The 68,297-nt window shown below is 45.3% G+C and overlaps 7 protein-coding genes across 13 annotated transcripts in view; 2 read left to right on the top strand and 5 right to left on the bottom strand.

Annotated features, from left to right (window-relative positions):
* Window positions 1-9,390, bottom strand: part of srcap (Snf2-related CREBBP activator protein) — a gene marked incomplete at its 5' end in the record, with an annotated part of 36,714 nt that extends 27,324 nt beyond the window's left edge. Inside the window, 7 exons of the mRNA XM_080021297.1 lie at window positions 740-932; window positions 2,866-3,006; window positions 3,176-3,361; window positions 3,850-4,116; window positions 5,563-5,715; window positions 6,787-8,621; window positions 9,381-9,390. Coding sequence (XP_079877423.1) covers window positions 740-932; window positions 2,866-3,006; window positions 3,176-3,361; window positions 3,850-4,116; window positions 5,563-5,715; window positions 6,787-8,621; window positions 9,381-9,390 — 2,785 coding nt within the window. The remainder of the gene's footprint in view (window positions 1-739; window positions 933-2,865; window positions 3,007-3,175; window positions 3,362-3,849; window positions 4,117-5,562; window positions 5,716-6,786; window positions 8,622-9,380) is intronic.
* Window positions 9,391-12,075: 2,685 nt separating this feature from the next.
* Window positions 12,076-31,379, bottom strand: fbrs (fibrosin). Of its 3 annotated transcripts, none has more exons than XM_080021077.1 (18): window positions 29,883-31,379; window positions 24,260-24,448; window positions 23,086-23,121; window positions 22,893-22,922; window positions 22,674-22,722; window positions 22,063-22,402; window positions 21,439-21,674; window positions 20,037-20,332; window positions 19,874-19,918; window positions 17,942-18,040; window positions 17,633-17,716; window positions 17,380-17,418; window positions 16,900-16,971; window positions 16,147-16,300; window positions 15,744-15,824; window positions 15,276-15,359; window positions 14,895-15,111; window positions 12,076-14,740 (listed from the first exon to the last, which is right to left on the bottom strand). In XM_080021077.1, the coding sequence occupies exons 1-18, from the start codon at window positions 30,165-30,167 to the stop codon at window positions 13,018-13,020; spliced, it is 4,059 nt and encodes a 1,352-aa protein (XP_079877203.1). In that variant the 5' UTR covers window positions 30,168-31,379; the 3' UTR covers window positions 12,076-13,017. The 3 variants fall into 3 exon arrangements, with proteins under 3 accessions (XP_079877203.1, XP_079877204.1, XP_079877205.1); XM_080021078.1 differs by having other exon boundaries at window positions 17,633-17,701; XM_080021079.1 differs by lacking the exon at window positions 15,276-15,359.
* A 1,015-nt stretch (window positions 31,380-32,394) lies between these two features.
* Window positions 32,395-34,329, bottom strand: mrm1 (mitochondrial rRNA methyltransferase 1 homolog). Its single transcript, XM_080021087.1, has one exon. The coding sequence runs from the start codon at window positions 33,794-33,796 to the stop codon at window positions 32,591-32,593; it is 1,206 nt and encodes a 401-aa protein (XP_079877213.1). The 5' UTR covers window positions 33,797-34,329; the 3' UTR covers window positions 32,395-32,590.
* A 189-nt stretch (window positions 34,330-34,518) lies between these two features.
* On the top strand, window positions 34,519-36,544 carry chmp2a (charged multivesicular body protein 2A). 2 transcript variants are annotated; one of them, XM_080021094.1, is made up of 6 exons: window positions 34,519-34,681; window positions 35,152-35,319; window positions 35,432-35,611; window positions 35,798-35,928; window positions 36,082-36,143; window positions 36,383-36,544. In XM_080021094.1, the coding sequence occupies exons 2-6, from the start codon at window positions 35,152-35,154 to the stop codon at window positions 36,502-36,504; spliced, it is 663 nt and encodes a 220-aa protein (XP_079877220.1). In that variant the 5' UTR covers window positions 34,519-34,681; the 3' UTR covers window positions 36,505-36,544. The 2 variants fall into 2 exon arrangements, with proteins under 2 accessions (XP_079877220.1, XP_079877219.1); XM_080021093.1 differs by having other exon boundaries at window positions 34,519-34,792.
* A 1,135-nt stretch (window positions 36,545-37,679) lies between these two features.
* Window positions 37,680-43,415, bottom strand: msl1b (MSL complex subunit 1b). 3 transcript variants are annotated; one of them, XM_080021086.1, is made up of 9 exons: window positions 43,374-43,415; window positions 41,873-42,567; window positions 41,590-41,786; window positions 41,004-41,323; window positions 40,807-40,871; window positions 40,635-40,702; window positions 40,311-40,435; window positions 40,073-40,145; window positions 37,680-39,471 (listed from the first exon to the last, which is right to left on the bottom strand). In XM_080021086.1, exons 2-9 carry the CDS (start codon window positions 42,479-42,481, stop codon window positions 39,381-39,383), a joined length of 1,548 nt encoding a protein of 515 aa, XP_079877212.1. In that variant the 5' UTR covers window positions 42,482-42,567; window positions 43,374-43,415; the 3' UTR covers window positions 37,680-39,380. The 3 variants fall into 3 exon arrangements, with proteins under 3 accessions (XP_079877212.1, XP_079877210.1, XP_079877211.1); XM_080021084.1 differs by having other exon boundaries at window positions 40,807-41,323; XM_080021085.1 differs by lacking the exon at window positions 43,374-43,415 and having other exon boundaries at window positions 40,807-41,323; window positions 41,873-42,652.
* A 6,833-nt stretch (window positions 43,416-50,248) lies between these two features.
* On the top strand, window positions 50,249-54,078 carry snf8 (SNF8 subunit of ESCRT-II). 2 transcript variants are annotated; one of them, XM_080021091.1, is made up of 9 exons: window positions 50,249-50,587; window positions 50,688-50,738; window positions 51,280-51,418; window positions 51,512-51,616; window positions 51,974-52,046; window positions 52,245-52,386; window positions 52,772-52,846; window positions 52,995-53,143; window positions 53,977-54,078. In XM_080021091.1, exons 1-8 carry the CDS (start codon window positions 50,534-50,536, stop codon window positions 53,130-53,132), a joined length of 777 nt encoding a protein of 258 aa, XP_079877217.1. In that variant the 5' UTR covers window positions 50,249-50,533; the 3' UTR covers window positions 53,133-53,143; window positions 53,977-54,078. The 2 variants fall into 2 exon arrangements, with proteins under 2 accessions (XP_079877217.1, XP_079877216.1); XM_080021090.1 differs by lacking the exon at window positions 53,977-54,078 and having other exon boundaries at window positions 52,995-53,446.
* Window positions 53,448-59,090, bottom strand: calcoco2 (calcium binding and coiled-coil domain 2). The gene is made up of 15 exons (XM_080021080.1): window positions 58,959-59,090; window positions 58,230-58,382; window positions 58,029-58,131; window positions 57,719-57,879; window positions 57,340-57,465; window positions 56,960-57,085; window positions 56,802-56,876; window positions 56,567-56,682; window positions 56,376-56,445; window positions 56,000-56,188; window positions 55,709-55,897; window positions 55,477-55,614; window positions 55,182-55,356; window positions 54,855-54,880; window positions 53,448-54,132 (listed from the first exon to the last, which is right to left on the bottom strand). Exons 2-15 carry the CDS (start codon window positions 58,368-58,370, stop codon window positions 53,971-53,973), a joined length of 1,797 nt encoding a protein of 598 aa, XP_079877206.1. The 5' UTR covers window positions 58,371-58,382; window positions 58,959-59,090; the 3' UTR covers window positions 53,448-53,970.
* Between the last annotated feature and the right edge of the window lie 9,207 nt (window positions 59,091-68,297).

The raw sequence follows: 68,297 nt of genomic DNA, 5'->3' as shown, positions 1-68,297 counted from the left end.
CTGCGCAGTGGATCAACGTTTCGGACAATGCACAATTATTTTATAAATACTTACATTTCCATCGTCTGCAGTTTTGTAACGGACAGTTGGTATTAATTCCTCTCTTTAAAAGATTTGTGCTGGTCTGTTCAGCCAACAGAGGACTTCCCATGCTTAGCCCATAGCATAGCTCTATCTATCTTATTCTCTATTATATTATTCTATTCACTAACCGCATTATGTTTTAGGAATCAGTTAGTTAACGAGGTAGAAATCAGGTGAGCTATTATGTTCAGTATAGAAACTATTGTGCATAATCTCCAGGTGTGTTGTAAAGACTGCTTATATGTATGAAAGTATGTATATGTATGAAAGTATGTATGTGACGAATAAACCTCTTGAATCTTGAGCTCTTAGACACCGGACCTGCTAGCGGTGCCGCTCAAGCCGTGAGTGGAGTTACTCAGATGGGGGGGTTTAAATCTAAGGAGACTAAACATGACGTACGGTTGGGAGACAAATCTGATTGCTTTGTTGCCCCACGTGTTTTAAAATAGACGGCTCTCAGAATCCTGACTGAGTTTTCTTATTTCACAGTTTGTGTGTTAGACCCATCAGAGACCCAAATGTTTGCGCACAAGCACCGAAAAAATACGTTTTTCATCATATCTCCCCTTTAAAAGTTATTTGTATTATGCTGCCTTAACTAAGCCAGTGTGAAGCACATTCATTCATTAGTGGAACAAAAATAAGTTCTCACCATCCTCATCTACGACAGATGCATGATCCTTTTTGATTGGTGAAGCTACTTTTTCAACAGGACCAGAGGGCGCAAGGGACTGACTGAGGAGGTCTGAGTATTTTTCTGTCTGGCCAACGATGAAGTCCAACTGCAGGTCCAAAGCTTTCTTCCTCTTCTCCTCCAGTCGGGACTGCTGCTTGTACTGCACCACCTTTGTGGACCAAGGAACACAAAACTAGTTTGTACTAGGCTACTTCACCATTCCTTGTAATGCCAATAAGTGGTGGCCTTTTGTGCCGTGTCGGGCAATTCATTTCTTTGTTGTTTTTTTTTTTTTTTTTACTTGGATTACATTTTCATTAAGTGTCCATGAAATAGGAAAAACATTATTTTACGATATTTCTGTGGGTAATTACTATTGCACGCCTTCTATTTTTCCCAACGCCTCCGACGCTGGATCTCAAACGCATCACTGAGTAGCACATTTCAGTGTTTGAGGGACGCGTTGACAACATTTTATTTTTATATTATTTTTTTCCCATTAATCCGGCCAAGTAATATTAAAATATCAATCCAACAGATCGACTGACATCTACCAGGTAAGAAGCTATAAAAATGGACACGTAAATCGAAAGTTTGGTAACATCTAAAGACTACAAAGTGACAAGAGTCTAGACCGCACACTGGACATTCTCAATCAGAATCTGTACATTTATAGTTAATAATATGATGACGTCATAAAGCGTCACATACTGTTAATCTCATCTGGTTCATTTTAGAACGAGACGTGTGACGTCTCAGTTAACCAGGACCATCTGAATATTTCGGGTCATATTTGTTTGGTTTTTCCACTAATATCTGCTCCGTATGTGGATCGATTTACAAGATCCTTGTGACATATCGGTTTAAACGACACCCCAATCCTGTTCATAGCTTGTTTCGGTGTATGTGTTCCAGATAGTTTTAGCCAGGTTGGACATATTTCAGTGACAGATGTACTGGCTCATCTGTGTTAAAATCGCTCAAGGTTTGGTCAGTTTTCCGCTTATATCTGCACCACATTATGTGGAACGATTTGGATGAAATTTCAACCATGAGGTTTTTGTGACAGCGCAGTTCAAACAAGACGTCAACTGTGTTGGTGTTATGCTGAAGTTGGTGTTCCAGATAGTTTTAGGCTTCAAAATTCAGAGAAAATTTTTCCAGAACAATAACAGTAAGGGGCTGCCGAAAAATAACAATAGGGGTATTATTTTGGGTTCCAGCCCGCACTGTCTGCCTGTTAAAGATGACATTTTACACTCAATGCTCACAACACCAACTATACAGAGAGTAAAAAAAAGACAAAGGGTTACGCTTTGTCAAGTCATGTCAACAACATCATTATCTTGAAATATCTTGACAGAGCCCAGCCCTTACTTTCCTCAGTTGTAGGGGTGTCACGATTTGACTTTCGATTTTAAAGGTCACGATTCCATTTAAACATATGTATATTTCTGAGCAATGATGGCTATAGCATTGTTAGACTTTCGAGTCTTGATTTGTAAAGAAAAACATGTTTCTCAATGAGTAACTTTGACTTGAATATTAAAGATCATAAATAACAAAAATACAAGATTATTTAAACAACACACCTAAACAGTTCAGAGCTTTAGCAAAACTAGACATTAGAATAATAAACATTAAGTTACTTATTACACTACTTTTAAGTTACTCACCAAAATAAGCGCAGAAAAACAAATGCTATTTTTGCCAGAGAGGACCGCTGGTAGTAAAAGGCAAATTACTGCCTTCAGCGCCGCAGCTCCGACCAGAGCGACCCCTTCTCCAAACAAAAGAAATAAAAACTCTAGATGTATTTAATTTACTCCTTTTCCTGCTGCTATGCTGTGGAGCAGATTGCTTCTGAAAAAAATCCAGCCAGTTTACTGGCAGATCTTGACAGCCCCAATATGGCGACCATGTCGGACAAAATGAACCGCAAAAATACGGAGAATCGCGAACCGGCTTGTGATTTATAAGTTCAAAATCCAACGCTCATTTCGACCGATTTTTAATCTGAATCGTGACACCCCTACTCAGTTGAGTACACAACAAGGTTACTACCAATGCCAGATCAACAAAGGTGAACGAGTAATCAGTACCTTTTCAACGCTGCTCCAGAAGGCGCGGACCTCCTTTGCAATAGAAGAAGCGACTCTCCTTATCTTAGCGTGCTCGTCCCTCTTGGCTTTCTCCTCTTTCTGCCTCAGGTCTTCGTGATGCCGCATCACCATTCGCACCACCTAAAACAAATCACCAAGCAACAGCGTGATATTTTCTCAGCTTACACATAGAGTACCATAAACAGCCTCTCTCAGTCAGAGTGTGCGATAAACCCATTAAGGTGTGGGGGGGGGGGGGGGGGGGGGGGGGGGGAGTTTTTTAATTGAGCTTTTGCCCTGTCCTTTTTACCTTTCGGGCCACGCCTCTCTTCCACCGCCTCTCTTGAGCGAAGTCGGCAGAGAGCCACTGCATTTCCTCACACAGGTAGTCCCAGTGAACTTTGGGTCGAGCCGGCTCCGTCAGGCGTGTCAGACGCTTCATGGACCAGAAGCCCTCTCGCTTCAAGGCCTGGGTACGATGCTCTATGTCAGCTTCCTGTGTGAAACGACAGGGAGGGGCGAAAATCAGGACGCAATAGATTTAGATTAACCGAAAAAGCATAGTTTGAGAATACAAGCCCGCAGACCAAATGCATGGCAATTATACAGCGACCAGCCACAACATTAAGCACCACTTATATTGTGCGGCTCCCCCTCGTGCTGCCAAAACAGACCTAACCCGTGGAGGCATGGACTCCACAAGACCCCTGAAGGTGTCCTGTGGTATCTGCCACCAAAACGATAGTAGCCGGTCCTTTAAGACCTCTAATGCCAAGTTGAGACTACACGATTCGGCCTGATTTTCTGCTCGTCTATCGGTTCTTTGAGATCGCTGAGCAAAGTCCCAGATCGGAGAAAAATCATAGCGCGCTCTCGTAAGCGCTTGAATAATCTGTGGGCTAATTTATTTTGTTTAATAGGGTTTTAAAAGTGCTGGGTTTCAAGCCTTTTATTTATTTATTTTTTTAATTTAACCCCACTTACATGTTTCGCCAACTCTGCCATGTCTGTATGTCTGTCGGCGCGGGGTCGATGAGGAGTTGCCTGGTCTGAAGGGGATGAAGATGAAGAGCAGCCTCCCAAAGTGGAAGGAGAGAGGAACTTCCCATGGGGACCACGGAGAGGAGAGGCTCTCTCGCGGCGGGTCGCAGACCAATCGCTGACGGATGAGGGACCAGAGGAGGGAGAGGAGACGGAGGGTGAGACGGGAGAAGAGCTCACCGTGGCCCTGTCTGCTATCCACTTGCGTACCTGAAGGGAAAGTGAGAGGACATTACATCTGATGCACCGGGCAACATTCAAGACAGATTTACAAACATGCAAAACTCGACCAAAAACACCAGTCTGCCCATGATGTAGCACAATAATGCACCATCTATCCTTTTTCTTTTTCCCCCCCAACTGTGCCATCTTCCACATGCAAAACTACACGTCTAAAATATCTGGTGAACGCCCTCTCATCAAATATGTCACATCGTAATGAGTGACGGTGTGAATATCCTTTACAGAGTGAGCTGATCTGGGTGTCAAGACAACCACTGCTTACCTTTGAGAACAGTGCCTGTGTGTCTGTCCTGCTCTGTCCATGCTGGAAAACACACATGGCTTAGCATGCGGCCAACTTAAAATTCACTTAAAAACAAAGCTATTTACATCCATGGGATTAATTAGCACTACATGCAAAATATTGAAAGTGCAGAGTATTTAAAAGCAGTAAAGCATGCACATAGGATCACCTTGGTTTACCAAAGTATCCTGAAATAAATGCATAGAGCCACACTTACGCAAGTGAAAAAGACTTCCTTGTAAAAACATATTTAACCCTTCAACAGTTACATATTATTTAGAAAAATGTAGAGCTGTTTATAGACTTGCTGAAAATATGTGTAATACAGTCCATTAAAAAGATAGGTTCACAATTTTTCAACTCAGGCCTTAACAAAATGTTGGTTCCCATAATAATTAATAGCTGTTCATAGCACAACCTTACTGAACGCCTTACAATTGAGAAACATACTGCTCCAGCTTCTCAGTGTGTTAAATGATGTCCAACAGGCAAAAAGTCGGATAGAAAATATATATTAAAAATTTTTAAATAAAAAAACCTTGAAAATAAGAAGCACACAATATAATGAGACAGTCTTTATGTTATACTGAAAAATTAATTGGCTGTAAACGGTCCACTTTTATTCCATTTTCTGGGTTGTAGTGACTCTTTTGCACTCCTGCAAATCAGCTCTTTTGGCTACATCAACGCTATCCTAAGAGACTAGAAATAGGAAATTGTATATTTTTATTGCCATTATTGAAAAATAATGGAACATATCCTTTAATGACAGCACTGTTAAACAATGTAAGTAATAACTATATAATGTGCCAGTACTCACAGACCAATTTCTGTACTCTGGGAATTACATTTATTTGAATTTCCCTTCTGTTCTAAATCTAACTATGCCAATAGATAAAATATAAAAGGCCTGAAAATCATCCCATTATTCATCAGTTCGGAAACCAGAATCTAAAATACAAAAAATTTGTTTGTCTTCTACCAGCCTCAGAAATATTTGACAATGACATTATCGCTCAAAAACCCTCTCCTCTGTCACTCCTACTTTACAACAAACAAACAAATACATCTTAAAGAAAGTCGTTTCCCACCGATATTTGAAATGAATAAAAATGAGAAACAGAAAATACCTTCTGGGCTGAGCTGGACGTGTCCATGCCACATTCCGACTTGTGAGGCTCCGTCTCGTCATCGCTGCCCTCCTCGGGACTGCTAGCGTGCCCCGAGGCAGCCTCCTGAGACACCGTTTCCGCCGGTGACCTGTCCTGCTCAATCTCCTCACTCTGACAGAGGAAATCAGGCTGCTCGACAAGATGTTTAGAGGGGGAGGAAGATGGAGCCTTTCCTAGTAACGCTGATGGTGTGTCATGGGACCGGGGGTGATTAAGTACTGTTGTATCTTTAGGGGTGACAGCATCCTGCGGCACAGGTGCTCCTTTTCCTATAAATTTTTCAGTTACAATTAAGGCCTCTTTTTGGCTCTGGGAAGGTGTGTGGCGTCCAGACACCGGTAGACAGACCTGGGATACAAATTTAGTAGTAGTTTTAGTCGGCTGCTCTGGCTGGATGGGAGGTGCTGAAGCAGATGTTTTATTGACAGACCACTGCGCCTGATCTCTCCGGTTGCTAACGGTCACAGTCTCATTTACCAAGTCTGCAGCTGAGACAGTTTGGGGAAGGCACTCTTCAGATACTGTGCCAGACCCAGAGCTATGGGCATTGGCAAGCATGTCAGCTGAATTCCGTTGCGTGGACAACAAAAGTGAAGGTGACAGAGCGGGGAGAGGAGCCTCTCCTCTTTTAAGAGGGAGCTTTGGATTTACAACACAAGATGAGCAGGAAATCTCCGATATGGTTTCACTGGTCACAGTGACATTCATTATATTCTTTGATGGAGCCTTGTTCAGAGAATTTGCTTTGGTCCCTCCGGCCTCCAGCTGTGTAGCGTTTACAGAGACTCCCGAGGATTGTTTTGGAGCCAGCTGATTTTCCACCTGTATTGACACAGCGAGGGGAGAGTCCATTCCCATTTTCTCCCCTATTACCAGCACCACCGGAGGAACAACAGATGCAGAGCCGGCGGTCGCTTCTGCGCCACACTTATCTGGCAGCATTTGACCAAAATGAGGACTAACCCCTGCTTGGTACGAGACTGTTGAACCAGTCTGCAAACAAGTTGTCATCGTTTGTTCGTTGGTAGAAATCTGTTCGGCCATGACTGACTGGGGTGCAGGCAGAGCACCTTGTATAAGACAAACATCATTTGAGTGGGGTACTTCAACTGCTTGATCCAATACTAAATGCCGGCCTGCAGCAGATGTAGAGGTTTGCATGGACATGTGGGAAACGCAAACCTCCACTTCGCTTATGTCATCGGAAGTGGGAAAAGCCTGCTGGGAGATGATGATGTCAGTTTCAGTTATCGCTCGAAGGGGAGATTCAAGATGCAAGTGTTGTCCTTCTTTTCCTGGGTATTCCTCAGAGTGGTCCAGTAGCGCGTTGAATAAGTTAACTTCATAGCCTGGAGAGTCAGGCATCTGTGCACTGCTACTGGCACAGATGGTTTCCTCGGCTACCTCCTCAACCAAGCCGCAAATCTCATACACCTCGACAGGCTGCGAGTCTAACTCAATGTCCGACTGAATACTTTCTCCGTAAAGCTTAGGTTCTGCCGCAGACAGCTCGGAGCTCAACTGGTTGACGACTGCCGCCTCACACACGCTGCCGTCCTCCTGCTGTACGAGGTAACTCCGATTCACGTGCACCTCAGACCAATCCCCGCTTATGTGAGCCTCCTCCCGAACAATCACAATTCCTTGAGCCTCGGCCGAATGCACAAACTCTGGGATCTGTGGCTTTTCAGCTCGATCGGGAGCATTAGACGGCTCTGTTTCGACAAACTCTTCTTCCTGGCCGACGTCTACTAGACCTGCGCTCAGGAAATGGGGAGCAGAAGGGAGCGCAGTGAAGCCCTGTTGTAAGGAGGAGCTTTCTTCCAGCAGTGTGATGTTTGGGGAAAAAGCAGCCAGGTTTAAGCTCTCCGCCGCTTCCTCTGCAGGGAGATGAGAAGTCCTCTCGCTGTCCACTCCCTCAGCCGCGCCGCTGAGGTTTGAGGGACTAGCGGGAGACGCGAGGACTCCAGAAGGGCTTCCTTCGTTCTCAAGTACGCTGATTGCAGGAGGTTGGAGTTGCGTTTGTTTGCAAGAGTTCTCAACAAGCTCTTCGCCGTGCTCTTGCACCTCGACAGACTCTGTGACACTTGCTCCCGTTCCTCCTGCATCATTCGGGATCTGCTGGGTGTGTTCAGGCTGTGTCGGTGTGGGGTCTCCAACACTGGACATACAAATGTGAGTGTACTGATTTGCCTGAGGGGCCGTTTGGGGTTGCTCCATGCTTTTACCTTCTTTGGTGTCTTTGAGTGTAAGACCGGCACTGGCCCTGGAGTGTTGAGAGACTGGAGCGGTGGCTGTGGAATCGGCTTGAGAGAGGGATGCTGGGAGGATATTTCTGACCATGTGCGCTCCCCCAGTGAGTTCTTTGTTTGTACTAGTCTCTGCATTATATTCCAATGTGGTTTTGCCTGAGGCTGGTTGTCCCTCCTCTGCCTCAGTGATGGCCACCAGTCCACCCACCTGCCCTGTCGACTCAGTCTGGTTTGTGATAGAATTTGAGTGTCCTCTTTCTTTATCAGTTTGTAACCCGTATTGCAACTCTGGCTTTGTGATGTCAGTCTGTGTGCCTGAGGAGGGAGGAGGGTGAAGGTGAAGTGAGCGCCTCTGCAATCCAGCAGAGAAACTGCAGTCCTCGGTGAGGGGTGTCGGCAACGATCCTCCGCCTTGTACGCTCTCTGTCCCGCACTCCGCCTGGGACCTTTCTTCTGGAAGACCTTCCTCTGTGCCACTGCTCGGTAGGATAATCTCGGGTGGGGTGGACGGCGATTGCATCTCCTCGCCCGGGCCTGCGGAGCCGTTTGCCGGTGGCGTTGGCACAGTTGGCGCGTCAGCAAGCAGCGGTAGTGGGCAGGGGGCAGCTGCGACCGGCTGCGGGGCATGCTGAGGCGACAACCCAGCCACATTCTGTGCAGCCTGAGGGTCGCCACCCAGCACATCCACAGCCGGGGGGGCGTGCTGCTGCACCACCGCTTCCCCAGAGCTGCCGCCCTCTGCGCTGCCTCGGCTACACACTGCACCTGGGGAACAAGACAAGCACGTTCAGCAAGCTGTCGTGATGAAAGTAGGCATTTTAGGCAATCTTTGTTTCCATAAGCCCCCCTCTCATAGATTTGAACAGCGACATGTCCATGGGATGAGTGCGGCCAATAACTTTTGTGATGATCAACTTGTCAAAGACCGCAGTTGACTCAAAACAACAACAAACTAACGTCAAGTATTCACTTTGGGTTTACTTTTCACCTATCGTGTCCCGCCTCCCGTTACAAAAGTGAGAAATGCCAATTTTTAGATGCGACTAGGTTTGCTGAGCGACAATTCCATACCTGTCTGTGGTGTGACACACAGATCTTCCGTGCTTTCTACTTCCAGGATGCTGAGATTAGGATCCCCTCCACATATTCTGCAGGAACAAAAGGTCAAACGGTTTCACAATTATAAATTAAAAATAAAACGCTTAAACGATAAAAGAAAGGGGGGGGGGCGGGGGCACAGCTATGCAGCTTACGTCTTGGGGTTTCCAACCACGAAACACTCCGCATTACCAGGTTATGGGTGCTATATAGAAAACCGGAACTATTCCCGTTCAATCGGGCTTCGCTAAATGAGATATACATATATGTGTGTGTGTGTGTGTGTGTGTTTATTTTTAAAGCCCAATGCGTCTAATTAGCAAACAAAATACCACCGCGTCGGGCGGAAATTAGCGCGTCACGTCACGCGAAGAGCACAGCGGGTACGCTAGCTAGCCAGCGCTAGCGCTAGCGGGAAGCGCGTACGTTTAGGCATTTTTCGGCGGTAGCGAGCGGACGAGATTCTGCGGTGACCACAGTATCCTCGGCGGGGAGGTTCACAGCGGCTGCCCCCCCCCCCACAGACACACACACACACACACACACACACACACACACACACACACACACAAAAGGAGCGCGCACACACGCGCGCCGCCATACGTGTGCGACGGGTTCTCACTGGGGGAGTGGGGAGCTCTGCAGCACGCGCCTCCGAGCTACCAGCCGGCGAACGGGCGCGCGGGCCTCCGGTCATTCATTTCGGCGTCCCCGCGCCAAACACCCATCGCCGCCCCCGACCGTTAAGCACCGGCCGGGCGGCACATGGCGCACGCTACGCTATACCCCCCACCACCACCACCACCACCACCCGCTCCCATTCGGCGACAATGACTCGACCGCGCGCGGCTAGGAGAGGCGGTGGACTAGCGCCGGAGAGGGCGGCCAAACCAGCGAGGCGGCAGAGTTGGTTGGTGGGCGCACTCGTTTCGGTGCGCAGGCGCCCCGGTCAAACCGGCGGTTATGTAACGGGGTAATCAGTGTTTATATCCACGCGTTTTGTTTCGCTGGGGGGGGCGGCCGAGCGGCGCTCCTCTCATTCTTATTATTATTATCGTCGTCATATAGCCGCTTCTCCACGCACCGCCGAGGAACAATCACCCGTGACGTCATGGCTCGGGGGTGGTGGTGGTGGGGGTCAAATCTCTTAAGTAGAAATTTCCAACAAATTCTGTGCCATTGCGAAATAAATGCGGTTTTAACTATTTCGGTTTTTAAAAAGTGTATTTTTTTGTAATTGTAAAATATCTATAATATATATATTTTACACAATTATAAGGGGGAATTCGGGGGGGATAACGCGTTACCCACAGGTGTCTCTTTAGCAGTGACGGAAAGCGCAACGACGCTCCGCCGAGGAGCAAGTTGACGCCGTTAAAATGTGTAAAACGCACAAACCCTCTGGCGCCTTCCTTCGATTTCCGTGCCCGATTTCAGTCGCCGACGAGCGGCGTCTACGCCACGTCAATTGGGAAAATCAAATCAAGAGCGGGTCTGTGCGGCTCCGTCCCCGCTGATGTTTTTACCCCCCTGACGTCCCCCTCATACTTCCTTCATGCCCCCCCCCCTCCCAGGGCCGCCATCTTAAGTTCCCACCTACCTGAAATTCCCGACCAATTTTCTTTTACTAAATTCTCGTTGAAGGAGTCGTCATCCGCGTAAAATCGTACTCAATCCGTGACGCCGGCAATCCGAACTGTCTCCCGGTACCCAACGAGGTACAAGTAGGTCTGCGGGAAGAAGTTAAAATACGGACCGGGAGAGAGCGGGCTTTCGGCGCAGAATGTAGCGGTTGCGGGGAGGAGACTTTTTACGCAGCGAAATGGTGGAGCGCCGCTGCCGACGGGATCCCGCGAGAAGCCGAATCTCGCGAGATCCGGGCAGCGCGCCTCTTGAATTCCCTTATTTGCGCGTGTGTGGGCGTGCGTGCGTGCGTGCGCGCGTGTGTGTGTGGGTGGGTGTGCGCGCGCGTTGTGTGTGTTCGGAACCAAATTTTTGGGAGTTTTAAGCGCGACGACGTCACCTCGTTTACCTGGTTCAATGCAACGCCTCGCACTGGGGGGGGGGGGGGGGGGGGTGTCGCGTACGGCACAAATGGTGTGTTGTCAAACGCGCCATCGCCAAAGGTACAGACTGTACAGACTCGGGTCCTATGAAGTATTCTTCATTATGACCTTGTCCCTCCCGTTCGAAGAACTGGATCTCCTCCGGAGTCACAAATAACGCACAATCGGAGCGTTTCGTCTTCTGTGATAAAAATCATTCTCATTCTGATAGCGCGGTGGCTTTCGCCGTGTCACCCCCCGATTAAAGGAAAGAGAAAAAAATAAATAAAAAAGTTAATTTGTTGGTCCAGTTTAGACAACATATGTCGGGGAGGAGTTTGCTTGGATTTGTGGTTCGCTGTCGATAACTTTCATTTATAGTTCGTGTGTGTTATGTGATTCTCTATGTCCGCCTCAGAGCCCCACGCTCAAATTTGCAGAGTTGAAAATTCTTACCTCTTGGCTCTCCTGCCTGGATTATTTCTGGTGTAGTGCTCCCAATAATTTGTGCAGCATAAATATCAAACAGCAAATCGAGACTGCTGCACATGGGACGATGCCAAATTAATATGAAAACAAAATAAGACCCACACAACTGAGTAAACAACAGTTCATTTAATAATTAATCTTTGTGGTCTCTAGGGGTGGGGGTTTGAAAGGTATAAAATGGTCATATTAAAATAATCGACCCATTGTCTTTTCCTCCTCTCAACATACCCACCGTCCAGTTGTCTTTTGACAAGGACCTTTTCATTTTTCAGTCCTATAGCAGGTGCCCCACTTTTCCAATGTATATAACTTATCTTTGTTGATGAAACATCTCTGCAATTCACATACAAGCTTCCCATAGTCCCAAATGTGATGTAACGCACAACCAACGACACACACGCAAACCTCCCTCCACATATTAATAAAGTCATAGATCCTTGAAGAGGCCAGAGGTTGCAATGGTTGTGGCTTTTATGTTCACAAGCGTTTTTAAAGTTTTCTGTGAAGCAAGCCTTTGCACAATTTAACAACTTATTACTAACTTGGGAGAGAGAGTACTGATTGATACCTGAAACAATGACATAACATAACAGTGAATATATTTATTATTATAGAAGATAATTAATGTTAAGAATAATAATTACAAAGGCAATTTCACTATACTACTATAATCTGGTCCTGCTCATATACCAAGTCAGAGGAGAATGGGAAATAGTTACAGGAAGTCTAAAATATTGTGTCCACCCACACAATGTAGCACAGTTCATATTCATTCCTTTTTAATTAAAATAGGTGGACAATCTCATCACAGAAGTGGTGGAGATCAGGGTTTGGGTGTTTTGGGTGAAGCAGAGAACTGGGGTACAGATGCACACTGAACTTTGTTAGTTCATACATTTCATCAGCAATCTGTCTTTTCACAATGACAAAAGACACAGAAACAGAAAAAACCCTTTCCCACTGTATTATTTTGTAACCCCTCATCCACAATACAGAATCAAGTTTGATTTATGCTTAGGAGGGCTGAATAATATCCCATGAGTTTAAACAAGTAAAATATAACCCTTAATGTGTTTTGAAAGTGCACATCCCTCTGGAAGTCTTTTTTTAATCCAACAGGAAAAGGCTTGCTTAAAACCATGGATCATGATTCATCTGGCAAAAGAGCAAACAAACAAAAAAAGAACTGTCCTCTGCCTCTTCATACAGCTAGAATAATTGTGTATTGTAATAACAGCCTATATAAAATAAAAAGTACACAAGGATGCACAGAAAACATGTACCTTTAAATTGCACTGATAGAACCATTGGGGATAATATTCCAAGTCACACTGATGAGTCTCATGTTTCCCTCCCTACTTCCATTCCCCAGCCAATCACGACCACCCTCCTCGTGGGTACTGGCACCGCATTTGGTTGTGTGCCCCAGCAGGCTGGGCGAAGCAGTTTTTGTCAAGAGAGGGGGGCAGGTTGAGAGCAGCACAGTGATCCTTGCGTTTCCCTTGATCTCCTCCAGTGTTGTCCCTGTACTATCTGGACTCCCCGTCTTTGTGGGTGCTGTACAGAGCCAGATCGCCTGGCCCTCCGAGTCTGCGGGGAGGGGTGGACGACCGGCTGGTCACAGATGGAATGAGGGGAGGTGGCGCTCCGACCGACAGCGCTCCGACCAAGCCGGCGGGGGTCTTGGTCAGGATGCCGTTAGACATGTGGTGTGGATGTAAAGGTCCCAGACGGGAGTAAAGGCCCGGGTGGTGCTGGGAAGCAGCAGCGGCTCCTGGGGGGAGCCCATGAGAGAGAAGGCCGGAGTGAAGCTGCTCAAGATGGGCGGCGGCAGCAGCGTGAGAAGGACTTTGCAGGTGGGAGCCAGCTGAGAGGTGCGGGTGTTGGTGCGGGTGTTGGTGCGGGTGCGGGTGCGGGTGTTGGTGCGGGTGTGGGTGTTGGTGCGGGTGCGGGTGTTGGTGTTGGTGTTGGTGCGGGTGTTGGTGTTGGTGCGGGTGCATGCCAAAATAGCGCGCCCGCTCAAAGTCTTCCCTCAGAATCTGGGCACGCTGCTCCTCGTCCATCAGCCCGCCTCCGGGGGGGCCAAGCTGTGGCGGTCGGTCAAAGTGATGTGCCATGAGGCCAAACTCTTGGCGGACAGCAGCGGTGGCGGCAGAAGAGGTAGACGTCTGAGGGTGGTGAGGGGCCGCTGCTGCTACAGCCGCAGCCCTCTCTGCCTCCAGGAAGCGCTGAGCGTGTTGATGCTGGAGCAGCCGGGCAAGGTGGGGGTCAGAGCGCAGCGTCAGGTGAGGATCGGCCCGCAAGGCCATAGCCTCCCTGCGCTGCTGTTGCTGCTGCTGGACAGCCAACTCCCTCCAGGGGTCCCAGGTGAAGGTGTGTGGGGCCTGGGACGGACCCTGGTGCGGACCATGCGAGAACCGTTCCCCTCCCGGACCAACCATCAGTCCCCCCGCTCCCGCCGTGGTCCCGAGGTAGGCCTCGATGGCCCTGGAACGCTCCAGCAAGGACAGCGGATGGTGGGGGGGAGGGTGAGGGGTGGGCGGGGGGATGGAAATACCAGGGGTGGGAGTCAGCGACAGAGAAGACGAAGAAGGAGTGCCGGAGTTGGGGTGGTGGGGACGGCTGTTTGGTCGCTCGAAGCTGTGGCTGGAGGTCGGCGGAGGCTGCAGGGTGATGGGTATGTGCTCTGGCTCCTCCTTCCTCTCCTCTTTGACTTTAACGGGAGGAAGAATCATAGGGGGCTTGGAAAGTGGGGTCGTGGTCCTGTCCGGCTTCTTACCGTGGGACAGGGACAGAGAGGTGACCGTGGCAGAAGCGGAGGAGGAGGAGGACGACGGGAGGCCGTCTCTTTGGGAGGTGGTGTGGGAGGATTCACCATGGAGGCCGTGTGCAGGAGGGGGTTGCTGACGGGGATACAGGTCCAACGGAGAGGGGGCAGAGGGGTTTGAAGGTGGGGGAGTGGTGAGCACTGAAGATGAGGAAGACCGTGGCCTGTCTCTGTCTGTTACTAAAGATGAAGAACTGTGAGGAAGCCCCCTCGAAGACATAGTCGGCAGTGGCCTCTTGTCTCCGTCTCTGTCTCTGTCGCGGTCTCTGTTCAAGCTGCGTGCCAGGTCCTCCATAGGCCCGTTGCCCGCCCCCAGGCCGCTACCGTGGCCATTAAGGTGAGACACCGGTGTGTTACTGCGGGGTTTGAATGCAGGGGCAACTGGAGACATTCTCACAGGTTGCCGGCCGTACAGCATATTGTCTCTGCAACAAAAAAGGTAATATCTACATTCATATTCCAGTTGAGAAGAACTTGCTGCAGTCAAAATTCAGCAAACATTAAAGTACACTATTGCATGAACGTAAACACAATGTGAAACCACTGAATAATTCTTCAGGACAAAGACTGTTTTGATACCTGTCTTTTTCATCTTTGATGTGAGGGACATCTCTCCTTTCTGAATCCTTCCCCCTATCTCTCTCATCCCTCTTCTCTGCACCTTTTGCCCAACTGGGCCCAGCTGGGAACCCAGGAGGGGCCCCGTGCAAGCGGTTCCACGGGTCATGATGGTTGGGGTTGGATAAGCTCCCCACCACACTGGCCGGGGAGTCCTTATGGCTAAACACAGAGCCACCTACAGGGAAAAAAAAATAAAAAATAAAAAAAAGTTAGTTTGATTAGGTATCAATTGCCTTTTTGTTTTGTAGTGTAGATTCTAAAGAGGCTTTGAGGAAATAATCTGCAATGCAATGGGGACTCGAGAAAAGCTATCAAGGAAGACGGTAATGTTAGACTGACCCAATGTTGGGCTACCAAGTCCTCCAAAGGCACCAGAGCCTAACGCTCCCAGCGGAGTAAAGGGTGGTGAGCGGCCATAAGGATCTGAAATATACACAATGTAAGGCACTCATTTTGAAGTTGTATTCTTAAAAGTATTACATTTTACAAAGGCCGGGTGCTTTGTCCAAGTTTCTGAAAGACCTCGGCCCGTTGCAAGCCTGTAATGCGTCCGATGTGTTTTATGGACGGAAAGTTCACCAATAAACTAGTTCAAGTTACGAGTTAAAGTACTCTGTTGATGCCTGCGCTTCCCAAAACAAAGATACAGCATTTTCCTGTCGAAGTCACTGTCTTCCGGGAAAACATTTTGGGCTTTACACGGCCCTCTGCAATTACCGGTTCAGATCCTGAGTGGATAAATTAATTTTGACAGATATTGGAGGTACAAGCAGTGTAAACAAGTGCCATTTTGAGGTCATCTCATACCTAAATGTGCAGCTGGAGTGAGAAAAGAGGAGTGGGGTGTTGACGGAGGGATGAAAGGAGCTGAGGACGGATTGACCCCACCTGCGGCAAGGAAAAAAACAACAAAAAAAAAAACAACACATCATGACATAAAATAAAGCTTAAACGCTGTTACTTTAATTTAGCTAGAAATGGCCATCAAAACATCGATCAAAACTCAAGGATGTGAACTGGACCATTTAAAGTGGAGAAAACGACAGCAGGTTATTGTTTAAAATAATCGTATTGTTTAATGATTGTCTGAAGAAACACAATTACAACTAAAAGTCTCTTCCTGAAAGCCACAATTTATGACCTCTTCCATATTAAAATCAATATAAAAATTGACTTCTCTAGAACCAAGACTATGTGTTCAAACATCCACCTGCTGCGGTGAACAGACTGGCAGGTCTCGTCAGGTCATGTGTAGGAGGTAGGCCTCCTCCGAGGGGCCCCATCGGGCCCAGGCCCCCGGCTCCAGGAAGACGGGCTAGCAGCTCACTACGGAAGTCCAGCTTGTGTGGATCAGCCTGCATCAGCTGAAAGAAATAAAATATGTTGAAAGGTCATTAAACAGGCAGGGACTAGGGATCTCATGATCTCAATACCAGTGAAATCCCATGATCAGGGATACCGATTTCAATACCAGAGTAAAAATATTTAAGAAAAAAAGGTCAAATCATATTTGGATGAGACAATTGACTGAACAGAAAAGATGGTCGCTGACTTGAATAAAAGGTAGTTATTATTATTTTTATTCATATTATTTTGTATTTTAATTGCCTTTCGTTTGAAACACAGGCACCATTTGCAGACTTTCTTTAAGTGCCCGCGATTATCCCTTGATCATCGGCCTCAAAGGCAAAGCCCTTCATAACACGACCGTTCCCACTTCTCTTTGTGACGGGGTCTTCTGTTTGACAGAGCCTGCACTAACGTTCGCCTCCTTCACTCAAAGTTCTCTCGTGGTGCTAGCCTCATTTCCTGTTCAACATGTATTCCTCCAGTCTCAAACGATAGGCGGCCGTTTTATTTTCAGCTCGTGTAGATGTTCTAAATGCAGTCATCCAACATGACTACTGAAATCTATATCTTAGACGGTATAGACGGTATAGACGGTATGAGCGGCGAAGCTTACCTTCACTTTCTTCTGATGGCTTAGTATCATCCAGGCCACATGTACATGCATAGCACACCATTTTCCCGGTTTCTGAAAAAGACGACAGGGCTTACTTGGGGTTTCCTGTGACGGTCGAATTTTAGACTTTTAAAGCCTTTTCACAAATCCGATGCACATGGTATGGTTTTCCCCATAAAGAGTAAAGGTGACAGATTAGGGTCAGAAATGTTATTTGGAGAAAAGGACCAAAGAAAAATGACAAGGAGGAATACGAGAAAAATTGTTTGGGATAAGAGGGGGAAAAAAAATAAAAATAAGCTCTATTAAAAGCAGTTCTAAAAAAGAAAGTCTAACTTTGTGTGCAAGGGCATTGATTAGACTATCAGCAGACAAGATAAGTGAGGTTAGTGCAAAGAGTGAGTGAAGTGTTAAGAAAGGCATCACTGGCTTAAGAGGACTTGAGAAGCCATGGGATCCCATGGGTCTGGTTTTGCTTACATTACTGACTTTCAACGATGTCCCAAATGGATCAGTTAGCTACGAGAGAACAGAATTGCAAAACCACTTTCAAACAAGTTCCACTCTGGATAAAGATGTTTTCTCTATTTTCTACTGTGCCGACTAAAGCCCGTCTCAATGCCCATTCATTTCATACGCTGCATGTCCACATCAGCACATCACCGTCTAAACAATTGACTATGTTGAATTGCAATGCTGATGTTTGTTTTAGGAGCCAACGTGCCACCCTCACCCTGGGGTCTTTGGGCTGCAGGTGGTGAGGCACAACCCCAAGTCGAGCGGTCATTTCAGGACCTGTTCCCTGAGGGACGAGAGGCTGTCAAACACAGCACAGTACAGTACATCAGCCACAACGCCAAAGTCGACATGCATTCAACAAACTGTATGAGATGCGATTTGGAGTGGTATTTCTGAAAATGTTAAACCTAAAATGCTAAAAACCACATTTAGGTCACTTGTTTCTCACCAATGACCCAGCACCTGTCGCGTGATTAAGCACCAGTTTTAACTGATACAAAGACATGAGGGTTTAGCTTCTCACCTTTGGCTGGAAGGCTCCCTGCAGGGAGCTGAAAGGCCCAGTGGGAGGAATCACAGGCTGAATTCCAGGGACTGTGGGAGGAGGGTACTGCGGGAAGAACTACACACACACACACACACACACACACACACACACACACACACACACACACACACACACACACACACACACACACACACACACACACACACACACACACACACACACACACACACACACACACACACACACACACACACAGTTACCTGAGCTGCTTCTGGTATGAACAGCTCCACTGCAAGTCATTATCAATGCATTTGTGGCGCTTCCACACCCTATAATTGTAGGCCTACTTAAATAAAGACTAGACCTTTGTCAAGTGTTTATAATGTAAAGAAAAGAAAATGTGTAAACATCTGCAGGCAGCAATAAACGCTGCACTTTAGTCGTGTTAGGTACATATTACAGTTTTCAGAGTTTTCGTAATGCTGGGATCGGACGACACAAATTCAGCCCGATTTTGTCGTCGCTGACGAATTTGCCAGTGTCGGGCCCGAATATGAACGTCGAGAATGACGAACAGGCATCTTCACCTTGTGTAGTGTAAACTTAAATCCACCTCACCTTATTTTACCGCTGCATGGGAGCAAACGGCCACATTTAGTAATGATACCTCCAATAATTAATTTTGCCAAGCACCACGTTCCGCCATCGTTGTTTACACTAGCTCCCATGCGCGCGCAAGTACCGTAAAGCACTGTGTCTTAAAATATTGGCGTAAGCAGTTCAGGAGGAACCTGGCGCTTGGCGAAATTAGTCATTTGATGAATTATAACAACATTTGGCCGTCTGCTACCGCGCAGCGGCAACATAAGGTGAGAAATGAAAGTTTACATCTTCAATTTTGCAATATGCATTTATACCCTCGGCATGGTATTTTAGGGAAAGGCTTATGGTTCACAACTGCGGTTGCTTGATACCGCCGTAGACCTTAAAACGCTTCACAGATACATCCCTCATTCCGATCCTTCTTGGATCATGCAGTGAGGACAAAAAAGAAAGGGAAGAAGAACCTCCTGTGGTGCGAAGGCGCCTTCTGTGATCGCTTATAGATTTGGGGTTTTTGTAAATCGCAGCACGAGTTTGTTTTTAGAATTTCCTTTAAACGCAGCATCGGCTCAAGTCGTCTGTCCACGTGTCGCAAGTGGCTGGATGGGGATGAGAGATGAAGCTTGGACTTTTGTGTACAGACGATGTCACGGAGCGGGCCGCTCCTGAAACTATTCAAATCGCATCAACATTCTTCTACTTCAGGTAAAATTACATCAGTTTTTCAGAAAATTCTGCTCCAAATGTAGATCGATCAAACTCGAACGACGCGACGTCCAACACGTCCCGGTTCTATCCGGACCTCAACCATGTCTGTACGTATCGAGGCTGTCTTGTTCCAAATACTTTTAGCCCAAAAAAACACCAAGGAGATTAAAAATAAAGAATCCCAGCAATAACAAGAGCTAAATATTTGTATAGCATATACAACATGCAGCTTAAAGTACTTTAGATTAGTAGAAGGTAATAGGAATTATACAAATAGTACTAATGATAAAGAAAAACGCAAACACGCAAAATGCATTGAATACAATTAAATACATATCCTCAATTTCAGTTTTAGGTTAACAATTTAGATCGAGACATTGAAGGATCACACCATTCCTCAGCAAATTATTTTCAATCATTGAATTATTAGTCTTGAACTTTAAATGAATTTCATTGAGGTGCTTTACTTCCCTGTACGGTCACATCTAATGGTTTCACTACTTATATACATTACCAGCGAATGGAGGTTGAAAAATTTGCATAGAATATTGGCATTAATGGGAATATGTGCAGTCTCTGCATCCTCTTCCCTGGCAATCTCAATATCATCAGATGAAGAAAGGACAAAGTACTCACAGGGTGTCTGTACAGCCCGTCCATCTTGCCTGCATATTTATCGAACTGAAAGACAAATGAACGTTGGGGTTAAAACATTCCAAATCACCCACCAACGGCCTGTCATGCACATAGGCTGCACATCATTTCCGAATAGTACACAAGTAGAACGTCAGCGTCTTACCAGAGGTGGTGCGGTTGCGGTCGGGTGCATGAAGGGTGTGAAGTGTTGGTGCGTGTGTGTGTGTTGGTGCTGGTGGTTGTGCTGATGGAACTGGAAGGCCAGTGGCTGGATGCTGGGCTGGTTCTGGGACGATCTGCCCGACGAGCCCGGCGTGGAGCTCGACGCCGGCCGCCCGCCCGGAGTGGAGCGCCCGGCACCGCCGGCGCCGCCCTCGGCCACGGGGACGCTGCGCCTGCCCTCGCGCTCTTGTGTGACCATGAAGTGCGAGTTTAGGCTTTGACGCAGAAATTCCTGGTCTGTGGGGAGGCGGGAAAACGGGCCGAATTAAGAGTCGTCTCAAGGTTAAGGCATTAAATACCAATTAAAAGATAAGGTGAGACAACACTTTATCGATGCCCTCGGGGAAATCCAGAATTTGTTTATCCTGGTGAGGAAACGAGGACACGACTGTGATAAATGTTTGGATGGGGTTATTGGTATTTAAGACCAATTATTTATTTTCTTATTTTTAAGACTTTCACGCTCCTGTTTTCATGTGCAATTATATCCTTATTGAGCACTGAAGACTGCTTTATATTCAATTTAATCAGGTAAGATAACACATTATTAATTTGTACAGGTGGGGTTCAGGTGTGAGCAAGTTATTCAGTCCCAACCCCTCCTTTGCACTTTGACAGAGTCGTGTATAGACCTCATTAGTGCTTATCGAAAATTACAATGTGGTTTTCCTCTCCTTGTTTAAGCAATAACATTTCTGAACAAATTTGTTCTCTAATTCGAGAGGCATGAGTGGGATGTTTGGTGGAGAGTATCTTCTCCCCTTATCACACAAAATCAAAACAAAACCATTCCACAGGCGAAACTGCAAGAATGTCTTAATGCTCTGCTTGGTCGAAATGCATTGACACTAATCATCTGTGAGAAAACTATAATATGATTTGGAGGAGTACATTTTTTTTTAATTCACCAAAATGAGCATCATTAATGTGATCCACTTTCATCTAAACATCAACAAACACACGCACACCCTGCCTGCTGCTTTGGCACTTCATCAATTTACAGCCCCCTCAAGTTAAATTCTTAAAGACATTATAAGCCAACTGTGCAAGTACCAGACAGCTTGCTACAGCAGGGAGAGACCCTGGAAAATAGGAATATAAAAATGCATTCTAAGAATGTTAAAAAAAAGTAGTAGATTCTGCTGCAAGCTGTGCTCTTATAAGTGAATACTGACAGGTTAATCATCGTGTCCTAAACCATTGTGGATCGCTAACAAACTTTATTTGCTTGACAGCAAAGGCATAAAATCAGTAAAAGCAAAAGAACACCGCCCAAGTAAAAGTTGTCATTATATCCTATATCACTGCCTTGTAGAAGCAAAGAGCAAAAAGCTGCAGTGTACCTGCAGCTGATGAGTGGCTGGAGACCTGAAGAAGAGGGGGAGGGGGAGGAAGACCAGGCGGGGAAGTGAATAAGGCCCCAGAGCCCGCTCGCGACGGGGGCCGCAGAGAGCCCGAGGACCCCGGACCCCGGACAAGAGACAGCGGCATGCTGGTGGAGGGAGTAGGGGGACGCATGTTGGCTGACGAAGAGGCGGCAGCAAGCGCAGATGATGGGATTTTGACCGAAGCATTGTTCCTTGAGAGAAGGGGGGGGGTGGGGGGTATTAAAATCAAATGTATGTGTTTGATTAAGTAAAACATGATGCTCCCAATAATATGAAATCCCCTTCATGATTTAATACACAAACAAGTTGACGAAGACAACGCTGGTAAATACAAGTCAAAACTTGATATTGCTACTGATTCAGATGCCTTGACTTTGCTATCAAAGTATCTGTTCAGGAACGGTATCAATTAACTTTTTCTAATCGAGGAAACCATGTCAACGATAACATGTTTCTGCATAGCGTGGGGAAAAAGGACTTGTCGGACATTTTTTCTCTTGGGGATTAATGGTTGAGGAGTTGATAGTTGGAATGCATTTGAAAAACAACAGGAGTCGCTCATTGCGTGTGCAGCCCTACCTGTAGATGGAATGAGGTCGTTCGAGGAAGGGTTTGTGTTTGGAAAGCGGGGGGCTGGGGTCGTGGCGGCCGTGGAGGCCGCCGCCGAGTTGCCTCGACCGGGCGACCGTGGCGGTGGCCGTGACTGTGGAGTGGGATGGAAGGCAGGAATAGGAGGCAGAAGAGGTAGAAGAAGAAACAGGCTCTGGGTAAGGCGGCTCCAGGCTCCTCTCCTGACTGCGCTCCAGCCCGGACACCCTCGGGGTCACCATCAGCCGGGAGATGCCGCCGCATCGGGCGGGCAAGGAGGGGCCGTTTTTGCCCATGGAGGAGGCCATGCTCACTGTGGTCGGCTCCAACACTACCGAGGGGAACGGGGAGACAACTCAACTTAGAACAACACAAGACGATTACCTTTCTCCCATTCCAAACATTCAGAGACAACAACGGCAGCTCAAATATAATCTCAATTGGCGTCGTTACACCAGAGAGGGGACTAAATATACCGCCAAAGTGACTCTTGGAATTAAACTGTAATTAACAGCACATACTGGCCAGAATCCCAGGTCTCAACAAAATTATCTAAATATAGTCTGAGGAAGGTTTAATGATACGCATTTAATTTGTCATACCTTTCCTGGTACTGACTGTGAACACTGGATCCATGTCGTTGTCAGACGCCTGAAAGGGTAAACGATGACAATCAATTCATGGGTTAAGTAAAAGTGTATTTCCATTTAAAATGTTGTTCAAAATGTCTTGATCGTGATATTTTATTTATATTGTGCCAGTGATGTGCGTTTGTCTTACAAGCCTCAGTGTTGTAATATAAGAAGCAAAGCATTACACACCTTATCTCCTGAATCGCTCTCAGTGTCGCACTAAAAGGGAGAGGAAAACAAGACCGCTCAGGACTGCAAACCAAAGTGCTTGTAGAGACGCTGATGCAGGATCACTGCTCCCATGTTATAGCAGGTCGGTAGCAAGGATGCTATCAAATCAAAAGAACATTTAAAAAAATAAAAATAAAAAAATGAAACTTACTATGTAGCCAGTCTCCAAAGGGAGCCCCGATGCACCCTAGAAAAATGATCCCACACAAAATAAGGTCAACAAAACAATCAGGTCTCAATTAAGACATCAGAATGAAATCATTTGTAGTGCAAAACCTTAAAGGGGACCTTTTATGAAAAACTCACACACATTCGAGCCTCTGATGGGCCTACTAACACACAAACTGTGAAATTAGACAATTATTTTGTCAGCCGTCTATTTCAGAAAACACGTCCTAAAACACCCCGTTCGGATTTGGATCCCTTCATACGTCACAAGGCCCACAGTAGAATTAGAACCGCCCTCCATCTGAGAGGAGCTCCACCCACATAATACCACAGAGTGGTATTTATAAAAAAAATAATTTTTTTTTTAAGTTTTGGGGAACTCAAACACTTAATTCACTTGTGTAAAAGGGGTATAATAGGTCCACTTTAAGCAAGTTGAACAATGAAATCAAAACCAAGTATTCCTGCCTGATTTTAACAAGATAAAGCATTTCCTTTCATTAAGTAAATAAATGAGCAGTTAAGAGTTTTCCCCTGTGGGTCATATCTGTGAAGTTGGGTGATTTTCTAACCTAAAAAGGTCGGACATTTATTTTTCTACAATCAAAAGTTGAATTATTTCAATTGTGGTTTAAAGAACCATGAAAAAAAATTGCTATTTAGTTGCTAAAAGAAACTAACATCTACTACAAGATTATTACAGCGCTCAGCTGCTCTTGAACTGAGCAAGTGGGGAGGGCTAATATGAATGTGGGTGCTAATGACGCTATAGTCATATTATTGAGTAATGTAGCAGGATTACACCAAACATAACCATTTCACTGAGTGCATCAACACTCCCAATAATTCCTTAATATGTGGAAATGAGTTTGCTTGTGAAAACCAACGACGGGGGGAAAAAAAACATTCAAATTTGAGCACGGAAAAACCCATAACATGTCCAACATCCAGCTGGCTGTTGTGTGTGTGCACTAACCTTACGAAATCCTTTTCAAATAATATTCTAATGGTCAGAGGCAAAATGCCGGATAAGTAGCTTCAACCTTGTACACAAGCTTGTTTGAACATGAACAAGCTTGACATCTCATGTGACAAGGAAGGCAAACCCAGGGAGAAAAAAGCCTGCCCTCGCTCTTAGCCATATCTCGCTGCGGCACCTTCACATCTGTCTTTCTCCTCTTCTTTCTATTCCTGTTCCAGCAACTGCGGGAGTAGCTGCTGGGTGGGGCCCCTTCCTCAGGCTCTGAAAGCGGCCCTCCGCCATTCTCCTCTGGGCCTCTCTTCCTCTTGCTCCCCCTTCCCATCAGCATAGCGGCACGCTGGTTCGGCTTCAGAGAGCAGTCCATCTGCGAGGGGAACAGAAAAGAAGCCTGCGTTAAAAGTGGCTTGAGCCTTTGATCCAAACAAGTGCAGGGCCCCGTTCAAAACACGCCTGCTCGCTCAGCCAGACGACTTCCAACTCTTGACTTGAAAGGCCCGCGGCGAAAAACAGTTTCTCACAGGACTGCATAATAAGTTTATTACCCGATTCAAGTCATACACCAGGGAAATACAATAAAACATCACAGCAAAAAAAATAAAAAAAGAACACACCCAAGTCACACTTTTGGATAAACCCACTACATATTGGGGCCGCACTGCGGACGTAAGCGACTCGGTGGCGAGCCTGTAGCCCCGCCGCTGCACAGAGCTGAGCGGTAGAGCCCTAAAGCCACCCCAAGCTGCTCGCTGTTTGTTTATTCCAAGTTTATTAATACTACGCCCGTCCAAATTCCACTAAATTCAACACTGCGTGTCCTTGGGTCCACAGCAATAAACCCAGCTACGTGCGAAGTCGATCGGACGGACGATTATCAAGATAATCGAAGGACATACGGACAAAACTGACAGAGAGATCAGACGGACAGAACAGAGATTCCTTCCGCTATAGTTATGCCACACTACACAACTTTCTGTCTTGTGATTGGGAATCTGGAAGTCTTGCGGTTTGCACACTACATGGCGGATTGGCGACGGGGGGGTTGGGGTCACCCGCTACAAGATCTTTCACCGACAGGAATCCCTGACGAGTCTGTCGGATCTCCAAACTACGTTTTGTCACAAAAACACACGTGAGAACTGACACCGGAAATGACCCGATATCATGCGCGGGATATTTATTATATTCTTGATCACTGTTTCAAAATTAACAAAAAAAATTAAAATTAATTAAAAATAAAAAAAAACTATAAAAAGCTGAATATAAATAAGAAATATATTTTTAAAAAACACTTCCGTCTCTCCTTCTCGCCACCCTGTGTCTGCTCTCATCAGCTGGAGCTGGTTGCATTGCTCCCGACTCGACCAGATATTAAACCTGCTTGATATCGCCCCAGCAGTCGGATCGCGCTGTAAGTGGCACACGCCACTCCCTCACGGGAGAGCGCCGTGAGTTTCTCGGTAATCTCCAAAAACCTGTCGGCGAGTGGAAAACCAGGCCAGAATGGCGTAGTCGTAGTAACTCTGCATTAGATACACTGAAATAAGAGGCCAACAGCCTCTGGCAGGGAAATATTTTTAGGTTAAGAGTAAACCCAGTTCCTGCAAAGTTCGCCATGAAAGTCATATGCACAGTATCCAAAAGAAGGATTAGTTAAGTGATGGATAATGTAAAAGGTATATTCGAACTTGCTGTGTAAATATTAGGGAATTTCAAGTTACCTGCCGGTGTAACTTGCAGCAAACATTTTACCATCATGTATCTTATTTTCCTGTCATTCTACAATCTAAATGAATCTCTTAATCAAAAAGTTTGTAATAATAATAATCATCTTAATCAATTATTATTAAATAATTATGAAAAAAAATGATAGATGTGGCCTTGGTGCCAGCACCACAACCATGGAAAATATGCAATAGAAATACTATTATTAAAAAGGTTTTAAAATGACAAGGTTTCAGTATTTAATTTTATTAACCCCTTTTTTTTTTTTTAAAGACACGTTTGTATTACCCTTGCTTGTAATTCTACTAAAAACGACTGGGATCCTGGAGCGTTGGGATTAACAGGTTTCTCTGTTTACTCAGCCTCAAAATGTTAAGTTTCCAAACCACACAAATCTTTACTGCCGCAGTATTGGGCTGTGCGCTCCACATTGTGAGAACTCCTCTCGCAGCACCTCGGATTGGCGCGTGGCTAACGGCTCGTCCGCGTGGCTTCACGCAAACGGAGGAAGTCCGACACATCTAACAGGCTTCAGCATCTTCAAGATCACCATCCATCCTCACACGCCCCAGGCAAGGTTAAAAAAAAAAACAACAAAAAAAACAAAAAAAAACAAAACCAACCATTATTTAGGGGAAGCCCAAAACTTCCCTAGAGCACTACACCACAGAGCAGCAAGTTTCATTTCCATTAGAGCTGGTTTTGCAGATATAAGGAACCGCTTTGAGAAATACACATCCCTCCTCTATTTGGTGCACACTACCAATCACCACAATGGCAAAGGGAATCCATGTTTCATTGATTACGCATGGCCACTCTTCCAAGTCAGATTAGTTTTTAGTATTTTGGTTTTCGAAAGGCAGTCGCAGGGAATTGTGAAAAAAGCACCAGCTTTCCACCATCTTATTTAACTTTTGACCGTGAAGTAGGCTTACGTGGTTTGATCTGTAATACCAGAGGAATGCAGTGAAAAATCAAATCAAATTTTCAATTATACAATGTTTGTCTACCTCTTCCATGGTAATGAATTATAAATGACCCGATTATAACCCAAAAACCATTAAATGGTGAGAAATCTCTTATAGTGACATCACTACCTGGAACCAAAACAAAGTGTTCCACAGTTATGAGTTTCAAAGCGACAGAGACTACACAGGGTTTTTTTCTTTTTTTTAAGACTTTCAGACTGTGCATGTCTTCCTGACAACCTTTTCAGATGTTTTTCCTTCGCCCTGGTCGATTTCTAGGCAGGTCTGGTTAGATTTCTTCGCTTCAAGGTTATAAAGCGGTTTAGGGTATTTACGCTTTCTTGTTGAACGCTTTACAGTCGCGATTTCTAGAAGATAAGCCGTGTCACTGCGTACTATGAGGAAGGCTGTCACTGGGGGTTTTTTTTTCTCAGTAATCTGACTTGTGATCGAGTACATCCTGGAATACAACGGTGACGATCAACTGACCAAGTTGACTCGGGAGTTTTCCAATTGAGTTATGACGGGATTCAGATGAAGGTGGTGACGCCTTACAAAGACGACGGATCAAACGTATCCATGCACAACATGCACACAGCAGGTTGCTGACTGAATGGCAGCGAGCCAATGAGTTCCTCAGCCTTAGCTTCAGCTGGTATTTATTGAATAAACCAGTTGTGTCATGGAAAAGGGTCTTGTGAATTGAATTGCGTAAGAGTTGCGGAAAAGTAGGTAACTGGATGTCAAAAATACATTATTTAAAGCGTGTTCCTAGTTAGAATCCAACTCCACAAATTCACCAATGCATTCACCTGCTGAAACATTTCAACTGTTTTATTTAAGAGCCAATATAAAAGTCCATTCATTTTTTTTCTTATTCCATTTAAATTAATTCATTATAATTTGTCACTGAATTTCCATCAACGATTCAAGGGACAGGTTTAGTGCTCTACAAATCGTAGCCTCCGTTTCTTATGCATTTCAGAATGATGGTATGTATAATGGTAAAAACCCAGATAATCCCAATGTAGACTTCATGCTTTACTCCAGAAACATGCTGTAGAGGCACACATTAATCATTATTGTTTATCACTTAATGATAACCAAAAAGCTTTTACTAACTTGGCAATCTTCCTTTGAAGCTGATCGAAGTTAAACGTGATTTGCTCTTCTTTTTTGGGGTATTTTGATCTATACTTTAGATATTTGTCTGTCTTATCAGAGAGTGGAGCCTGTAGACAACCAATATGGTTTTGTGGCCTTAATTCTATTTGCTCGAAGGCAAATTTCCCTGAAAACAAGCTAATGCAACAGATTGAGGCATGTGGCTGACCAAAGAAATTGTGAAACGAGAACTACTAGGATCAGAAAAGCCAAATTAATGGAGGTATAGAAATGCCACAAGAACAGATACTTTGAGTATCAAGTCGATGCAAATTTATTGAAGAATAATTTTAATTTGTCTGTATTAGTTTACCATCGGTAAAGTGTATTTTTCGAGAAAGGGGTATGGTATATGCTGAAGTGCATGGGATTTTAATAATGATACAATTGTGATATGGCTTTGTAATATGTACAGTATGTAGACCTACACATTAAGCACAGATGTACTTACTTCTCGTTTTTAAAGTAAATTAGCCTCTGATATTAGTTAGCCTTTCTTGAAGCTATTCGACCTGCCATCACATTCTGATCAGTGAAAGAGAGCCCTTTGAGGACCAATGAGCCATTTGCATATTGGATTAATGTTATAACAAAATCATTGTCAGTTCGTTTCACCTCGATCTACTATCAACAGATAAATGCATTTGTTTTCCTTGGGTCTTAGGTCCTTGGGTATCCCAAATGAGCATCATTAGGGATGTGTCGGGGTTGAGTACAATATGTTGTCAGATCAAAACTAAATGGTACTAAAAACTGAATCAAAAGCTCAGTGACACCATTAGTGTGAGTAAAAACAGGATCATTCGATATACTACAATAAAAGGCTTTTCAAAAGTGAGATGTTAAATAATTCTTGGCAAACCCAAATAAAAGCAGGAACTATGATTGTGTAGAACTAGATTGAACAAGGTGTCTGCAGGAGTTAAACTCAATACACTTTGACCCTTTCATAGATAGATAGATAGATAGATAGATAGATCTTTCAAGACATATACAATTAAATCCAAGCCAGATTTTTGGAAAAATCCTCTCTTATTCAATTAAGTACTGCAGATAAGTACTATATGTTTGGTACAATGCAGAGGTAAGTATTGTTATAAATAGGGCAGGTTGTGAACTAGTAATTGTTGACTGTGTGACTGACAAGTGATGTCAGATAGCAAGGTATGCAATGAGGAACTGGAATAAATCGACACCACCACCCCACAGGTCTTGGATTTCTCTCAACAGGTAAGTATAACAGGTAAGTATAACGTTGTGTTCATCTAGAATAGGCATTTTGAACTGAGGCATTTTCCCAAACAGGAAGTTGAATAAATAGGCAGGAAGAAAAATAAATTGGCAATATGGATAGGTTGCTGAAATAAACAATAATACTAATTTCACATTAACATGTGAAATTAGCATTATTATTAAAATAAAGTGGTAATTTTTACCTACCCAGTGATCACCATGCACAGACTAAAATCCCAATTATTTATGCTCACAGCAAATACTAGCAACCACACTGACTCTTAACCCTTATAATAGCTGTGTGTGTGTGTGTGTGTGTGTGTGTATATATATATATATATATATATATATATATATATAGTGTGTTTTTTTTTTTTTGTTTTTTTTTAATGGTAATTACATAACAACCCCTTACAAGACAAATTCATTGTATATGAAAATGGAAACTTATTGTGATTACAACCTCTTACATCTGAATGCAAGACTAAATATATATTTAATGACTGTTAAAGCCTGATATTTGTCAAATTTAATGGAAGATATTTTTCGGGGACAAGCGGCCACACTGTTAAAGCCCCAACATAGTGTTTCCATTGTTGTGGAAAAGCACCGCAGCAGGGAGTGTGTTCTGAGGCAGTCGGTGGATCTTTTAAGCACAAGTTCTGCATTGCATTCTACGTGTAATCCGAACCGGTTCGAGCCCCGTTTTACCTCCAGGGCCTCCAGGCTGATGAAGCTCGCAATGGCGAAGCCGTCGATGATGTCCTCCTCACACGACACCGACTCCCTCTTCCTCCGCCGGGGGGGTCGGTGTCGCCCGAACCCGGGTCCGGGGGCAGAGTCTGTCCCGCACGCCTCCCGCTCGGAGCCCGAGGACAGGGACGTGGCCCGCGGCTCGGCCAGGTCCACCCTCCGCCGCTGCCGCTCCCTGTCGCGCTGCGACCGGGACCGGCGGCTCTGCCTGAACCCGCCGGAGCTCCGGCTCGGACCCTCCATGGCGAGTCTCCAGTCCAGACCGCGGCCAAGACCGGCGCTTCGGGTCCCGGTCCGGGACCGGTCAAAGGCAGCGAAACCCGGGATCGAACCACACCGCCACACGGGGCCCGGTGGGGGAGCCTCGGTCCGGAACGGCGTCGACCGGCGCCGAGTGTCTTATTATTTGGGGTCCCGTGGAAACACTGTTTCGGCGTCGGTGCCTTTCTTACGCCGGACTCCGAGACTCATCTCAGTGTGGCCCGAAAGAATGATCCGAAACGTGTCCGGGTGTCAGGACATGGCTGACCGTGTCTCCCACAACAGAATGTACGTATGTAAACAAAAAGACGAGGCCGATCCGCCGACGAATCGGGCCCGATTATCAGTCCACGCACTCCCGAGACGAAAAAATCGCGTCCGATTCTGGGTCGCCAAGTGTCAGTCGTGTTTGTGTAATTTCTGCGATTTTTAATTTTAGGTGTTAGCAAAATAACGTTAGCCGAGAACGAGGCCAATCACCTAAATTTACAATTAAGTTAACGCGTTACACAACAATGGGGCGGTTGCCCCCCGCCCCCCCTACTAATATCTGAATCGGGGGTTTAATTATGACATCGTTATTAGGTTGAAATTAATCTGGAAAACGTGCGTTGTGTCGTTCCCTTCGCGTCCTGCCAGTGTTAGCCAATTAGCCTTAGCTCGCTCGGGTAGCTGATTAGCATGTCTATGGCCTGACGACATATATCACCAAATAATCAGCAACGCGACAAGAATAAAATATATTCTTAGAATTGCTGCGAAATTTTATCTCCGGTCGGAGAGCGATCGTCCCAGGTGACGCTCCGCGGGTTGAGTGGGGAACATTTTTCGGTGACGGGCCGAACGCGAATCAAAAGAAAGACGTAACGTCCATGTTAGCAGCCTGTTGGCTAGCTAGTTTAGCAGGGCTAATCCACAAAACAACAAACTGGGATTTTATTATTATTTTTTTTTTAACAGGAAGTAAGACAACACGGGAACGTATTTTCTAACAGTTTATCCGTTGAGCACCGACGCGTCGCTCTGCGGCGTGAAATAAACACCGACTTCCACCTCCATTATAAAGACGATACGCGAGGCCCGCATGTCAAAGCCTCGCTCTGGATTTCCGCACGGCGCCGAGTCGGGCGCGCCCCGGCCAGGCAGGGCAGCTCCCGCATGCGGCCCGGCTGCGGAGGGGGTGGTGGTGGTGGTGGTGGTGGTGGGGGGGGGGGGGGGTAATCCAACTGTTTAGGGAGGAGAGCGGAGCGCTCGCCGACGTCTCTCCGCGGGCCCCCGACGAGATGTCCCCCCCGGATCCGCTCCGCGACGCCACGCGGGAGAAAGCCGTGCGGTTTCGGCGCCGCGTCCCTTCGGAGAGTCGGCGATAAATTGACGGAGGAAAAAAGGAGCGACGGCGGAGCGTTTCAGCGGACACAGCCCGTGTCAGCCGTGCAGCGCATTGTGTGCGGGACTCTTCTTCCCGACTCGCGTCGGGGTGGTGCGCGGAGGCGCGGGCGGCGCGTACTGCCCCCCAGCGGCCGCCAGCGACGCCTTATGTCCCGGGATAATGTGATTCAGGCCATGGCGGACAATTACCCCCAAGGTTATGAGTTGGGGTTTTTTTTTGTGTGTAATTTAAATCATTCTTCACTGGTTATTATTATATGTATTTTTTTTTTCTTTCTTTCCCTTTTCCCCCCATTATAAACCAAATTTGTGACAGATGTGTCAGATTAGTTGGGGGAAAGATTATTCCATTACTTCCCCAGCGGTAATGGAAATTTTTTTTTTATTATTATTATTTTTTTTAAATCAGGGGGGAAAGAAGAACACTTGCAGTTGAACTTAAACATGCCAAGCAGAAATATAATCGGGTTCTTAAGAATTATTTTTTTTGGATTCATAATCAAGATTTCTGGTTATCTTTTATTACTCTAGTGCTTTGTTTTGGACAGCCTTTGGAGTTTCCAATTTAACCATTTAATTGCACCATCTTGCAGTTGATCAGATTTTTTTTATATTTATATATATATATATATATATATATATATATATATATTTTTTTTTATTATTATTATTTTTTTTTATTTATTTCCCCCCCCTCATAATCAAGGATTTTTAGGTTCTCTTTATACTCTACTACTTTGTTTCGGACAGCCTTTGGAGTTTCCCATTCAACCATTTCACTGCACGATACTTGTGTGAAGCATCTGACAAATAAAGTCTGAATCTTGAAATTTTGAACAGTTTATTTTGACAATCACATTTTGATATATACAAAGAAAGAGGAAACATTTTGAGTATGATATGAAAAATTCAACAAATTCAAACGATTTTCACAATCTTTTCAATGCATGTGTGGCACATCGTCTCACACATGCACGCGCCCATTCAAACCTTCCATGGCGGTCAACTGCTGATGTTTAGCGGTGACCAGCTCCCCTGGACGACAGCAGAGAGTGCAGCAGGATGCCCGTGGCCACGGACACGTTCAGGGACTCCACACCGGGGAGCAGGTCTCGGCCTGGTGGGATGGTGAGAAGGGTTTGACAGCGAGAAAGCAACGTTTGAGACAATCCCTCCCCTTCACCGCCCAACAGCAACAGGGTGGGCCCGGTGACCTGAAAATCCGAACAGAGGGTCACGGGAACCGGGCGCTGCCCCCCCTCCGCTTCGGCCGCTACCGTGCCGACCACCTGCCAGCCCTGGGCCGCCTTCAGCCCCACCAGATCCTCCAGGCTTTCATATCCGTATACTTTGACGATCTCCATGGTGCCCGAGCTGGCCTTGCTCACCGCTGGGGTCAATGGGCAGCTATTGCGAATGCTGCTTGCCACTCTGTCAACGCCGAGGAAATAGGACGTTCGCAGAATGGAGCCCAGGTTCATTGGGTCTTGGATGCCATCGAGCACAAGCCAGAGGGGTGCCGGCCCACCCCTCCCGGAGGGCCTGCAGGCCTCCGCCCCAGGAAGGTAACCCAGCGGGCTGGCCAGGAGACAGACCCCTTGGTGAACACGTCCGGGAGCGATGCCGTCCAGGTGCTTCTTGCTCACACGGTCCACCTGCACCCCATGCCTGCGGGCCTCCTCACAAACCTGCAAAAGAGAGGCCCTGTGGGACACCCCGCCCTCCTTCACAAGAAGCCTAACCGCCCTCCTCCTCCCTTGTCTGAGGGCCAACAGACAGGGGGAGACGCCATAAACAACCTCCCAGTCGGTGTCACCTTTAGCCTCTTTTGCCACGTTTCTCCTGGCCGGTTTTTCCCACTCCGCGGCGAAGTCCTCCCAGCCGAGCTTCTGGAGCTCGGGTGACACCCCGCGGCCCTTCGGTGGAATCCGCCCCGCCGGGGAGTTCGTCCACCGGGCTCGGTTCGGCGCAGGGCGCTCGGGGTGCGGTGCGGAGCCCCTTTTGGACGGTCTGTGTTCCGAGCCGTCGGACGCACGGCGCCCGTGGGACCAGACACCGCGACCCGCCGCCCCGGGCCCGCCGTCCTCGGGGCAGAGAAGAGGGCTTGATCCGTGGTAAAGCGCAAACCGAGACCCGGCACCCTTGCTTGCCGCGTAACCGAGCACGCCGCGGCAGAACACCGATAGCGACCTTCGCTGACGACCAAAACTCCAAACCCCCATGGCGGCGGGACAGAAAAAAAGACTACCCACCGGACACAGGTCTCCCGGTGGACCCACGGGGCGAAGCCGGCGTGTTTCGTGGGGGCACAACAGCCGTAAAACGTTACCGAGTCTAAATGACGAATTCAGGGCGGAACCAGCTCAATAAACCCAGGAGCGTCCGGGACCAGGGTGTCGACGTCGCTCAGCTCCATGCCGCCAAGTGGAGCCCGACCGTCCAGGTGCCGTACGCTGCATTCTGTCGAAGTCGGGAGTCGGGGAATTCCGACTCTCTACTCGGTAACGAGCAAAAGGAACGCCAATTGAAGTCGGAATCTCCAGGCGGATCGCCGGTTTTACCGGGATGACACGCCGGACGCGGCGGCACCCGCCGTTAACGGCGACCAGAGCTCCCTCTGCCACGGGTTTCGACTCGGAACCACGTCCGACTTCGATCTTAAAGCGACGCTGTCGAACTGACGCCGGGCTCGTCGTTGCGTCGCCTTGCAGGGCTCCCGGGCTCACGGGCTCACGGAAAAACGAACGCGCGTTCGTCGCAGGTGTCGACGTTTGTCAGGAGCGACGGAGCGGTTGAGGAGAGGGCGGGGGGCGGGGCCCGGGGGGGGGGTCGCTGGTTGTTTCCGAGTTTCAACGGAAGCCGCGACGCGCCTTGTGACGCACGGACACGCCACATCCCGGAAGTGAAGATTCCCCTCAATGCGGAAGTGCTCGACGGGAGAGGAGAGAGAGCGAGAGAGAGGGAGGGAGAGAGGGACAGGGAGCGGGACAGAGGGGAAAAACAAAAACAACTAACAACACAACAACCATTACGTTTGTTCGGCGAAGGCGTCGTGAAGACTCGCTCCTCTCTGGGTCCCCGTTGTTCCCCGACACGCTTCTTTCAAGGTGGGAGCCGTCGAATAATTGACGTTCGGGACGAAGTTTAGGACGTTTCTCCGGCTCGCTAGCTTGACCGAACCTAGGTGTTTGGGGCTGGAAAAAACAAAAAACCGAAAGGTAGACCTGAATGCTCCGAGAGCATACGGAAGTGAATGACTTGTGTTTTTAACTCTACTAACTGCCGTTTCTTTTAAACCTTGCTAGAGACATTTTTACTGGCGAGATGAATTTTGTGAGTGATGGAGGTGAAAGAGGAGATGGAAAAAAAAAAAAGGTGCTGTGGTGTAGTAGATACCACAGTCGAAGGGAAGTACACGTTGAAAACACTTAACTGTTCCCACCATTTCACCCCTGTCCCTGCGTGTCTAACGACTGTAGAACAAACAGGGAATGTGCCTTGATGTTTTTTGGGGGGTTTTGACCGGGAGCACGCCATCCAGACGTATTCAGTCCCTTCTCTGCTCACTCTCTTGAAGATGGAGTTCCTTTTTGGGAAGAAGAAGACCCCGGAGGAGATGCTGAGGCAAAACCAGAGGGCCCTGAACAAGGCCATGAGGGAGCTCGACAGAGAGCGGCAAAAGCTGGAGCAGCAGGAGAAGAAAATCATCGCCGACATTAAAAAAATGGCCAAGCAGGGACAGATGGTGAGGGGAGCCGAGGTCGGGGACCCGTGGCGACGGACGACGAGTCGCAGGTTTGATACGTCGCAGTTAAGACGGCTCTTGAGCGCGCACGTGTGTATTCTTATCATTGCAGGATGCCGTGAAAATAATGGCCAAGGACTTGGTCCGCACGAGGCGCTACGTCAAGAAGTTCATTATGATGCGAGCGAACATCCAGGCCGTCAGCCTCAAGATCCAGACGCTCAAGTCTAATAACAGCATGGCACAGGCGATGAAAGGTGTCACAAAAGCTATGGCCACGATGAACAGACAGGTTGGTTCCTAATAGACGCAGACACCCCGGGTCTGACTTTCGAGGTGAATTGCGTTTCGGGGGGAACTGCGCTCGCGAGGCGTCGCCTTTGTCGAATGTCGCTTCTCGTATTGGTGTTGATGGACTCCTGGTGGGGTTTGTTTTTTTTAATTTATTTTTTTGTTTTGTTTTTTTTCCCCGTTGCAGCTAAAACTGCCTCAGATTCAAAAGATTATGATGGAATTTGAGAGACAGAGTGAAATCATGGAAATGAAGGAGGAGATGATGAACGACGCAATAGACGATGCCATGGGTGATGAGGATGATGAAGATGAGAGGTGGGAGGCCGAGCGAATCCCCGCCTTTTTTTTTTTTCTCTCTCTCTCTCCCCCCCTGTGTGCTACGCCATGATTGTGTGGAAAATGTTTATTTTTTATTTTTTTTTGTCTTTCTAATTATTCAGTAATACTGTTTCTCTTTCCCATGTCTAGCGACGCCATCGTGTCTCAGGTTTTGGATGAGTTGGGTCTCAACCTGTCCGATGAACTCTCAAGTAAGGAAAATGTGCTTGTGTTTTTGAAAGGATTTATGCCGGATCTTTCTTTTAATATGTTCATAATGTTGAACAGGGACCAGGAAAACACACTGCTGGTGTCATGTAGTATGTGTAGACTATACAGTGTACGCACTGTATATACAGTATGTGTGTCCGTCATGTACATAGTCAATATATATTTGTATGTATGTGGTATGACATATTGGTATAATACCAATTGAATTGTCTTTATTTAGACTTGCCATCCACTGGAGGAAGCCTTTCCGTGGCAGCTGGGAAGAAAGCAGAGCCCCAACCTACCCTTGCAGACGCAGATGCTGATCTAGAGGAAAGACTCAACAATCTCCGGAGAGATTAAAAATGTAATCACCGGCAAAGGCACTTTGGTTTGGGTGACATTACCCTTCATGTATACTCAGATTTGCTGTTTCCGCCTTCTTGAAAGAATATGTGGTGAAAGTATGATGGGTTTAGTAAATGGTCTGTTATAGCGATATATGGCTTTTTGTTTACAGTATATTTGCTCTATATGTGCATTATATATTTTATCAACAGCCCCACAAGAGTTGATGTCTTTCAGCGGTATAGAGGGAGAGAATCCTTGTCTCATAAGATATTGCCAAATCAAACATCTTAATCAGAAAGAGAGAACTCATGACAGGTGTGTGTAAATTCTAGCTTTCGATCGCATGATTTCCTCTATTTTATACACACTAATTACAACATGGTTCATGGAACCCCAAGGATAATGAAGGTATGTAATAATCTAAGTAAACATTGGACATGTACCTCAGACTAGCTTCTGCTCACTGTTGTTTATAACTTGTATAGATGATGGTTGATGTTGGTATAATCTGTCGGTCCTTCATCCACTGGAACAGCTGTGGGATTTACCGTGGTCATACAGAACTGGTGATCCGCAAAACGTTGGCAGTTGTGAGGACGGTGCACAGAACATTTCGTCAAGAGATCATTTAAGCAACATTGGGTTTTTTTGTGTAAAATAACTAATAAAAGGACATTGGATTTTACAAAAATATAAAGAGGGAGATAACCGTGTTTTCTCAAATTGGGCTGTCGTTGAAAGGAGAAGCACCGGAATCGTGAGAGCTGTGTTCAAGAAGTGGAGGCGGAATGGTATTTATATTTTTGAAAAATGGTGTCCTGTTTTGCTTTCCTTTGTTCAATAAACCCTTTTTTCAGATTTGATTAAAATGGTTGTCTGATTATACAAATGGTCACCTTAAAATGCAAACTCAAGTCAAGTTAGGTGCTGAGCTTTGCCCGGCGAATCACAGTGTAGTTCACATTAACTTTATTTTGGTCGCCCAAGTTACTTAATATCCATAGGGCTGTTTTCTATTCAAATTAAATCAATTTTTGTAGTTCAAATGCAATGCCGCAGTGTCATAAGATGGGAGTTTAAAATATGTATTTCGAACTCCCATCTTCTGACGCGGCGGCTTTAGAGCAGTATAGCTAAAAAAAGAAAAAATGTAAGCAACACTGGTACATATATAATTTTAGACTTTTTATTCCAAAAAATCTGAAGTTTAGAAACTCAATTATTTTGCCAACATACAATCATTATAATCGAATGATATTGGAAGTACTGAACACTTGGAACATTAAATAAAAAAATAACAGCCATGTTTTATGTACATTTGTTTCTGAACACTATGTACATAAGACCATACTGTATTTGAAAAATTAGCCTACACATATGCTCGTCGGTTCTGTTAAAGAGGCAAAAAGCTATTATGTCAAATGTCAACGGTTTAGCATTGAAGGCATAGTGCCAGGAGCGACAGTGGGTGATTGTTCATTAAGAGAACTGGCAACATGTTTAAAGTTCAACTACATCTAAAAAAAAAAAAAAGCTATTTTCTAAAAATGGTTCCCTTGAACGTTGGATAACCGCATCCATAAGAGACCAATGCATACATATACGTAGCCTAATATTTACTGCGCATAAGCATTTTGTAAAGACTGGGAACACAAACATGAACAAAGAAAAGAAGTAACAACTTAAACTTGTTTTTCTCAGATCACCTTACGATAATGCTGTTAATGTTCAACACAGCAAGCAGGGCTGAGGATAAAGTGACCAAAACTTCATGCTTGTAAAAATTAAAAAGATATTAGTTGGATCAGAATTAATACTCCATTCTGAAGAATTCTACTATCGTTTGGGAACTTGTCATGCAAACCCTTCAACAGCGGCAATGAAACGGGGACCAGAGGAACCGGAGTGCTGGGGTCGTCTTGTGTGCTGAGGTTGAATCTATTTCTTGCCTAAATAGGACACACTGTACCCCCCTTAAAATATATATATATATATATATACACACATATATATATATATATATATACACACACACACATATGTGTGTGTGTGTGTGTGTATATATATATATATATATATATACACATATATATATATATCATCTATCTATCTATCTATCTGTCTCTCTCCATCCTTCACCCTTTATTGGGTCAAAAGATTTTACTTTTTGATATGAACACATGCAGAGTGTGGAACAAAATACTATCCACACCACAATGCACACTGATAAAACCCTTTGCATCATGTTGTTGAAGAACAACAAATTATATAATCAATACACCGTACAGCACAATACAAATTTAGACATTCATTTAGGCAGAGAACACAAGTGGAAAGAGGTATCCAGGGCAAAGGGCTAATTTAGCAATGTTGCTTATACTGTACATTTCAAGTTCGGCTTTTCAGTCAAAATGGCAACACCATCATTATTATTTTTTTAATTATAAATACCCCTCAGGATTAGTCCCCATTTCATACCCAGTTGACGATGCAACGGTATATTCCAAATAAAAACAATAGAGATTACTCACATTCATGTAAGAAGTCAATTTAGGATGGCACAGCTTCTACAAAATATATTTCAAACGTCTCACAAGACATGCATACAATGGTTTTTGTTTTCTTTTGTAGAAACAATACAAGTAGAGGATGCTCTATCTTCGCTAGCCGTCAACAAGGAGCCTGTTATCATGTGGCAACACCACTCCAGTCTCCTTTTCAGAGGTATAAACAAGCCAAAAGGAAGCCGCCATTTCCCGGTGCCTGTATGTGAACATTGTGAGAGTCATTTTTATACCCAGCAACTGTTGACAAGTCATTGTAGCCCGGGATCGAAAACTGAGCTTTTTCAACTCTGGGAAATTGGCCGGCGCGGCTCCAGAGGCTTTTCATTTCCGACAGGTCCGGTGTGGCGTGTGTTTCTTGGGCACCTCAATGCGACACCGGCTGCGGTCGTCCAGCCAGGGCAGGTCAAAGTTCCTGGGAGAAGACGCAGTGGACCATTTATTTTATTTTTTTTAGAAATTCACACGGTCAGGGGAAAATGAAGTCAATGTGCTCAAAAGGTTTCGCCGGCTCCAATATAAAGCGTCTGATCCTGGAAGAGCAGCTGGAGCGATTTTAAACTACAAGAACACAAATCGAGTTCGAGTTCAAGAAATCATCTCAAGTAATGAGAACAGCCCCATCTGAAATTCAGTGCAACCAAAGAAAAGCTTTTTTTTTTTTTTCCTCCCCCAACTGAATTAAAACAGATGAAGCTTTGTAATTATTTTTACTTTATCTTGAACCCATTGTTTTGTAATATTTGACTGTTTGATAGATATCTCTAATCTATCTAAATCTATATATATTGCTATAGATATATACGATTTATTGTCTACTTTCGAATCCCCCCCCCCCCAAAAGGTCACAACTCCACAAATTTAAATCCAGAATTATAAAACTTAAATGTTATAACATAATAAAAATAAGACTGTCGAAAAAAATAATAACCCACCCCAAAACAGTTTTAACAGTTTCAACAGAGAGGCAGGGCGATTGAGTGCAATTACACAACACTGAAACAGCTCAAACTTACTGTTGTGTGAGTTTGGGTAACGGTCGTCCAAATGCGACCACGGGCAGAAAGGGGGTGATGACTATTGATTCAACTAGAGGAGGAGAAAAACAAAAGCCCAAAAGGATCAAGTTAAAAAAAATAATAATAATAAAATGGTGAAATCTTGGGCAAAAAAATACAGCACATTTAATAATTGACACTAAACAGCATCCGTTATTCAACAAATCTATACAGATAGTAAACACGTAAGGTTTACCATCTTCGGTGTCTGGATAGAAGGACGACAGCTCCGACTCCACCTCCTGGACGACTTTCTTCTTGTTGGTGCGTTGTTGCAAACGCTGGAACATGCGCTGCTCGCGAATTCGCTGGATGTCCCATCTGCACGAGGGAGCACGTCGTTCAAATTTGGCATGCACAGAAAGAGAGAGAGAGAGAGAGAGAGAGAACATTGCGGACACACATTTCACTCCTCGAACCGTTTTGACGGACTAGATATTAAAGTCAGTCCGACACTACGGAGCCGCTTGAGAACGTCGTCGGAACCAAAAGGTGATAAAAAGAGGCGTTCTTTCCGCACCTTTTCCTCCTCTTCTCGTCCAGCTCTAGTTTCAAGTGCCGCTTCAAAAACACGTTGTCATCCAGGGCCTGGACAGAAACACACAAGCATCTTAGCGGCGCAGTGCCCATTCCGGCTGGTCGCGGTGAATTCACCCAAACATCTGAACGCGTCGGTGGACGTGCAGTCTCACCTCGGGGATATCTCTCGCCGTCTCCAGGTCCAGGGGCTCTATACAGTTTTCCCTCCACGACGGAACTGAGAGAGAGAAGAGAGAAAAATATAAATAAATAAATAAATAAATAAATAAATAAATACATCGGTAAAGGTCGTTAATCGCGGCGATCGGCTCGATCTCCTGACGAGAAAGCGCCGCAAGCCTCCACTCACTGGCGACGTCTTCCTCCTTTTTGGGCGAGGTCTCCCTCAGCGGGGACAAGGGGGGCTGGTGCCAGCAGCAGAGGTACATCTCGGTGGTAGACATGAAGGGCAGCTCTTCCATCTGGGAGCAGAATTCGGGCTCCTCTTTGCACGGGAGCAGGGCGTCCTTCTCCGGCGTCGGCCTCACCGGGACCATCTTCTCCGGGCTCTCCTTGCTGCGCAGCTCCCTCTGGTACGGGGACTCGGGCTGGACCTCCGGCTTTTGGGGGCTCAGCTTGGTGCTCTTGCCCCGTGATTTCTGACATTTGGAATCCCCGAAGCAAGACTTCCTGCAAGGGTGGGGGGGGGACCCGCATTTAGTGGTTGATTTAACCTGCATGTAATTCACAAAAATGGACCGCCCGCTGTTCCCACTTTTAGGCATCAATGTCATAAATTGGGATTTTAGGGTCTAACGCTTTCTGCCTGCAAAATTCAATTTTGATTATGTTCTTGGGAGTTGCGGTGTCAACATTGTCAATTGTTTTCATTTGAACTGAAACTGAATTTTGTAAACAAAAAGAAAATACAACTCAGTGCGTGACTTGTCGTTCACCTCTTTTGACCTTTTCCACCCCGACTGAAGGGAAGCGGTGCGGACGTATTGGACTGTTGAGTGTCCATGATGTCCAGATCCCACATGTCCTCCTTATCGGGGGTCCATGGCTCCAGAGGCTGGAAAAGGCGTTTGTCACGCGGGTCCTTCCTTGTCAGCTGCAGGCGCCGCTCCATGCGCTCAATGCGCGCCAGCAGCTGCATACAAGAAAAATAAATAAATTATCATAAGTACTTTGAGAACTGGATACACCCCCTTAGATTACGAACACTTTCACACATACCGTGTCCTTGTCAGCCTTCAGGTCATCTATCTCCTTGTCCTTTGACTGAAGCTGTTGCTGTTGTTGCTCGATGAGGTCCAGCTGGAGGAGCAGGATCTGGCGTAGGCAGTTTGCCTGGGTGTGGGGATTGGCAGGGCTCTTCCTGATGTTCCTCCACTTGCCCTCAGAGCTGAGCTCAATGGAGGCAGAGCCCAGGACTCCTGGAACAACCCCCTTGACGCTCTCATCGGCACCCGCGTCCTTAGGGTTGTTGTTCAAAGCCATCTGAGGGTTATCCATATTGTCAATGGGGAGGGGTTTGCCTTTCACCGGGGTTCCCTCACCCCCCATTGGTCTGACAGGGGACAGTATCCCCACGTCCTTCTGAACTGCTTCTGCGACGGTGGCGGTGCGGGCAACTTGTGTCGTGTAATTCTGGTCTATGTCTTTGGATTTCCCGGGGATCTCGCCCCCCTGGAGGTCTTTGACATCGAGCACAAAGTCACAGGAGTCTCTCTTGAGGCCGACGGGACTCAAGGTCGTGGCCCCGGCGCGCGTCTTCTCCAAGGCGATCGTGTCGGCGCTGAGCTTGAACCCCGTGTTAGGATACAGTGCGGATCTTAAAGTCATGGCGAACACAGCAAGTTTTCATTCTGCAACTCTCCACGGTGGAACTAATGAGCAGTTGTCTGTATCACGTCGTCAGCGTTCTTAACCTGCAAAATAATAAATGCATTTGGTATATCGGAGTTGACGAGACGGCCGGAGACACACTTTAAGCTCCACGGATCACTGTCTGGCCACCCTTCACTAAATCACTGCATGGATTGAAAAAGGGAGGGAGATAGATAAATATATACATACTTTATTCATCCCTGGAGGGAAATTGCGATGTTACAGCAGCTCACGTCAAACAATAGGCAATAACAATATCTCAATAAATGGCAATATGCAATAAAGTGAAAAACAGCTATATATAATAAACCTAAACATTAGCTGGAGGAACAGAAACATTGCAATATACACCTACACATTTGCTAGACACAAGAACATTTGTAATATATAATAAACAAAATGTTACAAAAAAAAAAATCGAAAAATCGCCAATACACAATACACCAGTTTTAGATTTTTTTCAGTTAATTTGTAGGTTTGTTGTATATTGCACATTGAGCTAGGCTAACTTAGCACTGCTGGAGGGGAAACAGCAGACGAGATGCAAACTAGGTAACTTGTAACGTAAATCGGTGAGGCTGATCCCCGTTCTGAGTTAGATACGAGCGGACTTCCCCAAGATCAGTGGCCGGGAGTGGCTGCGTAGCACCCTGGCAGCAGCCTGCTCCTCCATTTTGGTTGAAAAACAATAACAGCTAGCCAGCGGGGGCTAGCGTTAGCCGGCTAGCTCGCCGACAAAAAACGCGCGACCGCCGCGGCGGCCCGAGAGCGTCGAAGAGATTACAGGAGTGAGGACGGTTTTAGGCGACGAAGCAATTTCATGGAATCGAGTGTTCCCGAAGCCCACCTGCAAGTGCCTCCACCTTCCCTCCTCAAGACTTGTTTTAAAGCGTCCACTGCTGCGCATGCGTAATTTGTCGGTTGGCCATTTCTTGCGTTTTTGAACGTCACAGTACCGACGAGTGGCTGCAGGGGGCGCCAGAGACCGGGTTTAGGCCGAATTAGATGGAATAAAAAGGAAAGAGAGAGAAATAAGAAATAAGTTCCAACTCACTGTCCTCGGAGCGGCGTTGAGTGGGTGAAATAGATTTATTTACATTTATATACATCACTTTTTGAAGCATGCCTTTACAACGTGCTTCACAAACAGTGTAATTGTGTAAGTGGCACAATTGGCCCAAAGGGTGGCATAAAATTAAGAAAAAACGAAAATAAAACACAGCGAACGGTAAGTCAAAACTGCACGTGTCAAAGCCCGGGAATTAAACATTCAACCCGGACCGCGGGATGATATGAAACCACATTAATACCGTCCCGTCTCCACTGCGCCCGCAACCCGCCGCACTACAACTCCCAGCATGCAGTGCGGCGCGCTTAAACCCGGGCTTCCCCAAAAACAAACATGAACAGTGTTGACGTTGCACCTGGAGAGAAAAGCGCCTGTCTGTCTGCCTGTGTCTGTCTGGCTGTCTGCCTGCCTGCCTGCCTGCCTGCCTGCCTGCCTGCCTGCCTGCCTGCCTGTCTGCCAGTCAGCCAGTCTGTCTGGCTGTCTGCCTGCCAGTCTGTCTGCCTGCCTGTCTGTCTGTCTGTCTGTCTGCCTGTCTGTCTGTCTGTCTGTCTGCCAGCCAGTCAGTCAGCCTGTGTCTGCCTGCCTGGCTGTCTGTCTGTCTGTCTGTCTGTCTGTCCAGCGTTGAATGGCGCTCTGGACCGCCGCGCGCTCCTTTTAAAGCCCAGCCTCGCGAGGCGAACGCGTCTACGTTACGATCCCGCGAGACCTTCGAATCAGCGCGACTGAACTCTTTGGCGCAGAACTTGTGCTGAGCTGCTTCTGTGTTCACTTTCACCGTGAACACGGTGAAGTAGCGGGAGAGGGGGGATGAAGGCAGAAATAAAATGCTGGTTTGGTACAAAAGGCAAACAAAAAAAAAAAATTATAATAATCTTATAAGGAGGGAAGGCAAAACCAACGTTATTTGTTTGGTAGTGAATGCAAATAAAGATCTTTGTTGGTTACTTGGTGGTGAAGAAATAAAAAATCTCTGTTGTACTCATGGCACCCTACAGATCGACTAAGTACAGCTTTTATCGTGGTGGATCTGGATAATTGTTAAAGATTGGCATCGCAGGTTGGGATCTCCACTTTCAGAGAAACAAAGGCACAAAGATAAGAGACTCAGTGTCATCGAAGGAGGACATAGAAACAGACGAGCCCCCCAGTGGCAGCGGAGGGCCTCCGAAAAGCCTTACGAGAGTGGGTTACTGCAGGAAAACACGCCCTCTGTCAGACCAGGTCACCATGCCCCAGTACAACGACGTTCCTATTCCCAGGTCTTTCATCGACTTCCAGATCAAGCGTTTTACAGTGGCTTTACTTGTTTTCTTGTTTTTTTTTTCTCTAATCAGTACGACGCGGATGCGCCGATGGGCTCCGGGGGGGTGACACACGGTAGGTGTCACGGAGTAACCGCACCGGATGTAGGGCGTAGACTGTACCTGCAGGTTCAGGCCGGCGGAGCCAGGCGGGCGCACGCCGCGTCCCGCGCTGCCGGGCGCAGGGGGGGGTAAGGTGAGAACTGCAGGGATAACCCATCCCGCTTCCCCGCTGGGCGGAAGGCGGCCCGGCCATCGCCAGCGGAAGTAGACGGACGTACCGGCAGAGCATCAAGGGTCCATGGGCCGGCTCTTCGTCGTTTTCCTGCTTAAGTTTTATTGGGGGGGGTTCTTTTTCCGTCCGCCATGGCAAGTGAGCTGTAGGCAAAAAACGCAAAAAGATATTTCTCTTGGGGGCCGACCAGCTTTCTTTTCTTTCCTTTGTTTGTTTTGTTGCAAATCTGCTCGCTCCCGCCGCCTATCGCCACGCGGTCGAATCCCAGTCAGGCAGTCGGGGCAGGCCTGAGAGGGGAGGCGGCTCTTAATCGTTTGCAGTGAAAATAATCACGTGTGTCGAAGGGTTATTGATGACATATTGGTAGATGATTGACCGGTTGACCTGCCCTGTTAGTGATGGCTGGGAACTGCGAGGAGGCTAAGGTGGGCGGATGTCATTTGCCAAGCTCGACGTCTTTGTTAAAAAAAAAAACGATTTACCCTTTACCTCCTCCCCTGTCATTCCTTATTCGAGTGACCTGCAGTGGCAATGCCAAAACGCAGAGAAACGGCAAAAACAATGAAAGAATAGAGCTGCAGGCAGCAATGCACCGGGGTCGAGGTTCGTCTCAGCAACTGCACCAATGGCAATAATGGGATCACTCGAAGACATAATTAAGAATTTGGGGAATCTGGGGAAAGCCTTATTTCCACATAAAGCAGTGTGAGTCACACAAATAACATGTCAACTTACTCAAACTCTCGCGAACAATTCGCAGCTTCACCGTTGATTTCTCGCCGGCCCCTTGCAAAAACGCTGCGCATGTCGCTGGCGAAAAGAGGTCATTGTGAAATTCTTCACGGGAAGTTTGCAGGCAAAATGTAAAATAAGCACTTTGGGATTTCTTGTAAATATCGATTTGAGTGATACTGTGCAAAAAGCCTGAAAAAGTATCATTGTCGCAATATTTCTCGGCCCGACTCGCCACTTCGCCCCGACTCGTGCTTCCAACCGTTCTTCTGGGCGCGTGGCCTGGGTCACGTAGTCATCAGTCTGTGCATATTCCTCAGAAAGAACAACATCACAAAGAACAACGTCACACAGGCCAACGTGTCCTTGGTGACTGTGATGCAGTTCATCATGGAGAAGATGATGTCATCTCTGCTCAGCAGACAGTGTCTCTCAAACAAGGGAGCTGTTTACAGAAATACACTTCATATATTATTCATGTTTGATATTTAGCTTTGCTTAAAACAAAAAAAATAATGCTTAATTAATTGCAAATGGCACAAATATCAAACGCGCTTCTCTAAGGTGCTCCCCTAATTTATGGAAACAGCCTTTCTCACGGAGAAATATGAATCACAATACTGTCGTAGTAGTTGAAGTACGTTGGCATTACCTGAATGTCAGTGCAATGCCTGGTCAAATATTTGATGTGTACATGACTTATTAATGTGGCATTTTCTTCTTCTACCAATTGAGGATATCTACATTGCTGCAGAACATTGTGAACACACATTCGACAGAGTAATGCCGATATTACACCAAATTAGCAGGTAAGCGGGTAGACCCAGGTTTCGGAGGCCGGTTTAGGGCGGTGTTGGGGTCCCTCGTACATCCCCACACTCAAAACATATCACGGTCCCCCATGCGGGAAAAAAGGCAGTGAGATAAAGATGCAATTACTTCGGATTTTGACTTTGGATTCTAAATGGGTTATGAAATGATGGAATGATCTGCTGATATTCCTGACTTTTTATACACGGACGTCCGAAACAGCCCGGCTGTCCTGCTTCCGTCGCAGCCGGGCCGAGCCGATCGGACCCAAAGCCGATAAATATCTGTGACTAGTGCAGGGTCATTTGTCCCGGGTGTGAAACCCGGGTGTAACCTTTCCCACTGGTGATAAATGCGTGTGTTACCAGGTTTTTGGTGCAGTGGGAAAAGGGTTTAATTGTAGACACATTGGTGCATGTGACCATCAAATTTAATGCGGAACAGCCAATGCTGGTCTGCATTCAATTTGTGGACCAATTTTGGTGAACATTGGACCAAATTTGTAGGAGGGGTTACAAAAAAAAAAAAACGTTTTGGAAAAAATTTAAAATGGCGTAAAATCTTTTCGCAAATGCGCACTCACCTCAGCATGGCCCAAGGAATTTCCTTTCTACGACTGGCGGTTCAGAGGTTATTAGACAAAGCGTAAAAGGGTCGTTATCACGCCACCATCCGGCCGATGAATCCCGTTTTTTGCCTTTCCTAGTTTCGGAACATGTCAAGCCTATCACCAAACTTTAGTGTCCAATGGGTTTTACTGTTTCTGAGCATCGGACAAAAATGGAATCAAACCAGCAACCCTCCTGTTACCAGGCAACTCAGATAGCTGCTCCAATGCTGAACGGAGCAAATCGTTCAGATTCAGGTCCAGATACGGATAAAACACCCACACAAAGCCAGTGACGCAGATTCTCAGCCCTACGCACACACACACACGCATGCACGCACGCACGCACACACACACACACATACACACACACACAAATAATGATATAATAACCTCATGATAATCCCCATACACCCTCATTAAACAGTGTTATCAATCAGCCGTTACCTTTTCACCTTCTGTCATAGTGTAAATGTTTTCATGTTTAATCATCCATGTATGTTTACTTTGGGCTCTAATGGTGAGAATAGAGCAATCTAATGCAGTTAGGGGGGGGGGGGGAGAAAAACTCAATATTTAGCCGAGCGCTCATTATCAGTATCACAAAAATTATCCCTCTCATCAAGGGTTTAATGTGGTGGAATTAATATGCTGTGCTTGTTAATATCCTAGTGCAAATGAGCCCGACAAAACTATAAAAGGCCAGTGTCGAAAAGCACAAGTCACAATGACATTAAGGCTTCCTTTAAACTCGCAGGACATTTGAAGGGTGTGTTGATTTGTCAGGTAAAGCGCTTCCATTGAAAAACCACGATTCTTTTAAATGTCAGTGCATATCCATTTTGACGTATTATGCCTCGCGCGCCTCTTCGCGTTATCTTTGCGTTATCCATTCCGTCTATGATTCTAAATGATCCCCATGCGGGGAGCCGCAACGACATTTCTCCCTCTCTATTTCCAAGCTGTCATGGGTTCCGTGCTGTTTGGGCTGGCGCTCTCCTGCCTGCTCGGGACGCTGCACGCTGGGGCTCCGGTGCAGCCGGACGCCGGGTAGGTCTCACCGGGCTGACGTGACGGAGCTCTGCAACCTGTAAATCGCCGGTTCGATACCGTCTGTACCCCTATTCAATATCTGTGAATAGGGGCATTCCTGAGATTCATTTTCGCGCACTCACGCACACCTTCAAAGATGCAAATGTGCAGTTTTTGCGTTTACATTGAAAAACTGTAACGTGACCTGACTTTGTTACATCATCGACCCAATAGAGTAATTTGTGTGATCGGTTGCCCTTTTATTTTCACTTTTTGCAGCAGCGTTTCAGGGTTTAAATTATTTTCGAGTTTTTTTAATGTCACATAACTGCCGTCATCACATTTATCACGTAGCTGTTTTATTGTGCTCCAGGCTCCCTCACCAGATTGTTGTATCCCTACCACATTTTCATACCAAGTATCCATAAATGTTCTATGATGTCCACAACATTAAGGAATGTCAGAACTCATCGTGATGTCATGCAGCTCTATACTGTCGGTAACGCCACGACCGTGTCTCCGCCAGCGTGTCTTCCCTCCCTGACAACGGGCAACGTTTAGGGAGGAGATACGCAGAATCGACCATCGCCAGCGACATCAGCAAAATCGTGGATTCCATGGTGCAGAAGAATTTCGTCAACTTCCTGCTCAACCAGAGGGAGAAAAGGGGAAAGTAAGTTAGGGAACCGATCGGGATATTTGATGAAAGCCAAAGGGACTGCGGCCTAGTAACGACGCGTCGCCCTCTCGCAGGCCCGCGGATCTGGAGGAGGGCCACAAGGAGCGCCAGTAAAATAACCTGCTGAAGCTCATGGAGTGCATGCAGGACGACGGAGGAAGGTCCAGGTGAGCGTCCACTTCTCGAATGCCCTCGCGTGAGCGTTGTACGACCTCGCCGCGCCGCGTTCGTTGTTTTATTAGAAACCGATCCGTCTGACGTCGTTCCCTGTCATACTGTCGCCCCAACAGGGTCCAGTGATGGTCTTCTATTCACCCGCCTCACTTCCCAAGGCCTGGCGAAACCTGTGAAACGTTTGTTTCTTATGGAAATGTATGCATCACAATCTCAAAGTGAAAATGTCGTCTTTGCTGAAATTCTGTCTGAAATAAATCCAAAACAAAATAAAATGTGCTTTTACGTTTTTATTTTTTTATTTTACAGCTTCCTATTTTGATTTGGTAAAAATATATAACGTTTCCTTGAGGGATTATCATTCAGTTTGACGCTATAAAAGAGTATGAATAATACCAATCTGTAATAATACTGTATTTTGAGCGACAAGGTGGAAAGTGCAACAGCAAGGTTCACGAAGATAATGAAACGATGATTTGAAAAAAAGTTTAAAAAAATCAGCGACAATGTGAACGCTCCTGATGAAATGCTTTAGAGTAACATCAAAGTCTGTGAAATCTCTTTTTTCATACAATTTAAATGACATGATAGAATAATGATATCACAACCTATTTCAAACAAACTGACCATGGCTTGTATATTTAAAGGGAGACTGATTTAGGTTATGTAAGTTCAAGCTCAAGTTCAAGTTCCAGTCCAAGAGATTATTTGTCAAATAAACCGAGGACCAGAAATCACAGAGTGCAGGGGGGGGATCAGAAGTAAAATCACGGTGCAATCTTTTCTGCACAGTACTGCGTTGGTAATACGGTAATCGATGGAATGACATAGAATAAATAAAAAAAACATTTTGACTGGTGTTAGCACGGACGGATGGAAACACAAATGTGGAAAAAAAATTCACCATAAATATCATCTTAAATGGATAAAAAAAGGGAGAGAATGTTATTTATTTTGTTTATTTATCGATCTTTTCGCCTGTCGAAACCCGCCTCGTCGGCAGGGGGCGGTGTTGACCTCAGGCCTGTTTATGCTGCCGTTGATATGACGTCGTTGACTTCCTGGTGTACGGCACCAGAAGGAAAACAAACAGTCGCGTCAGTTGTGTCTGTTCAATCGAATTGTTCTGAATTGGGGGATTAATTTTTTTTTCAGCCTTTAATGTCGTAAGGTCGTATTGGGAATTTTGGCCAAATACATATTACGTTTTTGTGTAATTTTTCAATTATTATTCTTTTTTTTTTTCCAGCCGTTTTCAGCTCGTTCATTCCAGCGTCACCACAAAACTAAATCGCCGTTGTTTCACGTCCACTTGGTGTCATCTTTAAGCTCATTTACTTCAGCTTCTTTTGGCCTGAAAGCGGCGAAATGCACAGGAGGGGCGTCGGTGCCGGGGCCATTGCCAAAAAGAAGCTTGCAGAGGTAGGATGCGGTACAACCCAGACTACAACCCTTTCCCTTTCTTTTTTTTCCACGTTGTATAGTTGTTGTGTTCTGTGATGGTCATTTTCTGTTCGTCCAGGCCAAGTACAAGGAAAGAGGGACCGTTCTTGCTGAAGATCAAATTGTGCAGGTGAGACTCCTCAAGTCGCCCTGTTTATAATGATAATAATAATAATAATAATAATAATAATAACATAAGTATTAGTCAGTGGTGGAAAAGGTAAAACTACAAATACTGGCACAAAATAAATTGTGAAAGTGAAAGATTTCTATTTAAGTAAAAGTACCTAAATGTACGTGAGTATTACAAGTACTTGTCATATCCAGTGCCCTGATATTACAGCTTAGAATACGGCACAAAGTGCTACTGTACCTTTCTTTTTCTAGATGAGTGGCCAGAAAGAATAGTATTGACAAATAATCATAACAAAAACTCATTCTGATTAAAAAAAACAAACAAAAAAAAAAACGACTTAAAGTTTGTTAGTACAGTAAAAAAAGGTGTAGATATTTGTGTTGGAATTAGTGGAATAAATGTTGAAAGTCTCTGAACTTAGGAGTAATGAGTTTGAGTACAGTAAAAACGAAACACAGACTTGTACTTTGTCTTCTCCACTGATAATAGTAATATCATTATACTATGCATATAATATATCCTTCCATTTTCTTAGATGTCCAAACAACTGGACACCTTCAAGTCTCACCTAGAGGAGTTTGCAAGCAAGCACAAGCAGGAAATCCGCAGGAGCTCACAGTTTCGTGTGCAGTTTCAGGAAATGTGTGCCACCATTGGAGTCGATCCACTTGCCTGTAAGAAAATGTGACATTATACAGTATACTTCTGGCACTATGCTTGGGTTATAAGGCAACACCGTGTTCATTTCCCTCTCTGTTCGACAACAGCTGGAAAAGGATTCTGGTCAGAGATGCTCGGTGTGGGTGACTTCTATTATGAGCTTGGGGTGCAGATCATTGAAGTTTGCCTGGCCCTAAAACACAGGAATGGAGGTCGGTTTCTCTCAAAATGTCCCCCCCTTTTTTTTTTTCCCCCAATCACGGTCGGAAGACTTACCACTCCATTACACTATAATACAAGCATTCCAAACATATCAACATCAGAAGATGTTTGCATTGAACGAGATTCTAAAAAAGAATCACAAGCAACCCATGTAATCCATGTTTGTGCCATTAAAGGCAATATTGTTTGTTGGGATTTTATTTTATTGTGTGACCACTGTCCAGCATCATGTAATTGATGAGATCCTTGTGAACATCACATACTAATAACCACAAAATAATATTTCCTCCAGGATTGCTTGTGATCTCAGGAATCATCTTGTGGTTGCCTTGTTTATCTCTTTTCAGGGCTCATTACGTTGGATGAACTCCATCAGAGAGTGCTCAAAGGAAGGGGTAAATTTGCCCAGGATGTGAGCCAGTGAGTGTCATTAGACGTGGAAGAACGCTATTCCGAGGATGCGGTAGTTAAACGTTGTATCCGTTAAAAAGAAACTGGTAATGTAGTATCGTTATTCAAATGGGTGTTTTTCACGCTTTCTATTTTTGAAAATGGATGTAAAAGTTTAGCCATCAAGTTTATCAGTCACACCAATTCTATCAAACTTGTGTACCCCAGGGATGATTTGGTGAGAGCCATAAAGAAGCTGAAAGCCCTGGGCAACGGTTTTGGAATGATCCCCGTCGGAGGCTCGTACTTGGTGCAGTCCGTCCCCGCAGAGCTGAACATGGACCACACCGTCGTCCTCCAGCTGGCTGAGGTGTGTGACCTGTTTAACTGTGCTTTTAAAGTTTCTTTGACAAGAGCCAGCTAAGGAAAAATGTCATACCGCCATGTTGATTTACTTGTTTTCTTCATTTACTGTCTTTTCACAGTTCTAAATGATGTCTACTGACCAATTCACCACACACAATATATTTATATTTTGACCAAGAAAATGTGTTTATAACTGTTTTGTTATTGTTAAGTTTGTTGTATGTTTTCCATTAAATTGCCATTTTGTTTTTATATTATTTTTATTATTGTATTGATTTATCATTTGGCCTCCTGCTTTGATGTAAGCTGTTGAAAATATTTGTTTGAAGCTCATTTTACACACAGTATTGTTAATCTTAATACAGATTTGTTTATTTGTCCATCTGTAGAAGAAGGGCTACGTTACAGTGAGTGAGATCAAGCAGAATCTGAAATGGGAGAAAGAGCGGTCTTGCCAAGTGCTGGTGAGTTTCTCCAAAGCACCCGAATACAAAATAATTGCACAAGTATGTTAAAGGTGGCGCGCAGTGAAGGAATCAGCAACTTTAGATTTTTTGATTGACGTGGGTGATGTGTTTACAACTGTACAAGTGTCCCCTCTCTCGTTTCCAGGATCACCTGCTGAAGGAGGGGCTTGCCTGGCTCGACAGCCAAGCTCCCGGGGAACCCCAGTACTGGCTCCCTGCTCTGTTTTCTGAACTGACCTCGCGTGACATCACACCCGAGGAAGCCAATCAGATGTCGCCTTGAGAGAACCTTGAGTACGTCCATGGACAGTTGGATTGGGATGCGTCTGCTCGTGGGATTTGGGCGTTTTCACTACTGTTGCCATTTTATCGTGTTGTATCTGGAGAAGGGACCTTTGGGTGAAAACAGTCGCCAGTCAGTGCACTTATGTCTTGGTGTAAGTGAGAATGGGATACGTGGCAGCTCATTTTCAAGTACACTACCAGTTCAGTGTGTTGAAAATTTCATTGACAGATTCGGGAGAAATATTTTTCAGAACATATTTGAGTTTGTTTGTTTTCAAAATAACAAAATAAAAAGTATGCAATTTCCGCAACGTTCAAGATGAAAATACTGTTTTTATTTTCATGTCAACAGCGACATATAAAGTGCTTCCTGTAAAATATTGGTTAGTTGTTCATCAAATCAAAAAAAAAAACCTCTTAATCAACAGTTTCAACAGTCATTCAAATAATTATCTTCTAAATTGTTACATGAATTGGGTTAAGAATTAGCAAATGTTTTTTCCCTCCTGAGCTACAGGATCCATTTCATTGTTATTGTATTTATAGAATTAAAAGCACACCCTACCTTACAGCTGATTTTCTCTAAATAAGATAATATATCATGTGGATAGTTATTTTGAATGACTTTTTTAATTACATTTCAATGATCGTTGCGGTTGAGATATACTGTATGTATTATATCCAGTATTAATTTATTTTAAGGTTTTGTTGTTAATTGTTTCCTTTTTTTTAACCTTTTTAACTACATCAACATTATTTCAAAGGAAATCTTAAGGGTGTGAGATGAACCAGTTTGATACATGCTTTATCCTTTAAAACATTATGTTTACGCTTGGTCACAGCTCGTGGCTGTAGACGTGATCTTCAAACACCGACTGCTCCATGCTGTCGCAGATGAGGGTGCAAAACGGACAAACTCTGTGGCTCTGCTCGTGCTGGACCAGCTCCTCTTGTGTGATGCCAGGGAAGTGCTCGTGGCAGTGGCCGCACACCAAGGACTAGCGAGATGGAAATAGAAAAAGGCAGCAGGTCATGTGAGTAACAAAATAGGGGGCCAGATTAAGTGTGCAAACGAAAGATGTAAACACCCCAGGTCACTGTCGGCTTGGCTAAGCATATCCAACGTGTCCCGATTCCTGAATGTGCTTATATTAGTTTGCTCTGGAACATCTTGGTGACCATCTTTGTTTCTGTTGGAGTGGACACTCCAAAATGGAAGCCAAGAAAAATGTATATACTAATCTCAAAACCTGGGAGACTTGAGTCCAAGTACGACATTAAAAACAGGAATTATTAAACATTTTGAAATTGTTGCATCAATGGTCTTTAGCAGTACAGTCTTTAGCCTCAGTAGAGCTTGGCACTAGCATTGATTTAAAAAAAAAAAAAAAAAAAGAAGCTTGCATTTGAAAGATTTCCAGCGCTCATACTGACAACTGATTAAAAAAAAAAAAGGAACAAACTATGTCTAACACTACGACAGACTAAAAAAAGGCATTATTAACCTCGGACTTGCTCTAACAATAAGTCGTTCAGAAAGGATCAACTGTCTTCATGGCATGGCATGGCAACCCATTATTGACCTCGGACTTGCTCTAACAATAAGTCGTTCAGAAAGGATCAACTGTCTTCATGGCAACCCAGTGTTGTTGACGACACCTGAATTATATTTTAATATCATTTAATAACACTGATTCCCCTGACGTGACATTCTACTTACCCTTTCTTCTGTGTTTGTGATGCTCCCTGTCAACAAAAAACACAGCAGTTACTACCTCACTAAAACAATCATTTATTCTTTTATATTTCATTTTGTGTCGTCTTCATATTTTATTTAAAAAATATTTTAATTTAAATAAAAAAGGTGTGTCCTGACAAACAAATATGAACTTTCTCTCTTTATGGATTGAAAGTGACTTGTTCATGTCGACATGGGCTGCAATGTCAATTATCATGATCCCGTGTTGAGTTACTGCCTTCAAAATGAGCTGAAAGGAACAGTTTGGGGCGCCTTCGCCAACGGGCGGCATCAAAAGAGGCGGCTCACCTTGGCCCTCGAAGGCGCTGTCGTCCTGGAACGCCTCTGGGGGAGTGTTGTGCCACTGGCCGTGAGCGGCGCTGGCTGCCGGGCCACACGGCTGCGCCGGCACGGGGCTGGAGGGAGGAGCCGCCCGAAGCTCTGTAAACTCCCTGCAGAGCTGCTCCAAGTCCCTTCTGAGAGCCTGAGTGAGAACGCCGCGTTAAAAGGCGCCGCGCCACGTACCCGTCTTACTTCTTCAAATGTCCCCCCCTCTCCCCCCGTAGAGATTTGGGGAGGCGCCACCTCCGTCGCGTCTATTCACCTGGTTTTCTCGAGTCAGCTCGTCTTTCTCCCGCCTTTCGTCCATGACCGCGTTCTCCTTTTCCTCAATGATCCCATTTATGTGCTTGATGACTTCCTCCCTGTCGGCGATGGTTCCGCGCGCCTCCATCAGCTCCGCCTGAAACGCGTAACGATGGAATCGAGTGGATTAAAAACCAAACGAGGGGAAGAACTTCAGCCCCATACAAATGGAGGAAGACCAGGATCCCGACCTCTAGCTTCTGACTCCTGCGCTGCGCCTCGGCAGACGCCGCGGCCGCCCTCTCCGACCGATCCCGGGCGTCGGCCAGCTCCGTCTCCGCTTGCTCCGCCCGCCTCTGGGAGCCGCCGGACGCCTTCCTCTCACTGGCCAGCTGCGAGCGGGCGTCCTCCAGCTGGTGGAGCAGGGCGTTCCACCGCACCTAGGGCAGATCATTTTGAAGTCGGACATTCCGGGCGCCCTGCCGTTCATTTTGAGCTGAGACGAGAGCAGGTCTGAGGCGGCGGCGTTTCTTTCTCAGTACCTTGGGGTCGTCGTCGTTGTCGTCGTCGTCGTCCTCCGGAATGTTCCGGGCGTTCTCCTGTCGGGCGAGGCGGCTGCGCAAATCCTGGTTCTCGCGCCTCAGCTCGTCCGAGTCTAACGTGAGGCCGAGCAGCCTGCAAAGCTCGGCGGAGAGGCGCCCATTGTCCTTTTCGCTGCTCTGAAGGTCCACCTGGGAGGGAGGGAGGGAGGAAAGCAAGCCCGCAACAGCCAGTCACAGAGATCTTAAAAATAAGAACCCCGATTTGGACGAGGAGCGCCTGGTCCTTTGACGGACATGTGTCCTAGTCCTGTATGTCCTACAGATCGTTATCGTTCCAACACATGAATGTAGTACAGCAAGGGAAGGTCTACTCCACCTGCAGGAGCCGAACGCTGTCTTTCAGTTTGAGCAATTCCTGGTCTCGTTCTCCGACTTTGGGTTTCAGCCTGAAGCAGAGCGGGAACGACATGAAATGAGCGGCCGCAACATGAAAAACGGGAACGAATGCACGTTCGGAGGTCAGAGGTCGGAGGTCGACGCCCCCCCCCCCCCCCCCGCGCGACTCACTCAGCGATCTCCACGCTCTGGACGTCGATCTGCGCCATCAGATGTTTCTGCTTCTCTGTCAGTTGGTGGATCCTCACCTCGGCTTGATCATATAACTCCTGAATATCGGTTGCACACTACGGACACATATTTTAAAAATAGTGGGAAATGGCACGAGGGGGAGGGGGTTAAGTTTGTAGATATTTAAAAGGATATTTAAAAGGTCGGTGAAGAGATGAGCTCCTCGTCTCCCTACCCGGAGTTTCTCCTGCTGGTCGGCGTTCTGCCGCTCAAGCTCCAGATGCTTTTCCATTTGGATCCCTATCTCCTCCTGGAATGCAACGTTCACAGTCACGAAAACACCCCTGATAAGACGCTGGTTTCGGGATTAAAAGTACAGAGGGAGAAACGGACCTGGAGGCGTTGGGCCTCTTGCTGTCGCTCTTCCAAGTTCTGTGTCAGTCTTTGGTTTTCTTCCTTTCTTTGATTCAATTCCTCGGCGAGTTCCGTCTCCCCCTGCTCCCTTTCCCCGTTCTCCACCTGGAGAAAACGTTCATACCGCAACCGTTACGTTTCCCTTCCTCCCTCAGTACCTCCGCTAGCCTGGCTGGCTGTTCACTCTCTTCAATCACTGTCTCACTCTCTTTTAGTCGGAGGAAGAGAATACATATCATACGCTACCGTCCCACAAAATATATACACACACACAATTATTTTATTGCTATTTCAGGTCTCTCATGCAAAAGGACCGAACGTACAGGTCATCTCAGAGAAGGGCGGTAAAAAGAGCAAACCTTGAGGCGACGCACCGCCGCCTCCCTCTCCTTTAAAGCTCTCCGAAGGGTCTCCGCTTCCTCTCCCAGCCGATCCACCTCTTTCATCAAATCCACTTTTTCTTGTGCACTTTGCTCGACCTGTTCCTGAGTTAAATAGAGCGTTTTGTGTCAACATCAAGCCCTGTTTGCTTTACAGGTCCGGGCGACGTGACGCTTAATTGCGCAGACAAAACTTTTATCGTTGCAATCGGCTCTCGAATATCTTACACCTACCTTTCATGGGTGACGCGACAGGGTTTTTATCAATACCTGGGTATAGCCTCTATTTACATCAACATACAGAAGCTGAACAAACTATTCTAGTCTTTTTTTTGCTCTGTTAAATTGCACTTTATACCTGTGTTGTAATCACTAGTAGGTCATTTTCCAGGCTGCAATCCACGCTTGCACCATCTGGACTCTTAAAGCAGAACGGAGTGCTGGCTCCTCTCACTTGGCCGCCGGCGTCAATGTAGCAGAACTGATAGAACTCAGAATCATCCATGGACAAGTAGTATTCTGTCGGAACAAAAACCCAAAATGTATCACCAAAAGGACAGAGATTGTTTTGGATGTGATTTATGCATTCACCCCTGGAAGAAATGAATACAAATGGATATATCTGTATATTCGATGTGTTGAAATTTGAACGTGAAACGAATCCTCACCACTAAACAGAACTTTCTTTCCCACGGGCTCCGGCTCGGCCACATCACAGGAGGGCTCCACCCAAACAAAGGTATGATAGTCTTTGGTTGTGCTCCACCCTACCTGTACAAACCAACGAGACTTGAATAAGGGGGCACGATTTTGCAGGTAAACTGGGTTCATAAATAGTTTTATTTATACGTATGCACTTCCTTCCGCACCTTAAAAATCCCCACCCAGTCCCTTGTGGTTGGTTGGAAAGTTGCAGGCACAGTGTAGTGGCAGGTGATGGAGGATGATGGTGGGTATGTGTGAGGGATGTCAATGAAGACAACCTGGGTGAAGGTCGCTGGCTCTTCCATGGCTGCTCCCGCCTGTTGAAGTAACAAACGAGGCGTGATTCAAGAGGTTTATTTGTCACATACATACTACCATACACCGTAAGTATATGTATGTGACAAATAATCTCTTGAACTTGAACATATATGCAGTGAAGCGTCATGTCGTATGTCAATGATATGACATGATATATTCTACTAAACAATACAACACTCAACTAGCTAACACTCCTGTTTATCTAATGTTCAATGTTTAGCATCGACGTCCTTTCTATTTCGCTTCCTCGCGAAATGAAAGTGAAAGCAAGCATCCTGCGAAGCATTTCACCTTAAATACGCGAAACTACCATTCTCCCCTGGAAGGGACTGGATAGGTTATTCAACACCAAGGATGTTATCGCGGTCATTTCTCGCCTGGTCGTGGCGGCGCTCACATTTATAGACACTTTGAGAACAATCCCCATCAAGCGGAAAGTGACGCGGGCCCACGGTTAACTTGCTAAAATGTTTAGCCTGCCAACGTAGTTGTCGTTTTGGATAAAAGTTGTGTCGAACGGCCGCGTCGTGCCGTGGAGTTTTGGTGAAATACGCAGAGTTTACGGCTGAATTTACCAGTTTCCGCCGTCGCTTCTCGCAGTCGCGCAGAGGGAGCGCACTTGACTTCCCTCCCCGACCGCTTCGTTCGGGAGCTGCGCAACGCTGCGTTCGCGCGATGAATCACAACTCGGAAACACCCGACCTCCTACGCGGAGACAGTGACGCGGCGGCGCGCACGCACGCACACACACACACACACACACACACACACACACACACACACACACACACACACACACACACACACACACACACACACGCACACGCACACGCACACACACATTCCAGCAGTGATACATTAAACACACTCCTATTTTATTTATAACGCAACACAACGCGCACTGACGGTGAACGAAGTTCCATTTCCACGGGCTTTCGTTTGAAAACACGTCACGCCTCGATTTGATCAGCTCGGTGGTGCTTCTGTTACGTTGCCATGCGTGTTGTCGCTGGTAAGAACGTGACGGCTTGCAAACACATTCACCGCGGGCGGCCATGCACCCCCCCCCCCCCCTCTTAAACGGAACCGGGGGTGGAACGCGTTTATTTCGTAAGGGTTTCGGAATTTCCGAGTTTCGATGAAACCAGCGCCGCCTCGTCACGTGACAGGCGCTCGGGGAAACGTAGCCCGGGTCCCAAATCCGAAAACTTTAATTACGTTTTAGAAAAATAGTTTGTCAGTTGAAAAGGTTTCAGTACTTTATTTTGTAGGCCAGTACAACATTAATGCAAAGTAAACCCGTTTCCTTTGTCCTAAATGAACTAACCCTTTCCTTTTCAGTGATTATTGCGATGATATCACTCGGATTGATCTTGCCGCTTATAATAATAATAATAACAATAACAATGAAGAATTGAAACTGATTCCGCTTCCTGACCAATGCGGGGAGACAGATCAACACACGATCATCCGATTTGATCATCGATCGACGCTCAAACGGGGGTTATTATGGGAGCGGAAAACCTGGAGTGGGCGTTCCTCAGCGGGGCCGATAGGGGGCGCCGATGGACTGGGGTTGGAGCGTGAAGCGCGGCGGCCGCGGAATAAAAACGACGGAAGGAGACGACGCGGGCCCAGGGCCAATACCGGGACAAACAGAGGAACAACCTGGAGGCAGATAAAGAAAGAAAGAAAGAAAGAAAGAAAGAAAGAAAGAAAGAAAGAGAAAAAGGGACTTGGACAGTATGTGGGTTGGACTGTTTTAATTTGGGCTTTTTTTTAATCAACTACAAAAAAAGGTGGCAAATAAATATGAAGAAAACACTAAAATGAACAAATAAGTAAAATAACTCAATAACTAACCAAATGAACAAAAATGTGATTTACAATACTTTCCTTTTCCTTATTACGGAACGATATTTAGCATAATTATGGCAGGCAATTCTTTATCCCTCAAAAATACTCTCTCTCTCTCTCTCTCTCTCTCTCTCTCTCTCTCTCTCTCTCTCTCTCTGTGTGTGTGTGTGTGTGTGTGTGTGTGTGTGTGTGTGTGTCACAGCTGCTTTTATAATCATTATAGCAGTAAGTAGCAGCGCAAAGTGCAAGATAAATATTCAATCTCCAGATAAAGTACAAGCGTGAGAGACTGAATTCAGTCACAAAGTTTATAAACATTTTCTTGACATTCTCCCGCACATTTTCGGTTGTTGGAATATGTCAGTTCAAGTCTTCACGGGCCCCCGGTGGACATCGAAATTGAATTAGTAGAAGGAACAGAGCGAGACCAATCAAAACGGTACAAACGATCAAAACAACAACAACAAAAACAGTTAGTTGTGTCACAACCGAGCAAATACCTGGGGTCAATGAAATGCCACTGTATTTATTACACCGAATCGGGGTTCACTGTAATAAATACAATGGACAACGATTAAAAAGTAATAAAATAAATGTCAAATGAGAATATCTGTGCAAAGCGCAGAAAGTGGCATCACCTCGTATGCAAATTCAGCCTCTAAAAGTGGAATGATGAGTAATAATGGCTCCAATGAGGGAAACATGGGAACTGTTTATCTTATCAGAAGCAGGCATGCATTAGGGTATAACTACATAAAATGTCTAATGACCATATTTATTTACGTATTACTCAAAACAGAGCCATTTTAATGTATTTTATATTTTTTATTTTGGTGTTAAATGTGAAACATGAAAACATCTGCTGACTGGCAGGGCGCCGCGCCTGCGCATTAGGTCGGCGGATCGCGGCCCCTGATGAAGGCCCTCAGGTATTTACATTTTCAATCATAACCACGTGACAAGTAATCTCTTGAACTTGAACTTGAATAAATCCAACTCGGCGCCTTTTTTTTAAATTTACATTATACAGTTATAAAGCATTTCTAAAAGTCGGTATTATAAAACAATATTCATGATCAAATGTGCAGCAATGCAACGAATATATGGGTTTATGGCCTGAGTTTATATTAAGGCCTAATTAGGTTGATGATAATTATTAAAGATATAATTTGGGGAAAACCTCAGTGGTGGTGTTTGGGGTGGTGTACGGGCAGAATTACAGGTACAAAAGGCATCTTCCAAGACTGCGAACTGCAAACAGAACCTGCCCTGCACCATGCACCCTGTAAGTTCTGGCCCATATAGACATTTTGGTCGCTATAGTCTTTTAAGTGGATATTTAATCAAACAAGGAAACGAAAAAAAACAAAAAACCCAGCAATGTCGACCTGTTTTATTTAAATGCAGGTTGGATGTTTACATATTTTTCAATTATATTCCTTTAACAAAAGCAACAAAAAAAAAAAATCCAACGCAATGTCCCTGTGCTATTGCGATGTCCCTGTCGTTATGCAAATTAAGTATATTTTATAAAGAGGTTAGAAACATACAGGATAAAATAAAATAGGAGAAAGATGAATGTATCACTGCTGGAATGTGTGTGTGTGTGTGTGTGTGTGTGTGTGTGTGTGTGTGTGTGTGTGTGTGTGTGTTCGTGCGCGTGCGTTCGTGCGAAGCAGGTAGACATTTTCAATGCGTCCCCATTCGCAGCGGAACGCTAATAAAAGCCTTTTATTCAGTTACTACAGATTTATGGGAGAAAATATGAGGAAAAAGTTGACGCAACTACTCACATTGCGGTTTATTGCAATGTGTGTGTGTGTGTGTGTGTGTGTGTGTGTGTGTGTGTGTGTGTGTGTGTGTGTGTGTGTGTGTGTGTGTGTGTGTGTGTGTGTGTGTGTGTGTGTGTGTGTCTGTGTGCGTGTGTGTGTTTCCGCAAGACCGCTCTTAAAACGTTTAATTCAATAATTACCGCGGACAATTATCCACACATTCTCAGCGAATCCGTTTTTGTTTTCAGGATAAAACGGCAGCATGACGGCGCGTCCTGGGGTGGGTCTCCAGACCCACCTCCATGAAGGCGTAGACGGGGTCACAATGAACCACAAGAGGGAGACAAACAACTTTTCTATTAAAGCCCTGAACACACTACAGTACTCATGTTTCGATGTGATAATAATAATAATAATAATAATAATAATAATAATAATAATAATAATAATAATAATAATAATAATGATAATAATGATAATAATAATAATAATAATGATAATAATATATAACGAGAATATACCGTACAGCATTGCTCAAATACAGCAGCAATCAGCCACGCTTTTATTTGGAAAATCAAAAAAAAAAAACAAGGCGGCCACTACCCATGCGGCGTATTGACTTAATGAAATCAGTGTCTCCCTCCTCTCTCCTCTCTCCTCTCTCCTCTCTCCTCTCTCCTCTCTCCTCTCTCCTCTCTCCTCTCTCCTCTCTCCTCTCTCCATCTCCATCTCCCTGTCTCTCTGTTTACCTCCCATCGGACGTTCCAGAGGAGGAGCGACGGCCTCAGCGGGAGGAGGGTTTGTTCGGGGGAGAAACCACACCCGGAGACTCGGCTCTCACGCGGGCCCCGGCTCGCCCCCACCGCGCCCGGACCCCGGGACTCCAGCCCTGACCCCGCCGACCGAGCAGGCCCGGGATGGAGAGACGCGGGTGAGACACACCGGGGTCGACCGACCGTCTCCCTTGCCAGTGTTTTGAGTCGCCGAGGGCGGATCAAAGTGTGGCCGAGGCCGGTGGACGCAACAGGCCGCCGGGTTCATGCGACGACGTGGGAAGAAACCCAAACCCTCTGCTCACACCACGATGTACGGACTGTTCCACTGTGGCTGAGTAAAGCTCTGGCCTCGTAACTTACTCGTTCTGGTTTGGTCTCCTCCATTGCTCCGCGCCTCTATGCTGGTGAGTTAAAAAAAAAGAAAAGAAAAGAAAAAGACATGTAGTGGAATTCCTGCTTCAACAAATATTTGGTTTATGTCGTCGGCTTCATAAGCCCGTACATGACAAATGACAGAACACGGAAACTTTTGGTTTTGTTTATTTTCTGTACGGGCACCAATGTGTTTACTGGGGTGGTTGTTTGGATTCAGATCCCTGGGCTGTTAATCAGATCAGATCAGATCAGATCAGATTAGATAATTTAAATTAAGATAGATAGATAGATAGATAGATAGATAGATAGATAGATAGATAGATAGATAGATAGGTAGATAGATAGATAGATAGATAGATAGATAGATAGATAGATAGATAGATAGATAGATAGATAGGTAGATAGATAGATAGATAGATAGATAGATAGATAGATAGATAGATAGATAGATAGATAGATAGATAGATAGATACTTTATTCATTTTTACCGGAAGGAGATTGTGGCGTCAACCCGTATCAACACAGTAAGCAATAATAATAAAGTAGGAATATAATACGAATAAAAAATATAAATATAGAATAGAAAAAAAAATAAAAGAAAGAAGAGATTTAAAAAAAACTGCAATAAAATGAACAACCTCTATCTTTATCAGCCGTTCACACTCAGACAAAAGTAAGAACTTGACAACAACTCTCTCTCTCCCTTATTTGCTGCCGTCGCTTTAAAGAAATCCAGATTTGGTGTAATTTTTGAATTGTTTCGTCGGTAGCCGTGTTTAATGTGAGATAGAAGATGTGTAAGGTGCAGTAACGCGTCTGACTGCGTCTGACTGTGTGTTTGACTGTCTGTCTGACTGTGTGTCTGACTGGAGTTCAGTTAAAAAGATAAACTGGTGCACGGTGGGCATGCCAGTGCATCACCTGCACCACCAGTGTTCACCTTTGTATCTATATTATATATTTGATATTATAGTTTATATATTATATACGTATACTATATATATTGCAGCACTAAAACGACATGGTAAATTAGCCTGTAGTGTTGTATTTCATCTCGTATACTTAACCAGGCTGAACATTTGCTGTCACTTATTTTACTGCCAATAAAGAAAAGATTTAGCATTCCCCATATTATTATGAATATACCTGCTTGTTGAGTTTCCAATTTAGTGGAAATATGTTGAGAGAAATAACCCTTTACTGGCTTTATTAACCGATGGTCACATTCCTTACTAACTTAATTATTTACACTGCTAATCTCAATGAAATCTGTTTGCTGGTCTCTTGGCGTCAGACAAATACTGATACTTAATGATGAGGCTTAATGTTTAATGACACGATTCAGTCAAATTTATTCGATAACAGTTGCTTCTTCCTCCATCTCTCAGGTTCCTTATGTCACCCTTTGTTTAAATCCAGGTCTGCACCATTTCCCAGACTCCCCAGGTCTCCAGGCTTCCAGGCTTCCAGGTTTCCCAGTCAGCAGCTCCCTTCTCTGGCAGGACCAGGGGCCCGGGGGCCCGGGGGCCCGGACGGCGTCCCGGGCCCTGATGCTGTCCAATCGCCTACCCCACCCACGCACAGAAACTCTGCAGACCCTGCTTGTCATGTCTGTCCGTGGCAGTCCGTCCTGCGTGGACGTCTGGCTTGTCTCACACTGCGCTGCTGAGACGGATCCTGTTTGGGTGGGAATGGGAAAGTGCAGTGAACCAGAAACTAAACGGTCAATAATTATTCTACAGTTAATGCCTTATATACATGAACAGGTAAACAAAATAATAATAATAATAATTTTCAAACCCCAATACATTTTACACATGAATATAATTTTTTTTTAATGGTCTTCCAGGACACTCCACTACACTTTCCCCACTACAACCAACTTCAGCTGGTGTCTTGGTTTATATATATATATATATATATATATATATATATATATATATATATATATATATATATATATATATATATATATATATATATATATATATTATAATATTATAAAGGTGTCTGTATGGCTTTAAACCTTGTCTGGATTTGTTAAAAATGTTCTCCTTAAGACATTTTTTGTTTTCAAAACAGAGAAATTAGTTTTTTTTTTGTAAGCTCAACTATTCCAATACATCTGAAATTCATCCTTTTTTAAAAAATATTGCTTGTTTGAGACTGAGCATTATTTAGGCAAAAAAAAAAATTGAAAATATATATATTACATTCAGAAATACAAAAGGCCTTGACCCATGACACTGTAAATATGTTTAATTTAATGAGCATTTCCTCGGTACAGTTAATATTCGCAAGTGGATCCATTTAATTATGTCTTTAAGTGACAATGTTGAGTCTGGTAAACTCTCCCAAACATAAAGCAAAAAAACAGTTACACAGGATTTCTTTTTAAGAAAAAACTCCAAAATTCCTGTATTTGTACAAAAGCTGATTTTATTTATTTTTCCAGCAATTTAACGAAGCTAAAATGTTGTCGAATAAAACTTCTTGAACAAAATCTTCAACATGTAGTTTTGATTTCCCACCAAAAGACAGATTTTTTAGGTGTTAATTCTGCGAAATACTAAAATATTGCCTGCGATAGACATAATAAAGGAGAAATGTTTGGAAAAACAAAGATTTTACAAAGCACACGAATTTGGAAAATATATACTGACAATGTTTTTTATTTTATTGATATATTATATAATATGATAAATAAAATACATGTAAAACGAATGCACTTAAAGGGGGGATTAGTCTACGAACTGAATGGTCCTTAGAATTTGAATAGATTAAAAATAAATGAAAAATACTTTGCCCTAATTCTAATAGAAATTTAAATGGGTTTAGGACTTATTCTCATGCTAAACATACAGCCGAAAACACTATAGGCAAGAACATTGCAGGAATTTATGGTTTTATTGCGTCCAGACCATAAATGTCGGAAATCCTTGTTGTCAGTGGGAATAAAATGCACTGTTCTCCCTGCAGGCCAATCTAAAGGAAGAACTTTCCCATCGAACTAACCAAGAAATAAGCTTTGATAAGCTATGGGCCCAGCTCCTTAATTATAAATACTATAACTATAATATAGTGTTCATATGTATGTTATTCTTGTACTGTTATTATTTAGGGGGTTATAAATATAGAGTTAGTCTTTAAAGTAGCGATGTGAGTTTTATTCTGGTTTTCCTCATCCACTAAACACCGCAGTGATCCTAACTGTTTCATTCTGAGGTCAATGGTCTGGGCCTGAAGTGATCAATATCTGGTCAATGCCAATCTGATCAGCATTGATCCGAAGACATCGCCCGAGGTCAGCGTTTGTTTCACAAATGCCTCAGCAAAGAAAAAAAAAAAAAAAAAAAAGCTAAGAATTAAAATAATGTCACGTTCATGTCGTTTCAGTCCTCGGTAAAAAAAACAGTTCACGACGGGTCCGACGGTAGTTTCTGTAACATTTGGAGTGGTTTAAATGTGTGAACTCCTATAGAACACATCCAGAAAATAAACAAATAACAGCTTCCAGTTGTTTTTTTTTAATTACCAGGTATTTGTGCATTCGGGAATGTTCCGATTTTCCTCCCCAGTGTAAACGCACCTTTCAGGGGGATTACACCGGTGCTCAGATCATCATCCATAGAATATAATATTGGTGAAAAGTAATTAAAGCGTGCGTGTTTTTTTTTTTTTTTCAATAAATGGGACAAGCCTCAGTATATGGCTTATAATAATAATAATAATAATAATAATAATAATAGAATAATTGTCGCATCATTTCATTTGAGCTGATTTTAAATCCACTTTGAAACGTATATATGTATATATATATAAAAAAAAAAATAAAAATACCCAGTTTGAACAAAAAAAAGATGGCGACGGGAGCGCACGTCTCCCATCGCAGGGAACCGCTGAACGCACCGAACGGACGCCGCTGTTTATGAAAATTTACAACTTTGCGCTGGAACTTTACGAGCGTCCGGGCGCGGCGGTTGGCTGCGGCGGGCCACGTGGTCCCGGGGAACGGGAACTTATTCCCCATGAGGTTATAACGCGTGCAGCTGCTGTCTTCACCCCCCGCTCGTCCAGTTATCATCAGAAACAACCTTCCCCCTGCCTCTCCGTGCGTGCACCGCGTTATGCAATGAAAGTCATGTTCACAGGAACAGATTCACTGAAAAAAAAAAAAGAAAGAAAAAAAAATCCGAGCGACGGAGCCACTGCGCAGTCTTTTTTTTTTTTTTTTTTTTTTTTCTGTTTTTGTTTTTGTATGTCTAGCTATGCCTGCGCAATGTGGGAATGAGAAAACTCCAGGGTTGTGGAATTATTGACCTGCAATCGCCCAGAATGTTATAACCCACGCAGCGGAAAGAAACGGGAGGACCGAGGAGCGCAGCCGCCGCACACCGCACATGATGGATTATCAACAAAGGTAAGGGCGCTCAAGCTGGGCCTGCTCCCACATACAGGGCAGCCTTTTTGGCTATAGGCTGCGTTTGTTGGGTTTCAGCTTTTCTCTCAATGCAAATTTCAACTTGACCAGCATGCACGCACTACAGTGTCGCTTGGATTCCCCCTGCGGTGCCTGTGCTATTCACTGTGCTACACGCGTGACGCTGCTGCAGCGACCGTGGGCCGAAATGAAGGCCTCCGCCGTGCGTGTGCTGGGCGATAATAACCCGGCGGGCTGGGGGGAAAAGTTGAAATTGTTCAGTTGTTTCCAATGACTGACTTATCGTCACCAAAGACTGACTTGTTGGGACAACACGCTTGGTGATGAGGATGGTGACGCGTGGACCACCTCCGCGCGCCGCCGGACGCACACGCGTCCAGGATGCGGGACATGCGCACGGGCAGCGCGCGTGTCACGCAGATATCCGTGTTTTGGTTGAGATTCAGTGGGAAATGTTTTGTGCGTTTCTCGTCCAACTCGTGTCACCTCGGGGTGCCCGCGTCTGCCTGGAGACAACGCGGGTGACAATGTGAAGGAAACACCGTTTCGCTGTTGGGCCCTAAAGCCCGTGGTGGTTCCTCTTTGGTTTCCCTCTCGGAAGTGTCGGGAAGGCCTAAAGGTGTGGCTTTGGCCCATCTGCTTATTTCCTTGTACGTCTCTTATTTTAGCCCGTGGACTGGTTTGTTATTATAA

The sequence above is a fragment of the Zeus faber genome, assembly GCF_960531495.2.
Source record: "Zeus faber genome assembly, chromosome: 20".
Classification (NCBI taxonomy): Eukaryota; Metazoa; Chordata; class Actinopteri; order Zeiformes; family Zeidae; genus Zeus; species Zeus faber.
This window is presented reverse-complemented; position numbering and strand designations above follow the sequence as displayed.

Bases quoted from the DNA above. Each gene is read 5' to 3' on its own strand.
- snf8 (XM_080021091.1), top strand. From the start codon at position 50,534: ATGCACAGGAGGGGCGTCGGTGCCGGGGCCATTGCCAAAAAGAAGCTT. The intron at 50,739-51,279 runs GTGAGACTCCTC...CCATTTTCTTAG, and splicing joins CTGAAGATCAAATTGTGCAG to ATGTCCAAACAACTGGACAC. The intron at 52,847-52,994 runs GTGAGTTTCTCC...TCTCGTTTCCAG, and splicing joins AGCGGTCTTGCCAAGTGCTG to GATCACCTGCTGAAGGAGGG.
- mrm1 (XM_080021087.1), bottom strand. From the start codon at position 33,796: ATGGGGGTTTGGAGTTTTGGTCGTCAGCGAAGGTCGCTATCGGTGTTC.
- fbrs (XM_080021077.1), bottom strand. From the start codon at position 30,167: ATGGAGGGTCCGAGCCGGAGCTCCGGCGGGTTCAGGCAGAGCCGCCGG. The intron at 24,449-29,882 runs GTAAAACGGGGC...TTCCCCTCGCAG, and splicing joins TCAGCCTGGAGGCCCTGGAG to ATGGACTGCTCTCTGAAGCC. The intron at 17,717-17,941 runs GTGAGAAGCTAA...TGTGTTTGACAG, and splicing joins AGGGAGCCTTCCAGCCAAAG to CCTCTCGTCCCTCAGGGAAC.
- msl1b (XM_080021084.1), bottom strand. From the start codon at position 42,481: ATGACTTTAAGATCCGCACTGTATCCTAACACGGGGTTCAAGCTCAGC. The intron at 40,436-40,634 runs GTGCGGAAAGAA...TCCCTCGTGCAG, and splicing joins GACGAGAAGAGGAGGAAAAG to ATGGGACATCCAGCGAATTC. The intron at 39,472-40,072 runs GTAAGTTTGAGC...GTCTTCTCCCAG, and splicing joins TTACCCAAACTCACACAACA to GAACTTTGACCTGCCCTGGC.
- chmp2a (XM_080021094.1), top strand. From the start codon at position 35,152: ATGGAGTTCCTTTTTGGGAAGAAGAAGACCCCGGAGGAGATGCTGAGG. The intron at 35,320-35,431 runs GTGAGGGGAGCC...TTATCATTGCAG, and splicing joins TGGCCAAGCAGGGACAGATG to GATGCCGTGAAAATAATGGC. The intron at 35,612-35,797 runs GTTGGTTCCTAA...TCCCCGTTGCAG, and splicing joins TGGCCACGATGAACAGACAG to CTAAAACTGCCTCAGATTCA.
- calcoco2 (XM_080021080.1), bottom strand. From the start codon at position 58,370: ATGGAAGAGCCAGCGACCTTCACCCAGGTTGTCTTCATTGACATCCCT. The intron at 58,132-58,229 runs GTGCGGAAGGAA...TGGTTTGTACAG, and splicing joins ACTGGGTGGGGATTTTTAAG to GTAGGGTGGAGCACAACCAA. The intron at 55,615-55,708 runs GTCGGGATCCTG...TACGCGTTTCAG, and splicing joins GCAGGAGTCAGAAGCTAGAG to GCGGAGCTGATGGAGGCGCG.